General features: G+C 31.0%; 8 protein-coding genes and 1 pseudogene across 16 annotated transcripts; 4 read left to right on the top strand and 5 right to left on the bottom strand.

The window, feature by feature from the left end:
- The first annotated feature begins 10,159 nt into the window (after nt 1-10,159).
- Nucleotides 10,160-11,674, top strand: LOC107933258 (uncharacterized). Of its 2 annotated transcripts, none has more exons than XM_016865432.2 (2): nt 10,160-10,342; nt 11,272-11,674. In XM_016865432.2, exons 1-2 carry the CDS (start codon nt 10,229-10,231, stop codon nt 11,551-11,553), a joined length of 396 nt encoding a protein of 131 aa, XP_016720921.1. In that variant the 5' UTR covers nt 10,160-10,228; the 3' UTR covers nt 11,554-11,674. The 2 variants fall into 2 exon arrangements, 1 of the variants encoding a protein (XP_016720921.1); XR_001693585.2 differs by having other exon boundaries at nt 10,193-10,342; nt 11,244-11,674.
- A 3,138-nt stretch (nt 11,675-14,812) lies between these two features.
- On the top strand, nt 14,813-18,536 carry LOC107933259 (ent-kaurenoic acid oxidase 1). The gene is made up of 8 exons (XM_016865433.2): nt 14,813-15,113; nt 15,649-16,126; nt 16,532-16,795; nt 17,235-17,324; nt 17,444-17,522; nt 17,627-17,733; nt 17,880-18,001; nt 18,210-18,536. Exons 1-8 carry the CDS (start codon nt 14,881-14,883, stop codon nt 18,322-18,324), a joined length of 1,488 nt encoding a protein of 495 aa, XP_016720922.2. The 5' UTR covers nt 14,813-14,880; the 3' UTR covers nt 18,325-18,536.
- A 3,785-nt stretch (nt 18,537-22,321) lies between these two features.
- Nucleotides 22,322-23,799, top strand: LOC107933260 (E3 ubiquitin-protein ligase PUB22). Its single transcript, XM_016865435.2, has one exon. It carries the CDS (start codon nt 22,417-22,419, stop codon nt 23,635-23,637), a length of 1,221 nt encoding a protein of 406 aa, XP_016720924.1. The 5' UTR covers nt 22,322-22,416; the 3' UTR covers nt 23,638-23,799.
- A 3,067-nt stretch (nt 23,800-26,866) lies between these two features.
- On the bottom strand, nt 26,867-30,291 carry LOC107933261 (LEAF RUST 10 DISEASE-RESISTANCE LOCUS RECEPTOR-LIKE PROTEIN KINASE-like 2.1; annotated as a pseudogene).
- A 6,647-nt stretch (nt 30,292-36,938) lies between these two features.
- LOC107933284 (trihelix transcription factor PTL) lies at nt 36,939-38,743 on the bottom strand. The gene is made up of 2 exons (XM_016865456.2): nt 38,265-38,743; nt 36,939-37,754 (listed from the first exon to the last, which is right to left on the bottom strand). Exons 1-2 carry the CDS (start codon nt 38,678-38,680, stop codon nt 37,046-37,048), a joined length of 1,125 nt encoding a protein of 374 aa, XP_016720945.1. The 5' UTR covers nt 38,681-38,743; the 3' UTR covers nt 36,939-37,045.
- Nucleotides 38,744-40,949: 2,206 nt separating this feature from the next.
- On the bottom strand, nt 40,950-44,420 carry LOC107933250 (uncharacterized RNA-binding protein C1827.05c). Its single transcript, XM_016865410.2, has 9 exons — nt 44,245-44,420; nt 44,042-44,153; nt 43,657-43,712; nt 43,300-43,347; nt 43,121-43,218; nt 42,440-42,509; nt 42,233-42,343; nt 41,273-41,334; nt 40,950-41,179 (listed from the first exon to the last, which is right to left on the bottom strand). Exons 1-8 carry the CDS (start codon nt 44,341-44,343, stop codon nt 41,284-41,286), a joined length of 645 nt encoding a protein of 214 aa, XP_016720899.1. The 5' UTR covers nt 44,344-44,420; the 3' UTR covers nt 40,950-41,179; nt 41,273-41,283.
- An 864-nt stretch (nt 44,421-45,284) lies between these two features.
- On the bottom strand, nt 45,285-48,386 carry LOC107933313 (protein IQ-DOMAIN 14). 6 transcript variants are annotated; one of them, XM_016865491.2, is made up of 8 exons: nt 48,162-48,386; nt 47,931-48,070; nt 47,283-47,426; nt 47,089-47,185; nt 46,657-46,950; nt 46,340-46,555; nt 46,049-46,180; nt 45,285-45,943 (listed from the first exon to the last, which is right to left on the bottom strand). In XM_016865491.2, the coding sequence occupies exons 4-8, from the start codon at nt 47,161-47,163 to the stop codon at nt 45,503-45,505; spliced, it is 1,158 nt and encodes a 385-aa protein (XP_016720980.1). In that variant the 5' UTR covers nt 47,164-47,185; nt 47,283-47,426; nt 47,931-48,070; nt 48,162-48,386; the 3' UTR covers nt 45,285-45,502. The 6 variants fall into 6 exon arrangements, with proteins under 6 accessions (XP_016720980.1, XP_016720979.1, XP_016720981.1 ...); XM_016865490.2 differs by lacking the exon at nt 47,283-47,426; XM_016865492.2 differs by lacking the exon at nt 47,283-47,426 and having other exon boundaries at nt 47,931-47,997; nt 48,162-48,378.
- Nucleotides 48,387-50,006: 1,620 nt separating this feature from the next.
- Nucleotides 50,007-52,460, bottom strand: LOC107933311 (cyclin-dependent kinase E-1-like). 3 transcript variants are annotated; one of them, XM_016865488.2, is made up of 3 exons: nt 52,291-52,460; nt 52,059-52,221; nt 50,084-51,672 (listed from the first exon to the last, which is right to left on the bottom strand). In XM_016865488.2, the coding sequence occupies exon 3, from the start codon at nt 51,642-51,644 to the stop codon at nt 50,220-50,222; it is 1,425 nt and encodes a 474-aa protein (XP_016720977.1). In that variant the 5' UTR covers nt 51,645-51,672; nt 52,059-52,221; nt 52,291-52,460; the 3' UTR covers nt 50,084-50,219.
- Nucleotides 52,461-54,276: 1,816 nt separating this feature from the next.
- On the top strand, nt 54,277-55,844 carry LOC107933291 (uncharacterized). Its single transcript, XM_016865461.2, has one exon. It carries the CDS (start codon nt 54,277-54,279, stop codon nt 55,744-55,746), a length of 1,470 nt encoding a protein of 489 aa, XP_016720950.2. The 3' UTR covers nt 55,747-55,844.
- Nucleotides 55,845-71,389: the final 15,545 nt, after the last annotated feature.

Here is a 71,389-nt window from a genome sequence, read left to right as displayed (position 1 = left end):
TAGATTGAGTTTTGACTCGATTGGTATGAGTATCGTTGTTAATGTAGGAAGATGCGAGTTCGAGTGTACTGAAATGCATTATCTTTTTATTTATAGGTTTGGAGGAGCTATGGGTAGTTTTAGGCATTGTCTCAAAAAGAGTAAATATGATCAGAACCTATAATAAAATATTAAATATGTCTAGTGAAGTTGATATTAAATATGTAATTAGGTCTTCTATCAACTATGTATAATTAAGTCCTTTAAATTGCATTTTAGGGATTCAAGTGTCTACATCTTGTTGGATCTATTAGGCTTTTGAATTCTTATGCCAATCCCAACCTATTGAGCTTAATAACTAGGATTAATGCTTTTCAAAAGGTTATGTGATCGCCTTTCGGCACCATAGATCTTCTCGTTTGATATGTCAAATTGTTAGAAACAATTGCAATTGTAAATTGAGGTTTAGCTAAAAATTGGTCAAAATGATATGAGCTTTTGTTTGTGATCACTGAAAATTGGTTATGACCCATCTATAATGTTTAAAACAGTAAAATCAACTCAACAAGGATAAAATTAAAGCCTTTCAATGCAATTCAAATTCTCTTCTTTAAAGGGATCAGATCATATTGACTTATAAATATCTTGAAGATCTTAGTCTTACCTTAGCCTTAACGAAAATAATTGAAGACATTTTTAAATGTCTACTTATGAGGGAGCGATTGTAATTGTTTGTAACTTATCAAGTCTAATAAACTAGTATATATGCTTGGCTTGTATCATGTAAAATGAATTGAAGGAGCACTTTATTTTTGTTCGTTCTTATCATTTTGAGTGCAAAAATTGTAAGTAAACATAAGTGAGTCACTTGGTTTGCACCTAAATGGGAAAGATTTGGGGGAGAGTGATCTAGATTAAACTATAGGTGTGAGGTTGCTACGTGGTGAGTGTGTAGGACAGAATTAAAAGTTTTTGTAGTATGGTAATCAAAACAAAAATATGCTAATAATTGAGTGACTAATGATGTAGTTTACTCATATTTTTTTTAGTGTAGTGACCAATTGAACACATAACATTTGATTTACATCTAAAATATTCTTAAGTAGTAGTTACATTTGTGATATTTTATAATTGCCCTTCAAGAAAACCTAGTTGTATAATACTAAAAGAATGTGATATACATGAATAAGAACACCCAAATATCTCCAAAAGCTGCTTATCGCATTTTAAAATATTTACAGCAGCCTACCCCGCAAGTGGCCAATCCATCTTATACTATATCTTTGTGTAAATACATTTGCTAAAGGTCAAAAATATCATTTGGTATCTGTATAAGGTTATCAAATTGCATTAAAATGATTATTCTAATCGTTGACATTTTGTCTCTTGCAATATGGAATCGAAGGGGATTTTAGAGCTATATCTTTAGCAATTAATTTCCTAGTTCTTATCATTTCCCTTTCGTAGATAGCATTAATTAAATATGCAAATATCTTAGCATGATCTTTTAATGTTTAAATTTGTCCCATTGACCATTGGATTTGATTTGATACTTGTATTTTTCTTTGCCCATTTTGATACTTGAATTTGACAATTATGTTCATATTTTGGTCCTTCAATTTGGATTTTGTCAAAATTTGATAATATAACATAACCTCAAAGTATCACGTCACCACACTTTTAAAATTTTCAATTTTAGAGCTAAAATGAATATAGCTGCTAAATTCAAGAACTAAAAATTAAATTAACCCATTTCTAAACAAATAGAAAGATAAGATCATTTTACTCATGCCCTAATGACCTTAAGAAAGAAATCTTTACGGAAATACTTACAAAAAGACTTGATATTAAATACCTAATTTAGTCCTTTGAATTAATGTTTAGGAATGGAAATATTTACTTATTTTTGAATCTATTAGACTTTGAAATCCATATTCCAAGCTCAACCTATTGAGCTTAATATCTTTTTCCCCTTTTTATACGATACAATTTTAAACTCACACAATAAATTATTACATAGGTGAATCTATAGATTAAACTATGGTATCGGACATGAATAAACTCATATTAATCAATAAATTTACAGTTTGAGTTCACTAAACTTAACATCTGAGATTACTTTTCATAGAGGTGGTTTCATCTAACATGTCAAAACCTATATAAGGTTCCTATAAATTAGCTCTATTTGGCACATTAAAAACTACATGAGACTTTAACCCTCGAATCGAGATCACCCATTACCATTACCTTACAAGCATCGACCTCCAACCAAACGAATATAAATGGTCTCTCAAAGAGTGACCAATGATAAAAAATTTCTACCTCTTACCTTTAAATTGCCTAATTTTTTTCAATCTCTTACTTATCAATATCGACTTAAGTATCGAAACACACCTTAAAGACATGTCTCCAATGCCCTCTAATCCTTTCCTTGCATCCATAGGAACTTTAACCAAACATCAACACGTCTAATAAAAGAATCTTTTGTCTCAAAGAAAACCCTAGATTTACAACAAGAAATTAATATTGTCAACCAATTGATGCACTTATGAGGAAAGTAAGTTAGAGTGTGAATCCACCAAGTTCCAGCTGATAAGGCAAGGTAACAAAGATTAGTAGCGAGATTGATGTACTTAGCAGAGACAAATCAAATTTGGCTTATCCATATGGAATATTGTCACCTAGCTTATTCATAACTATGGAGTACAACAAATAAATATGGTTTATGAATATTTTAAGGCATATAGAGTTTGCTTCTGGAAATTAAATTTTGTTCTCTAACATGTTGTTGCTTGTTGAACTGCATAAACTATATTAAGGGATATGGTCTTAGGAAACCCGAACTCTCTATAGATTTCAAATTGATTTGCTTCAAATGAAGTGGACTTTTTTTTTTTGAAAAGTAGATATGGAGTGGGATGGAAATTTTTCTTTTGGACAGTAGTATGAAACGGTTATAGTAATTACTTGTCCCGACTCACTTCGCTTATATAAAATTATCATTTTATTCTTGTATATATAAATAATTATTAAAATGTGAAAAATGTAATAATGTATTATAGAAAATTAATATATTTTATGTTTAAATATTTTTTGAAAAATTATGATTAAATATTAACTACAAAAATATTGAAAATATTAAAGATAAGCCTAAAAAATTCAATTGAAACAAATCAACATGGAGTGGGACGGGGATGGATGCATCGAACATCCATGGAGGTAGTAGTAGTTTTTAAGATTATACATCTATAATAAAGTGGGATGGATGGTAGAATAGAACATGCCAATTATGGAGCAGTGATGAATTTAGCAAAATCCACCTCGTCCCAGTCCATTGTTATCCCTATTTGGGAAGCTTAATTTATGGACAAATAAGACTTGAAGGAATTCATATAGATAATCAATTCAATTATATCATACCAACAAATATTAAGTACGATAGTAAAACACATTACACTATCAAATAAAGAACTGATCATATTCAAATTTTAAAGATAGCATTACTGAAAGAGATACAATAAACTTTGAAAAATTAAATTTCATGAACTGTAAAACCATCATGGAGTTTGATAATAATAAAACAGCACATGATCTTTCTTCTTATAAATTGAGTTACTTAATTTAGCTTAACTTGTATCCTATGTCTTTCTCGTTCAATGAATAGCAATAAAAAATAAACATGTTTTCTGAATTTTAAGTTAAAATTGTACCTATAAAAAACTTACTTATCCTTTTAAGTGATAAATTTGACCTTTACATAGCTAGTTAATATATACTATTAAATATAAACCCATGATGTCATCTTCATCTAAATGTAATTAGTGGTATTTAAGTTAATTACTTAGTTGTTTATTATTATTATTATTATTATTATTATTATTATTATTATAAGAGAAGAGGTTTTTGGGGATGGAATATAAGATTTTATTAGCTTAATATAAAGTTTTTGGGATGGAATTTAGTCATTTTATTTTTCAGATTTCAAATTTTAAGAACAACTGTCAATTAGGTCCAATTTTGGGGATTATTTGAAAGTGCAGCAGTTCAAGGCCCAAGATTGGAAAAGGCCTAATTTTTTTTCAACTTTTAATGTGGAAAAAAATTCAGACAAAAATAAATTAATTAAATGTTTAGAGCTTTCAATTTTTTACCATAAATGTTTTATCTCTTATGACCTTAAAAAATTTTCAATTTTTATTGTATTATACTTTATAATTTCTTTTAAAAGGGGCCCAATTTATTGTTTCGCTTAGAGCTCCAAAAATATTAAGAATGAGTCTGTTGTTAATGCTATTAAATTTTTTATTAAAATTTGTTGATATGATATTTTTGAAATAAAAAAAATACAAATTTAATAGCCATGTAATTAAAAAATAACTTTGTAATTAACTTAAATTTAAAAAAAATTCAACAGTATTAATAATCAAACCTAATTTTTAAAATATGAAAAATAAAAACTCTAAATTCCATGAAATAAAAATAAAGACTAAATTCTCAATTTTAAAAAATAGAAAACTTGTGGTACATTTTAATTTTTTTAAATATAAAACAATGTCACAATTTATAACAAAATCAATTATTATAAGTAATAAAAAATTACTGTAATAACTAATTAATTAATGACGAATCACTTAAAGTCGAGTCAACATCACTTGCCTAAACAGAGTGCCTTCAGCTTATTGGGCAACAAATAATAAAATCTCAAAATAGGATTTGTTTAGACTTTTGGGTTAAATCCAGCGTAGGCAAGCAATGGCAGATGAATTTAACATTTGCAAGCTGAGGATAGGATATTTGTACCTGAAAATCAACACCATGTATTCAATTGCGTCACGACTTATTATTTTCATCCAATTTTATATGTGGTTTTAGTTAAAATAGTAAAATTTAAATGATAAATATTACGATGTTTTGAGTATAGAATTCATGATTTTCATTTCAGGATGTCTGAATTGGATTGGATTGGTTGGATTAAGAATCGATTATGATACTAATATGGAGAATAGCTTTGAACTAGTTAAACCAAGAATCGACTAAAAATTTGGTTGAAGTGGATTTTTTTTTAAATTTTTAATGATTTTTTAATTGAACCGATGACTTGATTGGTCTAACACTGATTCGGTTTAAAAAAACATAAATACATTCAAAATAATATTTGTTACTTTGTAAAGAAATGAGTTTTTGATAATTTTACAACTAAATTGAGATCCAGTTAATGGATAATACCAACTCAATCAAATAGATTAGAATGGTGAGTATAGTAGAAGATGACGAGTAAGTCAAATTATATTTTTAGTCCTTATACTATGCATAAGATGCTAATTTAGTCCTTATACTTTTGGGCAATTATAATCTCCATAATTTTGAAATTTTAGTTTTTGCCGAATAATAGCTATTACTTCTAAAATTGTATGTGAGAAATATATTATCACATTTGTAATATCTGTTAACTTGCTATTTTCATATAATATTCATAAAAAAGTTATGTTATTTTAGTTAATAGATCTAATGACTATCATTTGAGCTAGAACTAAATTTTCAAAATTCGAAAAATACAGGATTATAAATGATCAAATTAGAAAACAAGGACTAAATCCAGAACTTAGAAGATCGCTAACATAATTTGACCTAACAGGCTTAATTACAACTATTCGGGTTGGGACTAATATTTCAAAATTTATGAAGTAAATTCAATGTTTTTGGAATCGGACCAATGATCGAACTAATTTGATTATCGATTTTTAACCCAATCGGTTCAAATAAAAAAAGTATAAAATCTGATTCATCCAGTTTAATTACCAGTTTAATTAGTTTTTAACTCAAATTAATTGGTCTCATATCAATTTACGAATTAATGAATTTTTTGCCTTATTTCGAATTGATGGATAAATTAATCAATGAAATCGGATTCTAAAAGTGACTAACTTCATGCATAGAGATATTTTCATAGATGGGTGATGCTTATGAATGCTTAATGCTTGGGCTTGAAGTAAAAGAATGTGGTAAACGTGACTAAGCACACATCCCAATGTTTGGTGATCACATTTTTAGAATTACGTCAGCCTAAAGAGCAAGTGATCACTTAGTCAAAAGCAAATCTGATATAAGATCTCTATGTATTTTATTTTGTGGTATGAGAAATTTTATGATTTGGACCAATCTGAGATACTAACATTGGTTGATAGCCCTACCCTTCGTCTTCTTCTTTTTTTCCTCCAGCTAAGTTTTTAGGCCCAATAATATTGGTTATTAGTGACAATCTAATACGATTTGTACTTCTTAATAAGAAAAAAAACCTTGAAGTTGATGAATCAGAATCGTCCACACAAGGCTAGCATGGTTTGTCGGTAAGTTATAATTACAAAGTTAGGGTGATCGATTGAGAAGCTAAAATAAGCTCCAATTTCGGATTTAACTAATTCCTTTAAAAAATTTTTTGAAGGATTTGATGATAATGTTTGAAAATATAATTATGTTTTGTAAAAAATTTAAAAAGTTTAATAAGTAATTCCAATTTTTAGGGGAGTTAACAAATTTTTTTTTAATTTTAAAGGTAATTTTGGGAGAGTCGAGTTAAAATTAGATATGTTACGTAAAAAAAAAATTTCATTCCAATTTTCACAAAGAAAAGAGATGAAGAAAGTAATGTGAGTGCTAAAAGTGGAGACGACTCTTTTTATATTTTAAATTTAACTTCTTTAAAAATATTTTTTCTTTATTTTTATCAAAAATAATTTTTAATATTATAAAAATATTGAAAATGCCTACTTTTATATTTGTGAGGTTATAGTATGTATATAAAGGGGGAAATTGAAAAATTTTAGAACTTAGGAGGCTATAGCCCCTTAGGTTTCTTAGCCTTCGCCATCACTAAGGGTCTATTTTTTTGTTTTCAAAAGTTATGCTCTCACAACCATCTGCCTCTCTTCAAATTAGGGATGGTTGTAGAGCACCGGGGTGGGAAAAAATCCAACCCACCTCATCCCGTTACCATCACTAGTTTAAATTCTTGTATTCTTTTATACATTAAAATTTAATTTTTTTATTTTTATTTTTAAAAATTTAATTCTTTTTTTTTAAATTTTAAGTTTTATTGTTAACATTATTAATATATTTTTTAAAAATTCGTTGATGTATTATTTTGAAATAACAAAATACGCACATAATAGTCATGTACCAAAAAAATGACGTTATAATAAATCTAAATTTAATAGTATAGTTTTAACAATGTTAACATTTAGGTATGTATTATTATTTTTTTAACTTATAATTTTGGTAGACTGTGATTTCAAGAGAGGCTAAATTAAAAGAGAAAAAAAATGTGAAAGGCTGATAATATTGAATGGGGCTTTTTAGTGAATGATGAGTTTAGGTTTTTAAATGGGTTTGGAATTATGGGCTGGCAAGGCCCCTAAAATAGAAAATTATTATTTTGACCCTTTAAATAATTTTAAAATTTTAAATTAGTAACGGTAAAATTATACTTTAATTCTTTAAAATTATGAAAATTTATTTTAATCCTTTAAAACTTACAAGATATAAACTATTCAAAATTAAAATTTCATTTCGACCACCCTTAAAAAAATTTCGCCATTGGTTTAGACTTTAATGCTTAAAGGTTTGGAGATAAGTACTTTATTTTATAATTTATAAAATAATTTTTTTTGTCACTATAATAATATATTAATTTATTTCTTATTAAAATTTATTTTATTAATTACGCATATAATATGATAAAAAATTAAAATATAATAATTGACAAATGAAATATTCAAAACCTAATAAATGATATTACAAGACTTGTGTACACGCATTCCGTATAAAACAATTTATGGCCCTGTTTGGCAATAATTGGCTGATAGTTGATTGTTGATTACAGTGACTGGTTTGACCAACTGGTTCTATTAATTGTTTATTTAAAAATGTTTGGTAAAACTTAGTTCATAGCTAAAAGTTGATATGCGTAAAATGACAAATAAGAGCATGACACATTTTATTATTAAGTATTTATTTGTTTATAATACTTTAATCTTTATTGGGTGAAATTATTGAAATAAAACATTATTGTCAAAGAATTAAAACATCCATTATCAACGTGATTTTTTTTTTAAATTTAAATAAACAAATTTCTTAAGTTCTTTATTTACAAATATTAACATTGCGGAAATTGATAAATATTAATAGTGTATCAATTATAATTATGTCATGTTTTTAGTATGTAAATTAGTGATAATTATGTCACACTCTAAATAATTTTGTCAAGTAGTATATTTCAATTAATATAAGGTTGCATAAGAAATCATTTTACGCAAGTAAATTGAAAATAAATTAAGAGTAGATAAATATTCAATGATAAATGGGCTCGATTGAAAATTTCTCACGGAAATGTTACTTTTTGTAGATAAAAGTGAAAGTGAAAATGAGAAAATAGAGACTACTAATATCTTGACACCCTTATTAGGTTTGAGAGCATGTGGCAAAAGGAGGAATTTTTTAGCAAACATGGTCAAATATGTCATTCCACATATCTCATTCTTAATCAACTGTTGAAAAAAGTTGTTCATCTCATCGTTTTTTTGTTTTGAAAGTTTTAGCTCAACAAACTCTTGTAAACTTCATTCACTAAAAACTACAATCAGAGAATTTGATTACCCAATCCTCTATTTGTGCCCAATTTAATTAAAAAAATGCTCAAATTTCTGTTTACCAAACATCCTCAATATATATTTGTATTGAAGCATAAAGAATAAAAATAATAACACATTAATAAAAATACTTGTGAAATTTGGACCAACAAAATTATAATACAGAATAAAGAAATCAAATTATTGTTAAAAAATTATAAATTTTAATTTTAACATATAAATTAATTCAAACTCAAACCATTACTTTTGAAAACAGATAAAAATAATCTAAGATATGAATGCGGAATAAAGAATTAGATCAATTGATTCGTGAATTAGTTGAATCGAACAATTAAATCGATTGAATTAATTTTTTTTATTTTTTAAATATTTTTATTTTTAATAATTTATTTAACTAAATCAAACTATCAGTAGAATAAAAAATTGAATAACTAACTGATTCAACCATCTATTCTAAATCTTAACTTTGAAAATCTCCACCTTCTCATGGTGGAAAAATTTGGACTTTTAGTCTGCTAGAAAATAACAGATTGATGAGTTTGGATAAGAAACTGACTTTCTTTTTTTTTTCTTTTATTGAATTATCGTAAAAAGCAGAAAAAAATCGTTAAACGTAATAAGAAGATAAAACTTATCCAAAATAATATATAGTTATAGAAAAAAGAATGGACCATACGTTTAGATTAGACCTTTTTATGAGTCAAATTACCTATCTGAAATTTGAGAGGATTTAGTCAGGGGCAAAGCCAGGGTCTGGTATGAGCCCCGGCCTCTCTTAAAATGTAAAATTGCTCTTTTAGCTTTTAAAGTTTTTTAAAAATTTTAAATTAATAAAGGTAAAATTATACTTTTTCCCCCCTAAAATTATGAAAATTTGATTTAATCTTTTACAAATTATAAAGATATAAACTATAAAAAATTAAAATTTTATCTAGCCCCCTTAGATATTTATTCTGGCTTCGCTCTTGGGTTTAGTTAAAAATATTAGACTCGAAAAATAGGTTTGGACAAAAAAAAAAGGCTCAATTAAAATATAGTTGGACCCAAGCTTGAACATTCAAAGCCCAAACTTAGCCCGACTTGACCTATTTTTAATTTTATAATACTTTATATTATATAATTTTTATATATATTATATAATTTAGAACATATTAAAAAAATAAATCTATACTAAATATATAATGCTATCCTAATGTTTAGATGGCTATATATAAATTTCAATAAATAAAAATATATAAAATTATTAAATATCAAAATAGAATAAAATAAATAAATTTTAAAAAATAATATGGGAAGATCTAAAATGGACTTGAGTTAATCTTTTACAAATATGAATGAGTTTGAACAAAATTTTAAATCATATTTTAAAAAATATATTAATATCATGTTTAGATCCGATCCAAATCTAACTAAGTCCGATGTATGAGTAACTCTAATTTACATTGATGTAACCTTTAAAGTGATTTTTATGTTTTTTTTTATAATTTTTTATACAATTAAACATTGAATTTATTAAAATATTTGTATTCTTACGTATAAAAAATTACAAAAATTTTACACGCTAAAAACACACAATAATGATAAAATAATTACAAAAGGCCAGAATGAATAAAATACAAGAACAAATAGAAAAAGCCTTCGATTCCGTTGAGGAAAAAAAAAAAAAACCTCTTCATCTTCGCTTCTTCCAAGTCCACCGCCGTCCGGTCTATCAATTGGTACTTTCTTTCTTCCTTGTTCTGTTCTGTTGTTAATTACTTACCCACTTTTTTTGTTTTACTTCTTTGCTCCTCTTATTTCCATTTCTTCTATTTTTGTTTTGTTTAGGATTTCATTTCTATTGTAAGGATTATAGTATTCGAATGGTTTTAAACAGAAATTGGGGTTTTAGGCTTCTATTGAGTTCAATTACCAGATCTATCTATGGGGTTTTGAGGGTTCCTTTTTTTCTTTTTCTTTTTTCTGTCATAAGCTAGCTGATACATGCAGACAAAGCAAACCCCCCCAAAAAAAAAGGATTATTTTAAATATTACCCTGAAATATCTGGTTTTTTAAAGTTAAAATATCTCGACAAACTTTGAATTTTAATATGAATATTTAGATTTTTCAAAAAAAAAAATTTCAATCAAATCATTAATACCGATATTATTTTCTGTTGAATTTTATTAAATTGACTTTATTTTGTCAATGCAACTTAATCAACATGCAAGGGAATTAATGAGGGATTAAATCTCAAACTTTTTTAATATACAGGGGTTGATTGACATATTTATAACTTTTTTATTAGTTTTTCAAAGTTTAATCATGCAATTGTAAAAGTGTTGGGGAAATTTCCAAAAGGAAGGATTTGATTTAGATTTATTTTAATTCTAATTGTAATTGTTGGTATAATTGTAAGTTATAATTAAAAAAAGGGTAAATTACACTAATAGTCACTTAATTAGTAGTTTTTTTTGTCACTTAACTATAAAAAATTACAAAATAATCACCTAATTATTAGTATTTTTTTTTGGTCACCCAACTATTCAATTTTGTTCATTCCTTGTGGACTTATTAACACAAGTCCTTTGAATTTTGGTCCTATCTAATTCATCTTTCTTCTATTTTTGCCATTGAAGTTGAGTCTATCTTTTTTGCTTCAACCAGAGGCTACCAGATCTTCATTTTATGGATAATAAGAAACCTGGCAATGACGGAACTGCTGACGAAGTGACACGGGAGTCACTCATTGCTATCTCTTACTCGTTACCGGACAAAGTTGTTGCTGCCTCCAAACTCTCGTCCGATAATTCAAACCGTGAAAAGCTGTTCGAAAGAAAAGGTTCCGATGGGGACGAAAAATACAGGTCCGAATTGATCTCAATATCATATTCCCAGTCACCCGAAGGTAAGGGCTCGCCGTCTACGTTGAATGGACCTAAGCATTAGAAGTGCTGTTGTTCACTGTGTTTGTTGTAAGTTGTACATTTTGGATTTGATCAAACTGCCAATTTCTCAGTTAAAGTTGATTAATTTGTTATATAGGACCTTACATGAAGTTTTCAATCAATGCATGCTTTGCAAATTTCTTTCATGCACAATGGATTCTGTGTAGTATCGCCAATCAAATTCTATGATAGGGAGAATTTTTTTTTATTCGGTTTATGAAGACTAATTAGTGGGAGTCCCATGCACTGTTTTTAGAATTGGATTGGATCAGCTGATCAAACTGGTTGGATAGCTAATCAATCAGGACATCTGTCTGAAAAAAGATATTGAGCTAGTTAACTCGCGAATAGGTTGAACCGGTTAAACTAAAGTTATTTATTTTAATTTATTTTAATAATTTTATTCAATTGAACTGATCAAACTTGTTGAACTGGGAAACGTTGGTTTGAACAGTTTGACCATCATTTCTGTTTTGAAAACCTTAATGTTATGTGTCTTACATTGCATTTAACACTAGCTAATTGATAGGGACACAAGTTGTGAAGAAGATTTCTTGTATGCAATATGCAAGTGTTTGTTTTTGCTGTTGTTCACTTAGGGTAGGGTAAGGACTTGTCCAAATTCGAATTTGATATTTAGTTCCATCAAGAACTTAAGTTATGCAAGTCATTTATCATTGCATCAATGATTAAATTAAAACTTTTTATAGTTATGTGACCAGAATATAAATAAATTAATAATTGAATGACTACTAATACAGTTTACCTAATATTTATTCTCAAACCCAAACCCAAATATATCTTCCAAGCCCAAACCCAAATGAGTTGAACCCAAAACAAAACTCATTATATAGCAAATTTGAAGTCCCCATAGTTCACCCTAATACTTCTTGTGGGTCTTATCTTCTTCTAGCCCCTCCATATCAACCCAAATCCAAAAAAGGTACTAACAATTATAACGACTTCGATCCTATTTTTCCTCAAACATGAATTCTTAAACATGAAGGTATAATCCTTTTTTCCCAAATCATTGAACCTAATTACAATATAATTAAATCATCGAACTGCCAATTGAGTCTTAGCTCGACTGGTATGGATATTATTATCAATATCGGAAGACATGGGTTCGAGTGCTTGAAGTCTTTATCCTCTTATTTATGGGTTGGGAAGAGGTTATGGATAGTTCTAGGCATTGTGTTAAAAAGAGGAAATATGATAAGATAATTAAGAATAAAACTAGATGTAGAAGCATACGTGAATGTGGTGATATGATAGAAAAGTTACGTATATGTAGTTTGGAGGACAATAATCATAATATATAACTTCTGCATATTAATCTTAATTTATAATTAGTTAATCACTGATTCGAAATTTATTTATTATGTTTCTACACATATTTTACTCATATTTTATTTAATAATTAAAACTCAAAATCTCTTAATCTTGTTAAATCATTTTTTAATTTAGACTAACATTTCATAAAAATAATAAAATTCAAATTAGTACTTATTATATATATATGTCATGTTCACAAAATTTAAAAATAAATCCAAGTATGATGTGTGTCTATGTTATAAATACATAAAATATAAAGTTGAAATAAATTATATCACTCTTCACTTTGCAAAAATAAAGAAGTGAGGGTAGGTGTTATATGCTAAGAGGGTGTTGTGATGGATGATGCCACAATTCCAATTAACATAAACGACAAACAACATAATATCGTATGGGCTATGAAGTCTTCCTACATGTATAGGAATTTAAACATTTAAAAAAAAGGGGTTTATACACAAATTAAACCATTAATAATTTGATTTGTGATAATGAATGCATTAACCTTGAAACCGTACATGTTAAGAGATGAGACAAAAGAAAAGATATTGTATATGGTTTGCAGGTTTGGTGTTGATTGTAAAGACAAAAACCTCAAATAAACAACAAAAGTGCCAACATAGACGGCAAGCTCACCCTGTTTGTTCTAGAAAAATCTTCTCCATTATATTTGTTTATTCAATTAAATAAACAATTATTATCAATTCTGTTGATTGAGTGTTAGCTCGATTGGTATGGGTATTGGTGTTAATGTAGGAGGATGTGGGTTTAAGTGCCTTGAAACGCATTATTCTCCTATTTGTGGATTAGGGAGGGACTATGATTAGTTTTAGGCATTGTTCTCCCATAATCAATAGATAATTTATTTATTCAAATAAACAAATACAAATATGTAATAATGGTAAGGGTGAGTTATATTTGTGACTAAATTAGCAAGTATATGTTTTGGTCACTTAACTTATAAAAAGTTACAAAATGGTCATTGAACTATTTGAAAGTTTTTATTTAAGTCACTAGGCTATTAAGTTTTTTTTTTTGAAAATCTAATTGGTGAGCTCCAAGCAGTAATTCGACGATTGGTACGATGGATCAGTATTCAACGATGAGTAGAAGAACATATCTTAGAGCCAAGTTCATTTGACGGTCAATGTTGAAAATCGAAAAAGAAAGCTGTTTTGATTTTGGTTCGCAAATTTGTGACGTTCAAAGTTCTTTCATGAAAAAATTGAACTATAGAAGAGAAGGAGAAAGAGAGCTTCTAATTGATGCAGACAATGCGAATAGAGAACGGCATACAACAACATTTTTAATAGCCTAGTGACTTAAATGGAAATTTTTGAATAGTTTGACCATTTAGTAACATTTTAAATTTGAGTGACCAAAACAAAAACTTATTAATAGTTTAGTGACCTTGGGTGTAGTTTATCCACAAATAAATACAAATATAAATATTTTTTCCCAATGTATCAATTGGAAGAAGCCGAGTGATTAATCCTCGGCATTCTATAGGCCCATTAAAAGGTGGACGTTGGTTTTGAGTTTTAAAATTGCTCTATACCCAGAGAGGATCGTACCCTCGATCATTGATGAAGGTAGGAGAAACCCTTAACATCTCACCTAACTCCCGTGATTAAATACAAATATTTAATTATATTAATTTTTATGTTTTTTAATTAAGGAAAGAGGCAAATAACATCTAAAGATCAAACTTCTAATTGTAACATGATGTCAACTAAAAGTTCATTTCAACTATAGTGGTTATATATATATTTATATAAATCTTGCAGTAAAAGTAAAATTTTATTTATTTACCAACTGCTTTCTTTTCTCCACGTCACTGTCCTTACGTTCCCCAAGTGCTTCATCTTTCTATTGCTTATATATATATATATACATAGTGGCTTTAAAAGCGATTTGAAAGCTTTTTTAAGTAGCGAGACCCATTTCATTTCATTGAGAGAAGTGAGTGTGCAGCAGTAAAGTACTCAGACCAGCAATGGACATGATGGGTCCGATGTGGATGATGATCGCAGTCTTAGCGATATTAGGTGGTTTAAAATGGGTCCTTAGGAGAGTAAATTGGTGGGTTTACGAAACCCAGTTGGGCGATAAACGGCACGCTTTGCCGCCCGGAGATTTGGGGTGGCCTTTTATCGGCAACATGTGGTCTTTTCTCCGAGCTTTCAGGTCCAACGATCCCGATTCTTTCATTGGTTCCTTCGTTTCTAGGTAAGGGTGTAAATAAGATACATGTATTCGTAAGTTTAACTGGTAAACATGATTTAGTAATCATCGTGTCATGTTGTAGCTTAGTAATAACTCAAACAGCTCATAGATCTTAATTTGAATTCGAGTATGAAAATTGATAAATAAACTTTTAATCAAGTTTAAGTTCGAGTAATTTAATTATATTTAGTTCGAATTTAAAAACAAATATTCCGTCAAGTTTAAACATAATATTAAGCTTCATATATCAAGTGAAGCTTAAACTAATTGGTATTTAAGCTCTTCACACCTCTATTATTTTGATATAGATTTTTTTATTTACTTCTTAATTCGATTGAAAGATAGAGGCTGGCCTTCTTAAGTCACTTTTGTCGTCACTTAAGTTTTATAGTATTACGTTGTTTTTATTCATGGCTTTAGCTTTATCGGCAAAAATTATAAGTTAGGGCTTATTTAAAGAAAGTGTAATAGTTTAAGGATTTTTTCGCATATATATTTTTAATTTTTTGATAGAAATAAAATAAAACAATTAATGCAGATTCGGACACACTGGAATCTACAAGGCCTTCATGTTTGGGAACCCAAGTGTAATCGTTACCATGCCCGAAACATGCAAAAGGGTATTAAACGACGATGATGCATTCAAGCCGGGATGGCCTACTTCCACCGTGGAACTCATTGGCAAGAAATCGTTCATCGGCATTTCTTACGACGAACACAAGCGTCTCCGCCACTTGACAGCGGCTTCCATTAATGGACACGAAGCGTTGTCCGTTTACATCCCGTACATCGAAGAAAACGTGGTATCTACCTTGGAAAAATGGTCCGAAATGGGAGAAATGGAGTTCTTGACTCATCTCCGAATGCTCACTTTTAGGATCATAATGTTCATTTTTCTTAGCTCGGAAAGTGAAGAGGTAATGGCAGCATTAGAGAAGGAATATACCGATCTCAACCATGGAGTTAGATCCATGGCTATCAATGTCCCTGGATTTGCTTACTATAAAGCCCTCAAGGTGATGCATGATTTCCTTTAAGTACTTTCTTATATTTCAATTGCATGCATGTGAAGATTATTAATTCTAGCAAGTTGCTTATAAATATATATTTTTAATAGGTAGAAATTTTTAGTCAATAAGATTTCTTGATCATCAAGTAATAGATTAAAAAAGAGAATAGGTTTTTAGCTGAGCATGAATGGCAATCATGCAATCCCTTAAAAACTTTTCTTTTTACGAGAAAGGTTTGCAGCTAAGACCATAATGAATAATGTAAAGTAGAGGAATTGAACCACCTTAAATGTTATTATTTTAATTTATCTCATGTTGATTATATTTCTTCTTACAAATTCTCAACAATTAATTATCATAAAGCTACATGTATATATAGTAATGGGATTTTGTTTGTTTGGGCCAATTCAGGCTCGGAAAAAGCTAGTGGCAGTATTCCAATCGGTGGTGAATGAGAGAAGAAATGAGAGGAAAACAAAGAAGTGGTTAAAGAAGGAAGACATGTTGGATGCATTGATGGAAGTGAAAGACGAGAAAGGTGAAACATTGGAGGATGAAGAAATCATTGACATTATGTTAATGTATCTGAATGCAGGCCATGAATCTTCCGCCCATACCACAATGTGGGCCACTATTTTCCTCCAACAACACCCTCATTTCTTTCAAAAAGCAAAGGTATATATCATTTTACATGTTTTCACCTTTTTATTTTTAAAATAACGGTTAATATAATTTTCAGTCCTTGGACTTGACAATTAGGTCCATTTTGGCACCTATGTTTTTTTCGGTCCACTTTAATCTTTAGCTTGGTAATTAAGTCTATTTTGATCCCAAAGCTTGGTAAATGTAGAAGTTTGATGATATGATATTTCGAGATTGTGCCACACCATCACTTGAAAATTTTTAGGTGATGATGTGCTACAATCTCGGTTACATCATTGAATTTTGATGGAATCCAAGTTTAACTATTAAAATAGATAAAAAAAAATACTAATACCAAAGTGGATCTAATTGTCAAATTTAAGGACAAAAGGTTATATTAACCTTTTTAAAGTAATTAAGTCTTTGGACATTTTTAGAGCTAGGACTTGACAGTAAAGATAATGTTGTACAGGCAGAGCAAGAAAGGATAGTGAAAGAAAGATCAACAACCAAAAAGGGTTTAACCCTACTGGAAATTAGGGAAATGAAATATCTTTCTAAGGTACCTATACCTCTTTGTGTTGTTATTTCAGTGAATTTTACATGAGTGATTTTTTTTGTATCATATGGGGAGTATAGTTTAGAACCTTTCATTTCAGTCCATTAATTTGATATTTGAAGGTGATTGATGAGACACTTCGCTTGGTAACATTTTCGTTGACGGTCTTCCGTGAGGCACTAACAGATGTTAGTATAAACGGTAAGTATATTGTAATCATTTTTAAGGATAAAGTAATATTTAGTCTTTGAATTTGACAATTTTTTAATAGCGTGGCATCATGAATAAATTTATCAACTTTTCAGGTTATGTGATACCCAAAGGATGGAAAATCCTAGTGTGGTTCAGAAGCATTCACTTGAATCCTCAAATTTATCCAAATCCGAAAGAATTTAATCCTTCTCGATGGGATGTAAATTTCATAAATTAAGCTTTTTCATATTTTTTATATTAAATTAACCAATGTTTATTTTTTTCTATATATGTATATATTCATCAACCATAAAGCATATAAAAATAATCTATTTAATTAAAAACTAATTTAATAATGTGGTGTAGGATTATACAGCCAAAGCAAGTACTTTCCTTCCCTTTGGAGCAGGAAGTAGATTGTGCCCCGGAAATGATCTTGCCAAGCTTGAAATAGCCATTTTTCTTCATCACTTTCTCCTTAACTACGAGTACGTTATTTTGTGCTGATTTTGTTGGAAAGACTTTATTTGAATACTACTCGAACCTCAACAGGATTAGTCTTAAACCGTAAAATGGATGAGTTCATCCTTTGTTATACCCCAAAAGTGCAAAAAGAATTCATTGTTTTGGTGGGAAAACATCCTTTGGGTTCCATGAGATTGATAATGTATGCTTTTCTTGTGTGGTGTTTTTCAGGTTGGATCGGGTCAATCCCGAAATTCGGGTTCGGTACCTACCACATACAAGACCTGCAGATAATTGCTTGGCAAGAATCAAGAGACATAACACCTTCTCCACCCAAGAAAGATAATTGGAAATTGATAATGTTTCCTTGTGTCAGAAGCAACATGCAAGAATCAGAAGGAGCGAAGCGGAAGAGAGAAGATTATGAATGCATTAATAACTTTGTTAGCCCGATACAAATGTATTGTTTGTACATTGCTATTTATGTATTTATACACATAGTGTTAAGACATAAAAGGGATACTAGATCAACGCAATTATTCTTATGGAAATCAAATTACAAACAAATCTTAATTGTAATCAATCACTAATATGCAGTATCTCCAAAATTTTCTTGGCATTCTTCCCTGAACTTAAGATGGTATAGTCAAAACTAGCCTGGTTTTGTTCACTGAAGTATGACAGAGGCCGGGAAAATGTTGCTTCGTGAAAAAATCAGCTGGCTAGTTAGATAATCCAATGAAAAGATGATGTATGGTACGAGTGAAATGACAATCTATCTCTATATGTTTTGTTCGCTCATGGAAGACATTGTGAGCATGTGCCTGGCACTGAGAGTCATAGTGCATAGACATAGCAATTGTCTGAGGAACATTCAAATATGCAAGCAACCAATGAAGCCAATGTAATTCAACAATAGTATCAACAGGGGCATGGTACTCATTCTCAATGCTCGAGTAGTAGGCTAACATCTATGTTTTACTCTGTTAAGAAGTAAGAGAATCACCGAGGAATATGCAATAACTAGTAGTGGAACGTAGATCTGTAGGATCACCGCTCTAGTTAATATTAGAATAAGTTTATAGTTCAAGAGAAGAATTTATTGAAAGATGAAGACCATGAGACAAATTGCCTTTGACATAGTGTAAGAAGTGAAGATTAACAATATAATGAGTACTTTGAGTAGTTGTCATGACCTGGTTGACCTAATGAACTGCATAGACAATGTCTAGACGAGTAATAGTAAGATAAATGATACCACCTGCAACAAAGAGATTGTGAAAAAAAATTTAATCAATAGCCCTTGGGAAGCCAAAGTAATGACTATTGTGGAATCAAAGGATTTGGAGCATGGATAAGAGAAACCAAAGAAAGTGGGTGTTGCTATAAAATCCTCCATTCATGAGAAACGTGATGATGATCATGATCATGAAGAGGAGGAGGAGATGGTCATGTTTGTCAAGAAATTCAGATATAATTGTTATTAATAATTTTTATCATTTAGTAGAAGAAGATAAAGAATTTAAGATAATTCATTAAAAGCATGTCACATTAAATCTACGATAATTCTTAATTGAATTGTAAATAATTATTGTTTTTTAACTATTGTTTATTCAGTATTATACGAATTGTTATAATAGTCTAAAAAAAATTAATTCAGGGTCTCTTCGAATGAGCGATACGTTTACTTATAATTAATGTAAATACAACAATGATGAAATTAAATACTATAATGTGAGATAAAAAATACCTGTCCAAAAGCGACTTTGGCACACATAAGTAGACGTTATCAATTTCAACACCAGATATGATAGTACTCCACTGGTTTCCAGCTCAAAGTAAGCTTTTAGAGATGAAATTCAATGGGTTATAATTCAAATTTTGAATTTTATAATTATTTTTTATTTTTTAATTTCTAAACCACGATGCCTTTAAATCTGTAAACGGAAAAAGTAAAACAATTTTTTTTTAATATTTTTGGGAAGTGGAATAAATTGGAGTAAGTCTTATTGTTCCATTAGTCATCCTATGGGTAATCCAACTCATGTCATTTTCGTCAGCCATTTGTTTTGAGAAATTTTATTCAAGATCACTAAATTATCAATAAATTTATATTTTAGACAGTTAATTTTAAAAAATTACAAATTAGTCATTTAATTGTTCGCGCCGCCTATACCAATTGAAAAGTTCTCATTCCCTTTCTCTTTTATAATTCGGATTTTTTTTTATGAAACAGTTTTGAAAGTTACAAATCTGCGAACCAAAATTTAACCATATTTTTTCTCCTATTTTCAACACTGATCGTCAGATTGACTTGGATTTAAGGTATGTTCTTCTACTTATTGATGGGTATTGATCCATCGTTTCGATCGTTGAATCGTTGCTTAGTGCTTGCTTGTTGGACTTCTTTAAAAAAAAAACCTTAACAGTCTAATAATTTAAACGAAAACTTTCGAATAGTTCAATGACTTATATAAAAATTTTTGAATAGTTCAATGACCATTTTGTAATTTTTTTAAGTTGAGTGATCGAAACGTTAACTTACTATAGTTTAGTGACATTGGGTGTAGTTTTACCCTTTTTACTTTTAGAATTGTTTTTGTAATGACTTAATATACTATTTGGTACCTTAATTTAACTTGAGTATTCAATTTTGTATCTAAGTTTTTTTGTCCCAATTAAAATTTGATACTTGAGTTTTTCTTAATGTCAATTAAGTACCTGAGTTTGGTTTTAATGTTCAATTCAATACCTAAATTTTTTTGTTCCAATTAAGCACTTATTTTTATTGTTATTTGAGGACATGTATCTAACATTCATTCGGTCACATAATATCTTTTGATTTTGGTATTAAATTGAAACAAAAAAAAACCCAAATACTAAATTGAACATTAAAACTAAACTCAAATATCAAATTAACTCTCTCTAAAACTGAAAATGTGGAAATTTGCAAAATAAACAACAACTATAAATTTATTAATAATTAACTATTCTACACATAATTTACAAAACGATGAAGAAATGTCGAAAAGAGTAGATATAGCATAAAAAAAGCATAACCCTAATTCAATAAAATAATAACAAAATTTATAATCAATTTTAAAAATTAAATTCAATTAATTTATATAACTATATTTAAAAATTTTAAAAGATTTGACATTTACAACATTTTCTTTTAAAAATTATTTTCAATAATGTCAAATCTAATAAATTTTTTTTTGACCAAAATCAAATCTAAGCTTGCTTTATTTAATTTTTTGTTTGGTCATCTGCCTTATTTAAAGTTCAAAAATTAAAGGTTTACCAGATACATATTAATAATATTTATGTAAGGCGTGAATGAAGGGTATATGGATTGTATTTAATTTATAAAGAACAACAAAATTTAAGGTTTAATTTTGCTTTCAATCCTTGCAATCATCACGCATTTGAAATTTAATTTTGCTAAACCGTCCAAAACCAAAATTACATTCGTGGAAAGTTGAATAAGCAAATAAAAATATTGAATCTAAAATCTTAAAGTTTTCGATTCTAAACCTAGAATTGTAAGGTTCTTCGAATCATAAGAGTAAAGAAAGTTCCGTTTGGTTTTTAGAAACAGAAATCATTTTCATTTTCAACGAAAATGAAAAACATTATGAAAAATGTGTTTCGTTAAAAATATTAAATTTAATTTTTGTAAAATAAAAAATGTGAGAATTAAAAAAATAAAAGGATTTTCAATTGTTTTCACTATAAATGTTTTGTAAAATTGAAAAAAATTGAAAAAAAAATGTTTTTAAATTTAAATGATTTGACCTTGGTTTTTTTTTTCTTTCGCCAAAAATGATTTAACTTTGGCTCAAACACGTATAAATGTAAGAAAATATTAGAATGTTGGGTAGGAACATAGTTATCAAAACATGTTTTTCATGTTTTCATTATAGAAAATAAATTTTTTTTCTCTATTTACAAAACATGTTTTTCAATTTTCGAAAATAGAAAATGAAAATATTTCTAGAAAAAATATTCAAAGTATAAAGATTAAATTGTAAAGGTATAAAGAGTATAGGGCCAAGAATACAATTAAACCAGAATTAATATTTAATTTAAATCCAAAATCGAAATATTCAAACGGAAAATTAGCAAATTAGCTGACTTATGGGTTCACATTTCTCAATTTCCCATGTTGCTTGCAATTCCATATTCAATACCTTTGACTTTTGATCATATCTTTTAGTTTAGAGTAGAATTGGACAACATTATTACACCATACATCTTCACCATCACTTTTCTTTTTATATATATATATGTATATGTATGTATGTATGTATATATATATATGTATGCATGTAAGTATATATATATTAAGTATATATATATTAATGGCATTTGCTTGATGTTTTGTTTTGTTTTTAATCAAAGCACTTATTATTGGTAGCTAATTGCTGTGGAGAAAATGAATTGTCCACCAGATTTCAGATGCCCCATTTCCATGGAAATCATGAAGGATCCGGTCACCATCGTCACCGGAGTCTCTTACGAGCGGAAGAACATCGAGAAATGGTTCTTCGTCTACAACAAGAAGACATGTCCGACCACCATGCAATGCGTCGAGAGCTTCGATATGACCCCGAATCACACCCTCAAACGTCTCATTCTTGCCTGGAAAGAAACACTCTTAGCCCGTCCGTCCACTTCATCGTCTATGCCACAACCGTTGATCAAGCACGACGAGATGGTTTCCCTCTTCACCGCCCTCGAATCATCTCCTTTTAAAGTAAGTTCCATGAAGAAAATCCGAGCAATAGTCGAGTTAGGTGACGAAACAAAGTCCGATTTCATTCGATCCGGCGGGGTGGAGGCTGTTGTTGGAATGCTAATCAATCAGTTCGACAATTCTGATTTCGTTAGCTTTCAAGCATGCGAGGAAGCTTTAGGTATCTTACATTTACTCCCATTATCGAAACAAGACGAAAAATCATTTCAGTTGATATCAAAGCCAGATCCAATGAGATCAATAGCGATCATCCTTCAACGAGGTAGCGCCGAAGCTCGATTTTACGCCATCACCATCTTCCGAAAAATAGCCAAAACCGGCTTTAACTGGAACCCTTTACTTGAAGATCAAGGTATCGACTTGTTCAAATCCTTACTAGAACTAGTCTACGATGGGATATGCAACAAAGCAAGTTCATACGCACTCGAAATCCTTTTCGAAATCCTATCATCATCCAAGAAAAGCCGATTAAAAGCCATCGAAGCCGGCGCCATTTGCATCCTCATCGAGCTTTTACCCGATTCGAACCGATCCAAATCCGAGAAAATGCTGCTTTTAATAAAGCTATTATGCGAGTCACCAGAAGGCAGGATGGCTATAGTGGATCATAGTTTAGGGATACCTGTAATTTCAAAAACCCTATTGCAAGTCTCAAATTTAGCCACTAAACTTGGGGTTAAGATCCTGTGGCAGGTATGTAATTTTCACCCAACGGAAAGGGTATTGGAGGAAATGTTGATGTATGGAGCTGTGAAGAAGATGGTGACATTGTTGCATTTAGAGGGACGATTATCGTCGACTAAAAAAAAGGTGTTGGAGATGTTGAAGATGCATTGTAATTCATGGAGGCGACACCAATGTTTCCCTTGTGATTTGAAGGATTATTTGGGGGTAAAATAGGAAAAAAAAACATTGAGAAATGTTTGGTATACTTCCTTGTTGAATCGTTTTTTTTCTAATACAGTTTGTTTTGGTTGATAGTATTTTTTATTCTTTGAATTCTATAAGTATTGTATTTGAAATGAAATATATGAAATGCTTTGAGTTTTATTAATCATGTAATTTTGTGTGTTTATTTAGTTTTATTTGAAGATTTTTGAATCGGATCAGATTGGTTGATTGGATCTTTTGAACTGAAAATCAATTTAAGTATTAATTTGGAGAATGATTTTGAACCATTTAGATTAAGATTGGCACAATCTGATTGAGTCGGTGTTTAAATCAACTCAATAATTAAATTTTGAGTTAATAATATATGTTAAGGACAATAACGTAATTTAATAATATAAAAATATGAAAAGTTCAATTAGGCTTGTGAGCCATTCGTCAAGTATTACTAACCTCAAATTTGATTTGATCGATATCTCGATCCCAGCTTGATAATTACTGAATTGAATTCGAATTTTTTTCGAGTCGAACTGAAAGTAACTTGCGAGCACCAACGTTTTATTTACAAACTTGATAAGATAAGGTACTGAAAAATAAACTATTAACAAATATTATTTAAATCATTTAAAATTATACTACTAACCATTTATGCCTTTCATTGTTTTAATTAAAAATAAGTTTATTTTAGTTAATTGAGTCTTAACTCGATCTATATGGACACTGTTGCAAATGTAGGTTCGAGTACGCTGAAGCGCATTATTCTTCTATTTATGGGTGGAAAAGAGGCTATGGGTAATTTTAAGTATTGTGTAAAAAAAAAGATATGATAAGAACCTATAATGAGGTGTATTAGAGACTAAGGGCTTATTTAAGTAAAAATTACTATAAAGAATTATTTAAATAAGTTATTACGATTTAAGAGTTTTTTTAAAATATATATAACCTTTAAATTATTATTTAATAAGATAGTTTTTAATATATTTTATTTATTGTGATATATTTTTAATTCATATTTTTATATTTTTATATTATTAAATTATATTATTGCCTTCAATATATATATTATTGATCATAAGCTTAATGATCGAGTTGAGCTCATACAACTTAATCAAACTTGAGTTCAAGTTTAAGTACAAAATCGATAAATAAATTTAATCTAGCTCAAACTCGAAAATATTGTCAAGCTCAAGCCAGATATCAAATTTCGAGTTCCGAACCAAATTCAAGCTTACCAGTATTTGAACTTGATTTGGCTCAATGACACTCCTAGTGACACCTCATGAAGGTTTACCAAAAGGAAAGAAAAAAATGTTAAAATATGCCATAAACCCATGTGCTCTTCATAAATATGAAATTTAGTCATCTATTTATTAATTTCAACGTTCATTACAATATCTATTTTATTGTTATATTGCTATCAAGTGAGTATTTTTTTTCAATATACCGTACCAATGAATTTATTAGTGTTAACAATTGGACATAAATTTCAAAGTCTAAAAAGTAAAAAGATTAAAATGTTAAAAATAAAAATATATGGACTAAATTACAAATTTGTAAAGAATAGAGCAATGTATGATATATTTGTAATAGATAAATCCACCGGCCCTTTTTTTTCAAAACTGCATACGGAAGAATGAGGTTTGTCAAGAAATCATAAACACCGATAGAAAAGAGGTCAACATCTACTTGCTGTAATGTGATGGTGAGGGTTTAAAGTCAAACCCCATTGGTTTAGTTTTGGTTGGCATCTGCTTTGAATAGTCAAAATTAAATTGGTAAAGCTTTGTTGCAAAAGAGTTAAGTTTACCACAATTTAAATGAATAAAATTAGTTATAAATAGGTAAAGGAAGACAAATTGGAAGCATTGTGTTTTAGTTGACTTGACTTTTTAGGTTTGAGAGAAAAATATTTATAAAATTTATTAATTAAAATTAACGTGTCTAAATAAATATATATTATTCTTTCAATATATATATTTAAAGGTCACATTCGGTTTGGTTGGATTTAAATATTTCGAGTTTAAATTTTTCCGGCTTTAGATATTTTGTGTTTGAGTTTTTTGAATTCAAATTTTTTGAGTTTGAGTTTGGGTTAGATCGAATCGGATTTAAGTTTGTTTAAGTTAGATGTAATTAGACATGTTCATGGGTTGAGCTATCCATCCAAGCTTGAAGGTCTGCTTGAAATTTGGGAAGGTTTGAATAAAAATACTAAACTCGAAAAATGTGCCTAAGCAAAAAAAAAAAAGACTTGTTTAAAATATGGGTCGGGCTTGACTCATTTTTAAGTTCATAATATTTTATATTATGTTATTTAGAAAACGTTAAAAAAAACTATACTAAATATATAATAATACTCTATTGTAAACATTAAAATAATGTTAAGATGACTATATAAAATTTTTCAATAAATAAAAAATATATAAAATTATTAAATATTAAAATAAAATAAAATATTTTTAAAAAAGATAATAAAGGTGAGCCTAAAATGGGCTTGCGTTAGTCTTTTATAAATATGGGCGAGTTTGAGCAAAATTTTAAGACCATTTCGAACTAAGCCAGCTTGGACAAATATAAAGTATGTTAATATCATGCTTAGGCCTGACCCGACCCATAAGCACCTATAGATGTAATCTGTATTTTTTATTTATTCATAGATGTAATTATCTACATAATTTAAAATGTTTAAATCTCAATATGAATTTTGTTCATTGAGCTTTCGTTCAGTTGACATAATTGTTTTTCTTTTTTACAAAACAGTTGACATCGTTATTATTACAACAATAAAGAGAATATGAGTTTGAACATGCTTAAACACGTTTTTCCATCCTTTTAAGGGTTTGGAAGTTATAGGTAAAAACGGGTATTATATTATAAAAAATCTCAATATAAAATTTAAAATTATTATTTTTAAGTTTACTTTTATTATAATATATATTTTTCAAAATCAATATTTGTTAGCATAAAAAATGATATAATATTAAGAGGGATTGATATTGATTTAAATCATCAAAACGTTTTCCCCCAATTCCTTTAAATAATTTTATTGCCAAAATTTTATAATGGTGGCCAAAATTGTATTCTACAATGGGGACAGAAATGGTTTAATATCTTTAATTACAAGTATAAAAATTTATACTTTCTCTAAAAAAAATTTACTTTTAACACCAGAACTAAGTTGTCTGCTGAGTAGCACGATATAATCTGTGTTCAATTGTAACAAGGTTTTTTATGTCTGTTTTATGGTTTATGTTCGACATTCGTGACTGCTTCTCTTAAAAATGTTATCTCCAAAGTTCAAACATGTGTATCCTCTTGAGAATATAACCATTGTACCTAACACTTGTAGGTATCAATTTTATAAATTTGTTACGTATATATTTTCACCAGCATCAATAATAAATATTGCCAAAATTGTGAACAAATACAAATGCAACAATGTCAGCATACCAAATACTTTAGGAGTTTGCAGCCTATGATCTTGGAGGCGATGATACGAAAGGCTTAGGTGGGATAGTGAGCGAATTGGTGAACCCTTCCAACATTTCTACCACTCTACTCATTGTTGGGCGATTTGATGGGTCAATTTGTATGCACCACAAGCTCACGATTATCATCTTTCTTGCTCTCTCTTGATCATCTTCACTCTCAATATCTTCCAATCCTAGTTCTTCATCCAACTCTATATGATTATAGATCCAGTATGGAAAATATATTTCACTTGTTCGATCAACTTCAACACTAATATTTTTTCTTCCCCTGACCATCTCTAAAACCATCATTCCATAACTATAAACATCAGACTTGTGAGACACTCTCCCGGAGTTTTTTGAGAATACTTCAGGAGCAATATACCCAGCAGTTCCTCTTGCACCTGTCATGGATATGGCACTTTCCTTTTCGAGACACAATTTTGCAAGACCAAAATCAGATATCTTTGGAATAAACTCATCATCTAAAAGGATGTTGTGAGGCTTGATGTCGAAATGCAGAATACGCGTGCTACAACCTCGATGCAAATATTCTAACCCTCTAGCTATGCCAATTGCAATTTGGTACAATTTATCTCCCTTTAATCGACGATCTTTCCTCTCTTGAAATATGAACTTCTCAAGTGATCCGTTAGGCATAAACTCATAAATGAGAGCCCTACAATTTCTCTCAAAACAGAAGCCCAAAAGAGTGACTATGTTGACATGAGAAGTTCTACTAATGCTTGCAACCTCTAATGCTTGCAACCTCATTCATGAATTCTTCCCCATTACTTTGTGAATTATTTAAAATCTTCACTGCTACATGTCTTCCATCAAGTAGCTCACCTTTGTAAACATCCCCATAGCCTCCTTTACCTAATTTGTCTTGGAATGAGTTGGTTACCTTTTTAATATCTGAGTATCTATACCTTCTAGGAGCTAGACATTCATGATCCTTTAAAAAGGCTTCAATGTTCTCATCTATATTATCTGATGTGAATTTTCTTATACAATAGTAGAAGGCAAGAATCACCAATAGTATTCCAACAATTGAAGAAGCTGCTGCATTCAGAGGGGTAGATATTAATGTTGTGTGTCAAATATAAATGGGAAACTCTAATTTACTAAAGTAACTATTTTATCCTTGCTAATATAATTTTATATATATATATAAGCACAAATTGTTTTGAAATTTTTTATTTGTCAAAATACTCTTATTTATTCATTATATAGACATAGTCCCTCCTCAACCTATAAATAGGAAGATAATGCGTTTTAATGCACTCAAACCCACATTCTTCTGTATTGACAATAATGCTCATGCTAATCAAGCTAAAACTCAATCGTATTTAATAATACATACTTTGCATAATTGTTTTTTTAAAATATTAAGTGTATCAACTAAAAGCTACATTCTTATAGTAATAGGATCCTGGCATTGGATTCCATCATTGAAAGATGATACGATGAAAGATATATGACACCCAAGGTACTGCATTATATTAAAACAAATAAAACTGAATAGGTAAAAGTTGGATAAATTTGACCCTTAACCTTTAAAAAACGAGTTAAATTATTTTTTTCATGAAAATGATGACGAATACATTAATTTTTAATATTGATGGCGTGGAAACTTGAATGACAATCAATATGCACATCATGCTAATATAACATCATTTGTCTTATATGTGGCATCAATTAGAATTTGTGATTATACTAAAAGATTTAATAATTTTGAAAATTTCTTTAATTCTTTCTTTGTTAATATTTGTATATAATTTTTATAACACTAGCTTCCAATGTCATATGCATTCCATGTGAGTTTACGCGTTTAATTTTTTTTAAATATTTTATTTTTAATCGCAACAATTAATGTAAAATAATATTTATTATTTGAATTATTGAATATAATTAAAATATATTAAATTATCAATTCAAATATCATCACATAAAATTCACAAATCATAATTAAAGCATTTTAACATATTCAACATACAATATGGTTTCACTTTATGTAATTAATGCAAAATAACATTATTGAAAATAATATATGGTTATCCCTAATATATTAATTAAATAATAACTTTATATTAGCACAATTTTTTTACTAATAATTGTAATTTAAATTATAATTATCACAACTTCTTTCTTACATTTTATACTTAGCATTCTATTCAAATAATAACTCTATTTTAAAATTACCACAATATTTATTTAACTAATAATTGTAAATTAAATTATAATATTTTTAAATGTGTAATCATTATCATAATTTTTATTAAATTATAGTTATTTTTAAATATGTAATTATTAAAATTTTTATTTTATTTTAATTTTTTATTTTAAAAAATAAATTTAATAATATAATAAAAATAAAGAATATTTTCATCGGTATATATTTTGATTCCCTTTTATCAATACTTTTGAGAATATAGAAAGTTAGGGTGTAGGCTTACCAAGTCCCAGGCCCAGGTTGAACCTCGATTCGTTCTTGGGAGTACAGTACCAAGCATGAGGCCTATCTCTGCAGAAGCACTTGAAATGGTAGGTAGTATAATCAAATCCACACTTGCCACCACTCGCCTCACAAATGCTACAGTTGCTCGCTATCCATTGCACCATAAACCCTCTATTCAGTATGCCTTCAAGACTTCCCTCTCCGCTGGTAAAAGCCACAGGCACCACCACCCTTGTATCACAATATTCCGAAGCGAAATTCAACATAGGATCGTTACTAAACAGTGCCAACGTCGCATTACTTTCATTTTTAGCAGCACAATGAATATTGTACCCTGGAAGTTCGCGCGAGGACGACAGGTTGCAATTGAAGAACAAAAACAGCTCTAGACAAGTGACATGATTGGTTATGATAATAGATGTCATTGATGATGTAGTCACCATCACCAAAGCTAATCGATGGCAATGAGTTATTTCTGCAGTGGATTTCGAAACCCGGATAGCCACATCTAGGTTCGTCTCGACCCTGGATGAAGAATGGGAACTTTATGTTCATCTTACCGCAATATCTAGGCACGCTGCATATTGTGAAGTTTTCGTCCACGGCTATTAGTTTTCTTGCTTGGAAAAAGAAAGTGAAGAAAACCAAGTATAGCACTGGAAAGAAGGTTGATGTAAGGTTGAAGAAATGAATTTGGTTCATTTGGGAATCTTTGAAGTTTTTGGAAGAGAGTGATGGTGGCGAAGAGGATGGATATAAATGTATGGATGTTGTTAAATTGACCCAAGTCAAGTCATTAAAGAAATAAATGCATAATGACAGTGAAAGGTATTGAATGCAATATTCAATATTCAAAGAAGAAGATACATATCCTGCTAAAGAGGAAAAAGCAACCAATTACAATTAAAAGGTATTGAATGCAATATTCAATATTCAAACACATTGGATGCAAATATTCAATGCCCAACTTGATTGTCTGGTGTAAAATGTCAAAGAGGGAAATTGTTCATAGCCAGAAAGCATAAAGCAAGGATGCAACAAGAAAACGTTTTATTTAGTGATAATCATAAGCTTACAATTACAGAGCTTTAGCAATATTACATTTGTAATTGCAAACAACTCTTCTCTCCAACCCCCCCCCCATCCCTAGCTGAGGTACCCTCCTGTTGAGCACCCGACGAGCTTGACTCCCCACTCGTTGGCTCTATGCATTTCCCATCCTCTTTTAACTCCTTCAGGTAAGATCTTGACCTCTAAGTCTCATCTTTAATGGAGTTACTTTTTGAAGATTCATCGAAAAACGAAAGGTCACATCCCCTAACGAAATAACACTAGCCATCTTTGAAAGAGCAATTAACATTTAAATCCAAGTGGCGACCCCACTTGATCAAATCAAAGAATGGCCTAAAGTCCATCCTATGTGTGTACATGAGGCCAAAGGCCACTTATATAGCCAACATGACCCCATCCACGACGATAGTCGAGATAGTCACTTGGAAATCTTTGAGCCTTTTCTAGTCTTTCTCCTAAGTTGCACACACATGTTGAAGTTGAAGGCTCAAATCCTGAACTTCAACATCACGCTCCAATAGAATCTTCCAAAGTTTTCGCTTGTCTTCAACAAATTTGCCTCTACTTTCTCAAATAGCTTGGCGTGCAAGCAAAGCTTCGCATTCTCCCCCTTCAATTGTGAATTTTCCCTTTTATGAAGGAAATTTCCTTTTAGACCCTCCATAGAAGCTCCCCCATTTATTGATATTGCTCCATCATACTAGTCATACCTTTTTAAACTAGTCGTTCATTTTTTAGAAAGGCATCAGAAAGAGCATAAGAGGTCCCAGTAGTCTGATCAACCTTACGGAAGGAGACAACCGCTAGCTCAATACATGTTTCAATCAAGCAGTTTAGTCAGATTTGAAAATTGGATCAACCAATGATGTTGATGCCTAGAAAAGTTATTTGCTTTGAACGAGACCCTCCCAAGAAGCTAGTATTGAATTTAACCCATCCTCAAGAGATTTTACATCTGGAAGAACCACAACAAATACCTCACGGGGTAAGGTTTCTCGCAGCGTCACAATGGACCTATACTTAAATTTGGCTAACTTAGTTGCTATAATCAGTCTAAGAGCATAACCACATGATAATGAAGTTTAAAATACAAATTCTTACAACTAAGGTCTTAAGCCATCGAATATTTAACCTCTTAAATTTATACCCTTAATCTGCCCCTTACAACTCTTAGCGAAGATAATTATTTCAATTACCCAAATTCTAAAGGCGCTTTCAGACCACAATATCATAATTCCTAAGGCGAAGCTTCCAGTGGTACCCCATTTCCTATATGCATGACTTGATCCATCGGCGATCCCTGCTCTCCACTCTTTCTGGCTTGGTCCCTCTTTGAAGTCCTCAATTAATCTCACAAACTCTACGAACATCAGCCAAATTCGTAAGTTCAAGCAAATTTAATGAGTTCTTATACTATCTGTAATTAACCCTACCACATAGGGGTAATGAATGTAAAATAAAATAATACTCCTTGTTCGCTTAACACGAGCATTCTACCTCGGGGTGGTGGACTCCACCGAGCCTTCGAGCTACTCTGCTCACTACTTGACCTTCCTCTGGACGAACTCTCCACTGGACCATGTCATGGACACCTTTCCATTTCAACGAGTCCTATCCTTACTTCTTATTTTTCCTCTCTTTCGTACACTCTACCTACAGAATGTTCATTGCCCTTTGGCTTACTTGGCTATAGGTCTGACCCTCCTATATTACACCTTTGTATTCCTTTCCTCGTCTATTCGACCAAGGGTCCTTAGGACATACCTTCCTTGGCAGACTCTTTCTTTCCATACCTTAGTCCTGAAGGACTCGTTGACATTTCCGGATTTGCTGACCTCCAGCATAACTTGCCTCTTTGGTAAACCCTTTCTCATTTTGCCTTATTGCTTGCAATGTGGGATTACTTCCAGTAATCCACCTTATGTACAAGGCTAACCTAAGACCTTACTTGTCCCATGTGAGGATCACCTGACTCATCGTCTTAGGGCAATACGAGCCTACTAGCTTGCTTGCTTGTTTCTTCTTTACGACATTCATTGTGGCGACGTACCTACAATAAAGCATTATTAAGTTCCTTACTTGCAAATATTGGATTGTGATTTTTAAGAACATTTATCAAAAAGGTTAAAGTGCTTGAGAAGTCATAATGGAGGCTCTTCATTTCAAATTCTTACTTGCGATCCTCAGATATTTCCTTTCTCATTTCCATGGAAAGGTCAGCTCTCACCTGTCCTATTTTCTTCTAAACCTCATTAGGTCTTTGTCCATGTCTTATTAACTTTCCACTTATTCTTTTAGCGGATTCCTCCAGACTCGCTTTCCATGCCTATGCTTTCCTTACTCTTCTTCCAACTACGTGGTCTTTCATGATCGGACGCATAGGCCTATATACTTCATCTGAGTTCTTGGTGGACTTTTTGCATTTTTCCCTTGTAGGACACTATGGGTTTTGCTTAGGGAAACAAAGTCCCGAAATCACATTTTCTAATACCACTGACTTTTGGGTTGCTACACAGTCAAGAAATAAAAAATTAGCATGCAATCACATAAGTTACTAGACAAGTGGTTGAGCACTACATACCTGATGGGGACCTAGCAAGAATTGCATCATACCCGCCTGAAGATATGCTGACACCAAGAGAAGAAACTGGCTCTTTTAGGTCTGGTTTTCAACATGGGCACCATGTGTGGAGCCCCGAGAGGAATTTGCTACCTACGATCCGAAAGCCTCACATACTTGTTAAAAAAGTTCCATGGCTCCAACTGTAGTCCTCGAAGATACTTGGCAACAACATCCCTAGAGTCAAAGGTCCATGAGTGCTCATGTTGTTCCGGCACTTAGCATTCCTCATGCCATCTAATAGGTCTGCGGGTACATACCCCATCGCCCCTTTGTCACGGAGGCAATAACGAAATACTCCTTGAACAAAGATGTCCTAAAGAACAACCAAATGACCATTATGATGGAGAATTTCATCAGTGTTGGCCCCATCGTGAATTTCCTCCAACTTCGGAAGATAACGAAAGCGAGAGGGCTTAGACCTCTTCCATTTTATAATTATTAATGTTAAATTTTATTAAGAAAATAATATTGTAATATTCAATAATTTCATTAAAATAATTAATTATTTTAATTATATTAATAATTTATTTTATTATTAAATATAAGTATGTATGTTTAATAATATTGTAAATTATAATATTTGAGATTAAAATTTAAAATTTAAAAACTACTCTTAATATAATATTATTTAACCCAATTCAAGTAAGTTTTTATTTAAAAATCAAGTGATGTTTTACTTTTTTCGAAAAGGAAAGACGATTTTCAAAAAACAAATGGCTTTTTTTTAAAATCAATAAATTATTTTTCGTTAATTAAATTATTTTTTATTAAACAAACACAAGAAAATATGAAAATATTTTTTTATAAAACAAACCCACCTAATTGAAAATTAATATAAAATGTCAAATTTTTAATGATTTAAGTTCTATTAATTTTATTAAAAATGTACTTATTTTATCAAACTAATTTAGATTCGTGTTAAATGAAATCAAATTATTAATTTTTTATAATAAAATCAAATTTAATTATTTGAAGTTTAAATTAAAATTGATGAGCTAAACTGTAAGAATGAAATTTAAAATTAAGATTGCATTTCATTGAAAACAACTATTGCATGAGGTGGAAATAAAAAAAATGATAAATGTAACAATAAAGGGAAGAAATGAAGGAGAAATTCCCTATCTCCATTGCGCCACCAACCTTTAGCGCATGACCCGGACACGTTTCCCCAATCACAGCAGCTCCGCCAACCACAAAGTTCAATGTAGCCCATAATTCATCATCACTCCCATAATGTACGCAATCTAGGTAACGGCTAACACACATTTTCTTTAAGTCATCCCCCGTTAAACCAATAATTACAATTTTATAATTTTCAAAATCGCATCCTACACCTAAATTGCCTCACTACAACTCATGGTATTAGGGAAGGTAACCTCTTCTTCCACTAGAGTGCAATTCTTAAGGATATATTGAAAATATTGTTTATGAAGCACAGCTGAATTTTAAAAAATTTTCATAAAATCTGATCCTTTGTTATGTTATTTATGACAATAAATTTTATTAAATTCAACACCTATGTTTTTGAATCAATCAGATTTACTTAGTCATGGCCTTCCATGAAATGATATTCTCCTTTATCCTCGAATTTTCAGTTGCTAAGTGGATATGGGTTGTTATCGCAAACCGGGCATAAAATGAAAATTATATAACTTTCCAGTGTGGAAATCGAAATTCACTATCATGGGTACTCGTGAAAAATAGAATGTATTTTGTATCTAAGTAAATTTCTCTAAATTTCGATAGAGTATTCATGTATCAACTGCATATATATTAAAGCTACCCCATGGCCTTTTTATGTAGGAAAAATCATAAGAGTTCTATTTGAATAGGAAGAGAGAAAATAATTTTTTAATAAAACCCCAAAATCTCTTTGGACTCGGTGTGGTGGGTGGCACGATTCTCAATGTGAGCCTACCTTTATATCAAATGAACTCATTAGGTCTTTTATGTATTATGTATAATTATATGTGTATATTAATTTTAATTAAAACAAACACATATAATTATCCAACCCAATAATTAATTTTCTATTTCCAAAATATAATTTATTTAAATATTTAAAATTTAATTATTTCAATTACATTATTTTCTCGATCCAATTTTAATACCATCGAAATCGAGATGATTTTACTATATTAGAATCTATAAGTAAATCAATTTAATTGTCCTATTCAGCAAAACTATGTTGACTAATTAATTTTTTTCTCACTTTGAATTCAATTATTAAAATTTTATCTTTAAATTTTATCCAAATTTATTTAAAATAAAACAAATAATATCATATTAGTAAGATTAAAATTATAAAATAATGAATTTTTTAAAAAAAATCAAGATTTACCATTATCAAACAAAATAATTATACTCAATACTTATTTTTTTACTAATACATCAAAAATTTTATAATATAAATTTAGTGCTTATAAAATTCAATACTAAAAATATTTAGCATTTAATTTTTAGTTTATTAAACACACTCTCGCCTAAATTCAGTACTTAATTTTTTAGTTTATAAAACAAGATCTACCTAAAAATTTAAATTCATTTATTATCTCAAATTATCCGAGTTATATTATCCAAATTAAAAAACTATTATCCACCAAATATTTGAATCCAAAAATAAAACTAATTTCAAATTTCCAGAACCTTTTGAATACTTAAATATGCAAAAACCAAACCATTAAAATTCTCTCTCTCTCTCTCTATATATATAATCAAAATTATAATCATTTTGTATAAATAGATTCCAATAATTAATTTTGTATCCGTTATTTGAATAAATAATGCAATTTTAAATAATGAATATTCGGATATTTATCAATATTGGCTTTAAATCTGTAAAAAAATATTAATTTTAAAAATAAATTTAAATATTATTCGAATTCAAAAAAATAGATTAAATATACATGAATATTTGAACCTACAATTCGAATTATCATTCCGAACCAATACTGAACTTTTATTTTCTTTTAATTGAAAAAAATTATCAGCAGAAAAAAAGAACAGTATATTGAGACTAAACAATAGTTCCCAGTGCCACTACTGTTATATTTACAAATGAATGCAAAAGAAATACAAAATACCATGTCTATTCATGAAAAACAAACAGTAGAATTCTGATTAAAAAAAAAAGTTATCTAATCTACTTGCAGGAAGACGAAAAACAATAGATCAAAATTAAAAAGTTAAAAAAAAAACCACAGGTAAAAATCTTAAGCTAATGGTCTATAAAATTTTTTTTTTATAAAATTACTTATTTTTAATTTTGAAATTAAGTAAATTAGTTCATTTTAAAAGAAAATTGGAGTAATTAATCATTGTCACTTTCAAAAATGAACAACTAAGGATAATTAAACAAGGCTTTAATGTATTCCATCAATTGTACGTAATTTTGAATTTGTATAGTAATAAATTTAACTTTCGATGTTTACGTATTTTGTCATTTTTTACTTAATTTTAAAAAATTTAACAAATTCAACTTAAATATTTACATATTTACACAAATATTGTGAAATAAATTTATTAAATTAAGATTAAGTTGACATAATGTATAAATCTTGAAGACTAAAAATCTAAAAATCATCTACAATTGGGAGTAGCTAGAGAAATCCTTTTACTAATCAGTTGATTTCATACAAAAATTAGTCAACCTTCCATACACAATGCTGATTCCATGCACAGATATACATATAAAAACCTACCATCGGCCATAACCAATAGTTTAAAGCTCTTTCAGTACAATATTACTACAATATATTAGAGAGACAAAAGAAAGGAAAAAGAACTAAACTTGATTCAGATGTTCCGGGAATCTTGGTTCCAAGCTTGTCCTAAACTGTGTATCAAGCTTGAGATTCCTTGTTGAGTGTAACCCACAGGCCTTTCAGCTGAAGATGATGATGATGAAACTTCTAGTGTTCTTTTCCTTGTAAAATTCTTAACAACTTCCATTAAAGCAACATCACGAGCTTCAACCCAAGCTCTTTCCTTAACCCAAAATTCATGTTCTTTATCCAACAAAGCTGTCTCTTGTCTCCTCCATTCTTCTTCTTTAAATAATCTCTCTTGGTCTTTATCTTCAATGGCTTTCAACATTCTTTCCATCCAAACATCTTGTGAATCAATCAGTTTATTCATTTGTGATTCCATAAAGTCCTTCACCTTCGTAAAAGCCGAAACTTCGTCGTCGGTATTGTTTTCGGACGATGAAGTCTCGAATTCAGATGAATTGGAAACGCTAAGGCTCTGATCGCCTGGTTTCTTTTCTTCTTCATGGTGGTTCCTTTGGTTCATTGGGTTGTTTGATGTCTGATAAAGAACAGTCGGACATTGATTCGTTGTTTCACCGTAAAGGAGTTCGAGTTGTCGGAAAAACCTGTAGTTTTTGCCATCTTGTCTCCCAGCTTTACGTTGTTTGGTTTTCTTGTAGTACTTGTAGAGATTCTCAAATTTTTCTCTACATTTCTTCCCACTTCTTTGGTACCCATATTCCTCCGCCATTATTCTATAAATCAAGTTAACCAAAAATCAAACACAAAAGGAAAGAAAATAAACTTATAATTCTACTTATTCTTGACTCAATTTATATCGGCATTATTATTAATGTAAGAGAATGTAAATATACTAAAACATAATTATTTCCTACAAAGGGTATAAAAAGCTTTAAGCATTATATAAAAAAATAAAATCTTAACCCTAAAACAATATTATTTAGAACATGCATTCTAAGGCTAATTAAGAAAAATTGAAAAATCGAAAGTCCACCCGAACTAAATTGTTTAGATGATTTATTTAATACAATTTTAAAAATTACAGTTACAAAGTTCTTAAATAATTATTATTTTTTAGAAATATTTAAAAAAATGATTTTTTTTCAAATAATATAAAAATAAATTAATACGAAATATAACCTGCATTCCAATTCGAAAATGACTAGGGAAGTAACGAATTTGGAGCCCTAAAACGAACCCTATTTTGATAAACAAATAGGGTTCTTAAAAGAAAATGTGTTTACCTAGAGAGTTCATCCCACAATGGACCTTTTTGATTGGCTTCTTTGAACTTAGGATCAAGTCTGATTCTGATCTCAAGCAAAGTGAGAGTCTCTTGTCTAGGCCATCGACTGTTTCCACCATTGTTGATGTTTCCCCATCGGCTACCTCCAAACAGTGTCGTTGCACTAGGAATAGAAGCTGAAGCAGCAACACCAGTGGTGAGTGAAGCACTTGGGTAATGATTATGGCTAAACCTAACCAAACGGCTAGGCAATGGTGCTATGAAGGGTTCATGGCATGGAACTGGTGAAGGTGAAGCCATGTTTATGTTAGCAAAGTATGGTTCAGTGGGTTCAGGATGGGGTACCGGAAAATGGGTTCTCATTGGTAGAGAACGCCGGAGATGAGGCAGGCCGTTCTGATCAACCATTTCCATTTGGTTTCCTTAAAGAGTGAAGGAAAAGAGAAAATGAAGTAAGAGGGAGTCCAAATATTTGTCTTAAGAAATTTGATGTTACGTAAATAAAACTAGATTTATACGAAACGTGATAAAATTAAAGGTTTGATATTAGTATTTTTAGTTCCTATATTATTATAGATAATTTTTAGTGATGAAAATATTAAAAAATATTTTTTTGATAATTTTTTAATTAAGTTAAGACACAGTTAATGAATAGTTAGTAAAGATAAAAAATCATATAAATATTAAATAATATTTTGGTTAAAACGATATGCATGATGCTTTTTATTCATTATAGGAAAATTTTTATTAATTTATAAAAAAATATAAAAAGAAAAAAAAAATACTCTCATAATAATATAATTACTTTGTAAAAAAATGATTCTTTTCTATTGATTTTCCGTGTTTGAGTTGAGATTAAAGGCGGATAAGCGGGGGGTTGGCAAGGGCCTGGCCCCCCTAAAATGGAAAATTTCTATTTAGGCCTTTGAAATTTTTAAAAATTTTAATTAGTAAAGGTAAAATTATACTTTGGCTCCCTTAAAATTATAAAAATTTGATTTAATCCTTTAAAAATTATAAAGATAGACTATAAAAAATTAAAATTTCATTCGGCCCCCTCTAAAAATTTGTTCTGGTTTCTCCCGATGTTGAGATTCGGTTTATGGGTGTTACCAACTCAACTAAAGACATTATAATAGAACATATATCAAAATCAAGTAGTACTAGATTATGATATACATACAATGTGGGTGTAATAAATTTATTAGAACAATTGATATAAACACAAATGTCTCTTTAGTTAAAATAATAAAGTTGAGATAATAAAAATTAAGATGTATTTTTTTTTATATTTGTCATAATATAAAAATATATAAATACTTCAAAATAATACTCATTGCTTTATAAAAAGAAATGAGTTTTTTTTTGTAATTTCACAGCTATATTAAAACTTGATTAATTAGTGATATCATTTCAATAAATTCTTAATAATAGCATAAATAAATGGATAAAAAATTCAAATTTAGAACCTCAATGTTTAGCGAGTGTTTACTCCACAACTCACTTCGTAAGTTTGGATCATAATGTGTGTGGGTAGTGTATATTTATTTACTCCTATAAAATGCGTCTTAGTTGTTTATAAATTATGTTGGGTTAAATCATTATTTAGGGTCTAAACTAGACAACCATTCGAATCATTGTCAAGTTAACGTATAATTTGGATAAGAAAGAGCTCATGTCCCAATGGGAACAAGTACCAAAATCAGGACCTAACTTAAACAAAAAGAAGTTAAAGTCTAATGCGAGAAAAATTACTTAATTGAGACCCAAAAAGTGAAATAACCCAATTATATTTGACTAGGTTAGAAAAGAGTTTTGTCTTTTACATATTCAGAGGAGACAGGATCCGAGTCTACCGCAACTTTCATCACTCTTTCATCGCTTCAGCTTTTCTCTCTGTCGTGGAAATGGAATAAAAAAAGTAATGTAAAATGAGAGAGCCAATGAAATGTTGAAAAATATGGAAGGGTTACATTGATAATAGGACAGTCCCCAAAACTGATGAAACGACTCTGTTGCAGTGCTTCCTATTTGTCTTTTGACCAAACATTAAAACTATGAGTTGGGATGACCCCCCCCCCCCTCTCTCTCTTTTCATTTCATTGTGTTCAATGACTTGAATTATTGTATTTCATTCAAACTAGTTTCATGGTTTTCCTAATAAAAAATTATTATAATATACATAAGTTAATAATTAAATATTTAGTTCACAAAATCTTAAATTACGTTTCAAAAAATAAGATTACGAGTAAAATATAAAATTACATTATTTTTTACAAGCAATTTTTTACTATATTATCATTATTCTAGATTTTTGTATTTAGAAATTCACTTCCTTTAATATCAAATTTTTAATAATATTATAAAGATTTAGTACATCGACAATATATACATTTTAAAAAAAATATTTTTTCAATTTATAATAACGAAAATAATAAAAATAATAAAATAAATACATTTATTAGCTGATAATTTAGTTATAAAATTCAAATATTAATTTAATCAGTAACTTTTGACTTCTAAATATTAATCTTCTGATTCTTAAATTTAAAATTTAAAATCTGGAAATTATTATATTAAATTGAAGTAAGAAAGACATTTTAACCAAAAACTGATTGAATCAGAGGTATAAGTAGCAATTGAATTTTTTGATTATATTATATACGCCAACACTCAGAGCATATAAAAAACAACATTGATTGAAATTACATATAACAAAATTTGATTCCAACAGGAGGTCTGGTCTTAACAGGATCCAACATTATAAATATAAAACTTCCTACTTGTTGCAGAGCCAAAGGCAATACAGCTTGTCACCAGCTCAACTACACATTAAACTTGCAATTTTTTAGCATCTCAGGAGGACTATATTGTGTAAGCCATTACCTTCATAGTCAGCATTTGGTAGTAAAACTGTTTGCAGGAAATTTAGTAATTAGAGACCCATATGGTCACAAATCACTAAAAACAATGTCATGGATGCAGCAAGGGATACAGCATAATTACCTTAATGGTGCCTAATCTTCGTCGAACTTTATCTTCTTTGGAGCAGACTGACCGCTACCCACCTGCGAAAATATTGGTAAGCACAAGTGATTATATACGGAAAATCTCGTTAATTAGAGATAAGAGATGCAATATCTTAACAAACTACAAGACCGTATTACGATTTTCAGTCGAATTACACCCATATTGATGGTTGTCACAGGTGAAAAAGAAAAGGACCAGGTTACAAAGCCCCTTCAACTAAAACACATCTTTGATGAAAAGTATCGCTTTCCATATTGGATTTCTCTGGTAAAAGTACCATGGAAGACCTTGCATTAGATGTCAGGTTGCATTATGCCCCCCTTTACTAAAAATGATAAAGTATTCCCTATACATTAGAACAAAAAGCAAATTGATCCTTTTTGTTAAAAATTTTATCCATGATTGATGGAATAACAAACAACTATACATGGCTAGTCTCGTGTGCCTCATCCTAAGGTACAAGGACCGGTTTAGATGGAAGTTTTAACAGGACTACTTTTGATCTAGCGTACAGGGACAAATTTTCTATTTTTCTAAGTAGAGGGGAAAATATACAATTCGACTCCCTAGTAAAAGGGCCTCAATGGTGCTTACTGTTCATAAGCAAATCATCCTTAAAATAATTTATAAGGATCAATATCTTCCATATCAAATCCAAGGAGGATCAACAATCCAGATGCTTAAAGTGAGAATGAAAGTGGTGCGCCATATTAAGAATTTAACAGACACCATGGAACTTTTATTGCACAAATTGAAGTCCCTATGTTCGTTCTTCTAATTGAAAACCAATCACAGTGTGATTTAAAGCAATGTTTAAGTTCTTCATGCACAAGTGTTGTAGTACTAAATGTTCATTGACCTTCAACCAATGTCCTCCTAATGATTTATCTATTTTCAGTGATACAAATTCAAGCAAGTAGAAGGTTGAACTCTTACAATTTCTGGGCATTCATAATCAATGCCAGCAGCCTCTATCCTCTTTCTACGTTTTGTGTCTCGTTTTATGATCTTCTCCACCAACTTTTTGTGCTCTTCCAATGTTCTCACCTGAATAACAAAAAACAGAACAAATTAAATAAAATTTCTGAATCAACTCATTCACCCTTAAATATGGCAGCTAACTTTTCTATGTCTGTTGAGAACCTTATTATGCTGCTTTCGTTCAATTTGCACATAGTCCACTGGCTTGAATTTATAATTGAAACCTCTCCATCTACATATCAAAGAACATAAGTAATCAATCAGAGAAATGAGCGGGAAATGAGCGGAAAATGCCTACATCTTCTCATAGTATTTTAACCAACTACTGCAGTGCTTTTCACATATCACCTCGTCCGCACAAATAAGTTCCCTTCCTATTCACTAATTTGTTTGTTAGGACAATATATATAAATAAAGAAAATATAGACATTAGCAACCATTCACCAGGCTAATACATGCATAACACTAGGAATCCACAGAATTGTCCTTTGAGGATGCTCAAAATTCACAAGGGTATCTATGCTCAGAATTTTCTTAAATATTCTTTTATCCCAATTTTTTCTTCACAGAAACATTAGCTAATTATGCACGACTTGGACTCCTTCTCCTCTTAAAATATCTTTCCTATCACTCCAATTTCAAGCAAAGACAAACAACGGTTAAAAGTCATCATTTCCCCAAATTCATGTCTGTACTGTGGCACACTAGGTCTTCTCCTGTTATAAATTTGGGTCTATCACACAGTAATAAAACATAACAAGTGCATCATTAAAAACCCACTAGAAATTTCCTGAAAATTCATGCATAAATTAGAAACTTAATGAAAAACAACTCATTGCTTACAATTTTGGATGAACATGCTCCGGAGGAATAAGATGGACTTGCAAAAGATGCTCGAACAAAAGATAATTATGCATACAATCAGCTACAACTTCAGCCACCTACAACCAACAAGAATTGTTATCAAAACAACCAGAATCATGATTGCTATTTCATTAGACAAAACAAAAACCGTCTCCAACCTGTGGATTCTCAAATTCGATGAAGCCAAAGTGCTTTGATCTTCCTGTCTGTTAAGCACCAATGATAAATATTGCAGAAGAAGGTGAATACTCGGAATTTATTTTAGTCAAAATGTAAGTGAACAACGGCGGAAAAAAAAAGGCATGAAATGGCAACAACATAACCAGCAGATATCACATTCAACCAAATAAAACTAGAATGCTAGTTCTTCAAAAAAAAAAACCAATATTACTACCTTTTTTTAAAAAGAAATTCAAATAAAACACCCCCTATAGTTCATAAATGAAAATATGCTAGCAAAAGCAGAAATATAAACAAATGTACATAATAGCAAAACTGATGCAACTGCTTAAAACCTTTTTATTTCTTGCAATCCTTAATCTCTTAATGGCACCAAACTGCTGAAAATAAGCTGCAAAAGGAAAAAAAAAAAAAAAAACCTCAGTTAGGAAGAATTTCAAAGTATGGTTGTAATCCAACCACGTTAAACTCGAATACTAGCAAGCTTGAGCTAGATTGAACATCTATTTTTTTAAGCTCGGGTTATACTTGAGTTACTCAAGTTCGATTATCAATTTTCATACTCAAGCTTATGAACTACTCGAGCTCGGCTTGATAATTACCAAATCAAGTTTTAGTTTTTATCGAGTCGGACGAGTAGCTTAAGAGCATCAATATTTCATTCACACCCCTATTTCAAAGAACAAATATCACCCCCTGCTAAACAAAAATTCTTTTTACCTTCCATCTCTTTCTCATAAAACCCATGTGGGATTCGACCAACATACAGGACAGTAGCATTTTTTTGAAGGGGTTTGGTCTCTGGAATTTCACGCGGACCACCTTCCAACGGCTTCACATTCATAGCATTCAAAATCAATTCAGGGTTAAAAAAAAACCAAAAACAGAAAAAAATTAAATTCAAACAAAAAAAAAGAAGATACCAGGAAATCAGCTGAAGCAGTCTTGGAATCAGAGTTAGGAAATTGAGAAGAAGCCTTCTTTATTGCTTTCTTCGACGCTTTCCTCGCCTTCGCCCCCATCGTTTCGCTGTGTGTTTTTTTCGGCGGCTGTATTTGACAAACCGGTGGCTGATTAAATCTTCAAGAGAAAAAAATGTGAACTTATAAGTGAGGGCTAAGCTTTATATGGGCTGAGACTAATTATTGGGCCTTAATTTCAACCCAAATTTGACCTAAAGGAAATTCCACCAATAAATATATTATTTAATACCAAAGCTCAGTTTTATATTTAATTTAGTACTTAAGTTTTTTTTTTCAATTTAGTTTCTAAGTTTAACTTTAATGTTCAGTTAGGTACTTGAGTTTTGTTTGTATCATAATTCAATTTGGCTTTCTCGGTACCGAATTTAAAATTAAAGTTAAACTCAAGTACCAAATTAAACATTAAAGTCAAATGCATGTACCAAATGACATATTAACCCTAATATCTATAATAATACTTGGGATAAATCTCAAATCTACACACGAGCTTTGATTCGATGTGTAATTTAATATATAAACTTTGACTTGATGCAAGTATACATATGAAATTTTGGATTATGATTTAAATGTATACATGAAATTTTAATTTTGTTTCAATTCTACAAATTTAAAAGAATAATTACATCAATTTATTTTTATATTAGATATATATTTACTTGAATTGCAATATGTACGCTTGAAATGGTGTTATATCGATAATTGAGTTAGTAGTTCATGAAAATTGAATTAGATTAATATTTTAAGTATAAAATTACATAAAATTAAAATTCATATATAATATTGCACATTAAATTAAAGTTCATAAGTAGACTAATCGGATACCAACTTAATTAAAAATTAATTATAAAAAATTACTCTCTTTTTTTTACAAAATAAGTCGTATTATTTTATTTAATATACCAAAATCCCTATACTCTTTTAAAATTTAAAATTTAAAATTTAGTCCCTATACTTTAATTTTAAAATATTTATCTTTCAAATAATACAAAGTCAAATCTTCCGTTGCTCATTACTTGGCACAAAAATCTTTCCAAATTCTGTTTTTACACACGCACACACACAAAAAAAAAAAAAAAACAATATGTATCACTCATCACATACACAACACTCAAAGGGTCTTCCTTGTAATACGAAGCTATATTCTATTTCTTGCATATACAGTCAAAGAGAGAGTTTGTTCATAGGGAGACTCTGCTTCTCATTGATACTCAAATGTTTCACCATTATATGTAGACCAGAGAGAAAGTCCACCCTTGTATGGCATGTTATGATCGAAGCATGTATCGGGTAATCCGAGCCGTTGCCTCGGTGTGCTCATTGACCTTACCTTTGCTTTTGCTGATTCAGTTGCAGCCATGTAGGTAGGAAAAACCGGAGAGCTTGGGACAGAACTCTCGTTCCCAGCGGGATTCTGGTTCTGCACACGACAAAACGATCTCCTTGGAAACAAATACGGTGAATTCAATCCGTGCAGACCGTGTACTTCCCATCTGCTCGAATTCGAAGCTACATTGTGTTTTAAAATCATCATTCTTTCCCTTCTAGTTCCCTCACTATTTGCTTCTGCTTCCACGAAGCTGTTCCTTCCGGTTTCTTTGACGTGCACGGATTCATCGAGCATATACGAATTCACTCTCTCCTATAGGAAATGAAAGGATAAATAAACGATCTGCAAAGTATATGGTATTTTCTCAACAGCAGAATAAAATCGAGTAGCAAACATCGATATGATATGAAAAATTACCCGATGAGAATACGAGTATTTCTTCATACGCTCTCGTTTGGCCATTGCCTCTTGCCTTCTTAACCATACGGCTTCAGCGTCTTCTTTAGAGAACACACTATCATTCCAGTTCCTTCGGCTATAGTATTCATGCTGGCCATGACAAAATGTTACGAGGATAGTAAAAGCTACATTCCCGATTTATGTGTCGGGTTCCGAGTTTTTGCATATATTTGAAAGATCATATTGTCTATGTATTGAAGAGTAAAAGAACAGTTAAAAGAATAGTTCGACTTGAATTACGAAACATACTTTAATAATGTCCTTGCCTTGCAACTGATCTTTATGTACGAGGCTCTGATTTCTCCTGGTGTCTTGACAAATAACTTTCTCCTTGATCTCTGGGTACATGTCCGTACCAGATTGCAAGCATTTCATATTTTTCATTGCTCGACGTCTCGTGACTTGGCCACGGATAATGGCTTGAAGTAACACCAGTCCCTTTAGTGCCCGTAAGGCTTTCCTTGCCTGTTCAACAGCAACATGAGTACCATACCAGTCCAAATTGAAGAACATCTAAAGGAATGATGCTTGATATCCTCGAGTTATATATTCAAAGGTAAGCTCACCAGATGTGCCCTGAAAGCGGTTTGGATCTTAATAGCAGCTCGGTTCCTATCCCTTGTTGTGAAATTACTGAAGTGGTTAGAGGCATTAGCCAGACGAACGACCTGGGCTGCTGCTTGTGCTGCAGCAACCGCAACTTCAGCTGCAGCAGCTGTCGCAATGGCAAGATTCAAAGCATGCTTTCTTTGATCCTCGGTTGCTTGACATAACGATTTCTGCTGGGGTATCGCCGGCAATGCAGGGCGACATTGCTTGAGCTTTAGTTTTCCGAAAATCCATCTCCACCTCCTTGATTTCTGAAAAGTAGAACCGAAATTATTACAAACAAAAAGGAAAAAAGAACCAAAAAGATGAATCAAAAAGCTATTAATTATTCAAAAAAAAATAAAAAGAAAGAAGCAAAAGTTGAAAAGTAACAAGTACTGAAAATGAACCTTCTGTGTTTTTGGTTGTGCATTAGAAGCAAAAATCTTTTTCACCCAACTAAACCAGCTCCTTTTCTTTCCCATTGACAGAATTCATTGAAGCATTCTAATTAAAAAGAAACAAGATTTTAACAATATAGGAAATTTGAAGAAACTGGGAAAAGTATCTATCTATGAATGCAATCTACACATCCAAATCCAACCCAGAATTGTTGGTAGTGTCTCGACTCCACCGAGAGCCTTATCTGCCATAAGTGATTGAGTCGAGTCTAACCATGAACAACCATAGTTCCACCTATTCAAGCCTATTCTGTGAATCTGTTGAAAGACAAAACCTCGACCAAGACCTGACTTGTGTACACATCAATAAATATACACAAAAAGTTTACATATTTATCAAGGGAAAAGCTAGAAAATTGCTTTAAAAAACCAGAGATGAATCATAAATTTTTGGGACTAAAGTACAAATTTACCATTATACTAACTAATAAGTTTTTAAACCTCCCCTGATATCTATATAAATGATATCTACAACATATTCCAAAGGAGAAGTGGTTAAAACTCCTAAACACCTATTTGACACGGGTATGAATTATGTTAACCATCCCTACCCTAATATTGTACAAATAATAATAATCCAATGAAAAAAAAAACATCTTGCCTATGAATGAAATCTACAACATCTTGCAAGTAACCTATAACCATCCTCACATCCAAATCCAACCCAGAGTCATTTATATTATCTCAACTCAACCGAGAGCCCTATATACATTATAGGTGATTACTTCGAGTCCAACCATGCACAAACTCTTAAAACTTTGTATGGCATATATCATTGAGTCGAGTCTTACCATACACAAACTCTTCGTTTTGACATGATTTCACCCCGAATCCGTTTACATCAACAATACCAGCTAGCTATTTTGTCAAACATGGTAAGTTTCATAAAAAACAGGAAAGCAGCTCGAAAGTTACCAGTACAAGCTATAAACTGCATCAAAAATCATATGTTTAAAGAATCTGAAAAACCAGAGAAAAAAGAAAAACAAAAATATGAAGATTAAAGAAGCAAAAAAACAGACCTGGTTTCAAATCCTTTGTATCATAACAATGACATATGGATGAATAAAAACCACAAGGACAACAATCAAACGTATATATATTGATGATAAATCTAAGTTGGTCAATGGTGTATGTTTGAACCACATTGAAATCATTTACAATTATGTGGCAAATGCAGGCACTTTGATGAAGAGTGAGTCATGATCTTTAAAAGAGCACAAGCGAGTGAGCGTTGGTTTCTAATCCCCCATCTGTCGCTATCATAACAGCCCCATGTCTTCAAATGTTTGCTTTTCTTATTTTAAATGGAATTTACAGACAGGTCCTCAGCTCACATGGTGTTACTTTCTTCATTGAAATTCAGCACATTGGCCCATCACCTTTTTTTGCCTTTATGATAATGATAAACATGACCCCATGGGCTATTTCATCCTTTCCAACTCTCCATTTTACTTTCATACCAAATTTTTCCGTCGAAAATCGGTTAAGTAATCAGTTCATCTATTTTAATTAAATAAATATTTAAAATTTTATGAAAAGATCAATTTAACTACTTTAATATTTCTTTTCAAACTAAAACCCGTCATTAAAATTTTAATCAATTCAGTCCGATTAAAACAACTATACTTTGATATTTTAAATTCCATTCATGCTATGGTGAAATGAAAATCTTGATATTTTTAGAACACTCAATTGGGATCACTAGAAGTAGGTGAGTTTCCCCTTTTATCCCTCCACATTTTTTATTAATTATATTATATTATCTTTTAATATATTTCATAAATTAAAATAAATAAAAAATATTTTTAACATATAATTTTAATAATTCATAATTATTATTTTAATTCATGATATGCTATTTAAAATAAATTTATTATTTTAATTTCTAAATACTATTTAGCATAATATTTAATGAACATTATTGTTTTAAATAATTAATTTAATAAATTTGAACTTTTTATTACGCTTATCTTACTGATATTCCGATTAAATTCAATACTATAATCTTGATAAAAGTACTATAGAGACCTTTTATTAGGAATCAGATTGTATTTTACTCTCTCTACTAAAAAATAAATAAATTTATTCCGGTACATTAGATTAAAGAGCAAATTGATCTTTTTTATTAAAAATTTCATCCATTTGTACTATTAAAAACTGGTGTAGTTAGATTAAAGAGCAAATTAATCTTTTTTATTAAAAATTTCATCTATTTGTACTATTAAAAACTGGTGTGGTTGACAGAATTTTTAATAGATAAAGCTTTTAACAGAAATATTAATTTGCTCTTTGATCTAATGTATAGAGACTAATTTACCCATCTTTTAAATAAAAATGATAAAAAATACAATTTAACTTCTAATACAGAAGCCTTCATGATACTTTTACCCTATAATATCTGATTTTATCACTACAATTACTAATTTCACCACTGCCATTGTTTTCAACTTTTGTCAAAACCAATCTCACCAACCATCTAAATCAAACCTTCGTTTGTTTCACATTTCAGGATCAATATAGTTCAAAAAGAATTTACAAGCGTCAATTTAATCTTAGCTCGATTGACATAAATTGAAAAAAGGCTACGAATAGTTCTAAATATAATGTCAAAAAAAGCATATATTATCAAAACTTATAATAAGATTGTTTAAAAAAAAATTGCATGCAGAAAACCGTTTCATCCTTAGTAATATTTAAAAATATTGGAATATCTTTCATTTAAACCTAAAATTTAAAACTTCTTTTGATAGTATAGAGAATAATAATCCTTACTACATTAGTACAAGACATTATTACAGCAAAAAAGAAGAAGACATGAGTTTCAATGCGTTTAAGCTCAAAATTCCTCTGATACCCTCATAGTTTCAACTAAATCCATAAGTAGCTGCAGCATGGAAAATGTTCATAAAGTAAAACCAGCAAGACATTTCAAACCTAGAGGAAGATTGAATATGCAGAGAGCTCACATTAATAGATTATAGATCTCCCAAGTTTAATAATATACTGAAATCCAAAGAATACAACGCGGAACTCGATTACATTCCAGATAATTAACATATCAGACGTTAAAAATTTTCTTACATGCGTCTCGATTTTTGCTGCGGTGGGTATCCGGTCATGCCCATTCCCGGATCTTTCCTTCTCAACTGTTGTTGATGAGCTTGGGCGGTGAGGTTTCGTTGCATTGGCATGCCTCCTGGGTTTATCCCACCACTCACTCCAGCCTGAGATGGGAAATTATACGCCATAATGCCTTGAGGCATTCTTTGCATAGGAGGTGGCATGGGCCGATTAATGGATCCATTTCTCCCCATGCCTCCAGCTACATTCCCAGATGACACGGATTGTGGGGGTTGCTGAATGCTAGTTGTCCCTTCAAAATCAGTGTTCTGATCCACCGGACGAGTAGGATAATTGATTATTTTCTCTCCTGGTTGGCTCGGTACCAGTGCATTGCGACCTGGTAAGGGCTCGATTTTGAAGTACTCATGCTCTAAAGCCTGTGCAGCTGTTATACGCTTACGAGGATCATATTCAAGCATCTTAGATAACAAGTCAAATGCAGGACTCTTCGGAGAAAGATGAACAACACTATGAAGTCCAGCATTTTCGTACTTGTGTGTTTGAATGTGTTGTACATCTGATTGCCAATGTGGAAGACTTGCAAGTGTAGGCCACTTTTCCAAGGTGGGATGGCCTAAGATCTTAAATATCTTGTCCAGCTGATCGAGTTGAAAAGGATTTGGTGTAGATTTAGCTTCCGCACCTTGAAAAAGTGGTTTCAAAGTCAAAAGCTCGGCAAAAATACATCCAACAGCCCACATATCAACCGCACTGGTATAGTGCTTGGCACCAAGAAGCAATTCAGGTGCACGGTACCAAATAGTTACAACCACACCATTTTCAAATAATGGCTTTAAAGGAGCTTGATAAATCCTAGCAAGTCCAAAATCAGCAATTTTGACAACCCCGTGTTCATCACCATCACCCATAACCAATATATTTGATGGCTTTAGATCTCGATGTATGATCCAGTTGCTATGAAGATAGTTCAATCCATTAAGCAGCTGCCAAAGCAATGACTTAACAGTGTATTGGTTCATGGTATGATTAACTTTGTCCCTATGGTGCTTAATGATTTCATAGAGGTCATATTCAGCATAATCGAAAGCCAAGTACAACGACATATCCGCGTGATTAATGTGCACATTAACAAGCTTCACGACATTCTCATGAGAAATCTCCCGAAGCAACATGATTTCTCGGATAGCAGTAGGGGAGACACCATCCCCGTCCTTAGACTGTTTGAACTTCTTTATAGCAATGCATTTTCCACGATTTGTCGGTGACTTGATTCTTGCAAGAAACACGAGACCATAAGTACCTTCACCAATTTTGCCAAGCAGATTGTATTGTTGCAACCACTCTGGCTTCTCACTGTTGCTGGATGAAGTATTATTCGCTCCAATGCCTCTGCCTGAGGTGTTATTGCCATCTCCCATGGTTTCTGTGCTTTACAACGTTAGGCACCTAAGTACAGAAAGAAAAAGACGATAAGCTCATAACGCCATTACCGTGTTATTGCAACTCGTAAATGTACTAATTCAAGAACTCATCAAATAGCTAAATAATTGACTTTTACCATTAACCATATAAATAGGGATCTCTTAGTAAAAGGGTAATCAGATTCTTTTAACATCAAACAAAGCTAAATAAGTTCAATCATGGTTAAGAAACTTGATCAACTATTACAACTCAAATCATAGTTAGCTTCTATAATTTCATCAATTTGAGATTTCCTATTGCATTTTACCTAAGCACAACAAAAACCGAAAATATCTTCACAAAACCTAGAACAAATCCGATTTTTTTTTCACAATTATTCAACAAACAGATAAAAAATCTGAGAAAAATACCACAAAATTTGTTGACCAAGAACAACAACGGCGTCGTCCCACGAGTTTCACTCGCCACAAATTCAATCCAAAATCTCCTTACTGGAAATCAACTGTTCACAAGCTTGAACTTTTCATTTAAGTTTCGTAGCAAAAGAAATTTGACCTTCTTGCATGAAAATATCTGAATCAAATTACAGAAATTAGCAAAAAAGGAAATCAGATTATTGAAATAAAACCGTCGCGTTATTACCTTTCAAGTAGGGTAAACTAGGGTTCCTCGAATTACTTCAAAAAAAATTCAAAATAACGCTGAAATTAAAAGAGAATTTTAATTAATGTTTTGCATGACCCTGATTCTTGCCTGAATGGCGGTCACCTGGAACAGCAGGGAAAGTGGAAGGTTTTAATTAGGCAATTCTATTTGGAAAAAAAAAAAAAAGGAAATTTTATTTCCTCAAAAATCAAAGGGTAAAATTTTCTCAAAGTCCCTGTTCTCTTTTTATATTTAAAATTTAGTCCTGCATTTATTTCAAGATTTTGGGCTAATAATGTGACCCATTGGTTGGTACATTGGTAATGATGATTTAAGTTTTGGATTGGAGTATCCCAGTTTCATCCATATTGAGAGAGGAATCAGTTTAATTGGTCTGTTCAATTGGAGTTTTTTTTAATCAACTTCAACATGAAAAAATCGATCAATCGACTTTAGTTGAAAAAATCGATCAAATCGAACTAACTTTGATTCGGTCAGTTTGATTGATTGTTATTGAATAGGCTTATATAGTTATTTATTTATTATATATATTATAAATTATAAATATATTTTAACTAATTTAAAAATAATATAAAATAAATTGATTTTTTTCAATTGGTTTAATTTCAGGATTCAAAAAACAATAATCAATTAAATTAACCGATTAAAATGAGGTTAAAATCGATTTACACTATCCCAACCGACTAAACTGAAACCAAAATAACCAAGTGAGTTATTTTTTTTATTGAAATCGAAAATTGCTCTCCCTAACTGACGAAGGGGGTTCTTCAAATAAAATCAAATTGTTTTTTTGGTAGAAAATAACATCATTAAGCGAGTACATCAAAATAATCAAATTCATATAGAGAGAGCATTATCCGACAACAAAGCCTCTTAAACTGATGAAAGGGGTTCTTCAAATAAAATCAAATTTAATGGACTATTAGACTAATATTTGGCCATTCTATTAGCATCGGCATTTTGACTTCGCGAAATGTGATGAATTCGTATCTTTCAATCTCTATTGAAGCTATGTATTAAACGTAGCTCAACTAAGCTACTATTGACAATGCATCCCACTTGTAAACACTCAACAAGCAGATAATTATCGTATTCAATCTCTAATTGCTGATGACCCCTATCTCATGCTATACACAAACCTTCCAACACAGCACATGCTTCAACTTGAAAAGCCGTGTCCTTGGCAACCATCATTGAGAAACCACACAACCATATCTTACTTTCGAATCCTTAAGAACCCCTCCAACCAAAGCATTTTTGCTATTAGGTGACATTGCTCCATCTGTGTTAAGCTTAACCTATCCTATTTACGGTGGCCGCTAATGCAAAGAAATAGAAGCAAATTTACATGAGATTGAAAGTAAGAGATTGGGGTTATAAAGATTAAACAATTTGAGTATTTAATATTTGCTTTTCTTTTCTGTTTTTAGAATTTTTTTTCTTGGTTGATGAAAAGCATTAAACAAATTCCGGAAATTAAATATCCAAAATTTTAAAGTGAAATTCTCTACAATTCTTTAAGAAATAAAAGTAAATACCAATACTCAAAGTGTTTAATCTTAATAACCCTAATTTCTTACTTTCTGTTCCATTGAAAATTTGCTTTCAATTTTTTCTTTAAAGAAAATCCAAAAGTAAAAAATTATTAAAATCTTTTTGTTGTTAAAACTTTTTAATATAGTTTTATTTATTAAATTGTTTTTACTTTTTAAATATATTTTAATGAGTATGGATTAATTAAAAATTTTAAAAATAAAATAAGGCCTAAAATAAATTATTTAAAATTGAATAATAGTATTTTTTTTCCTTTTTTTATTACTTTTCCTAAATTAAATTTTAGTAACTAAATAATTAGAAACAGGAAAAAAGTAATAGCAAATTTTTGTTTTTTTTTGGTTCCATAATGCACTATTTATGACCATCGTTGTAGTTGTTTTCAAAAAAAAAAAACTGTCTCCAGCCATGGAACTAAAGTTGAGCCTTTTGAGGAATATTGTGGCCTATGTTCTTTTCTTTGGTATATTGGTGACGGTGATCAGATTTGCCTACGTTGTCACCACCATCGGTGAGTCCTGTAATCTCTACAACTTTTGCTTCTTCAAAAACAATGTAGCTCCCCAATCTAATCCTCACAACCATCTCTATGCTAGCAGAGAATGGGATAAGGCTGTCCATTTCTATTCTTCAATTTTCCAAGATATGATTTCCAAGGGTTATCTCTCGCCTAATTCCAAGTCTCTCTGCGTTGAGGCTCCTAATGGACATGAAGTTTTCGCTTTGAAGAAGATTGGAGTGGAGGACTCCATTGGGATTTTCAGGAAAGCGGCTAAACCTTTGGTTATTAGAGGGGAGGGTGATCGAATACCATTCGATGATAATACATTTGACTTCATATTCTCTGGTGGAGCTCGTGTCGAAATGTCAGCTCGACCCTTTGATTTTGCATCAGAAATCGTTCGGGCCTTAAAACCTCAAGGGTTTGCAGTGTTCCACGTCAAGGCGAATGATTCATATAGTCTGAATTCTTTTCTTGATTTGTTCCATTCTTGCAAATTAATCAAAGTGCTTGACATTGATGGTTTCAATCCATCAATGCCATATATCAGAGAAATTGTATTGAAAAAAGAGAATCATGGGTATAGAAAGAAACCTGGTGATGATTCTAAGAACTGCTCCTTTCAAGCTCATAAGCAAGAACTAGTCCAGAAGGCGGAGCCATTGATTGAGGAAGAGCCCTTGAAGCCATGGGTTACCTTGAAAAGGAATATCAAGAACGTAAAGTATTTTTCATCCATGGTTGATATAAGTTTCAAGAATAGGTATGTTTATATTGATGTTGGGGCTAGGAATTACGGTTCTAGCATTGGAAGTTGGTTCATCAAACAATATCCCAAACAGAATAAAAGCTTTCATGTCTATGCTATTGAGGCTGACAAAGCTTTTCATAAACAATATGCATCGAAGAAGAAGGCGGTTACGTTGTTACCATATGCAGCTTGGGTCAGGAATGAGACATTGTCTTTTGAGATTAACGACGGCCCTGCGCAAGAAAAAGTGAACAAGACTAAGAATAAAGGCAGAGGGATGGGCAGAATTCAACCTGTGAAATCAAGTAGAGGTGAACTTAACACTGAGGTGAATGAGATTCAAGGGTTTGATTTTGCAGAATGGTTGAAGAACACTTTTACAAAGAGAGATTTCGTGGTGATAAAGATGGATGTTGAAGGAACTGAATTCGACTTGATTCCAAAGTTATTTGAAACGGGAGCAATCTGTCTGATTGATGAGATTTTTCTTGAATGCCATTACAATAGGTGGCAGAGATGTTGCCCTGGTCAAAGGAGTACAAAATATAAAAAGCATTACCGCCATTGCTTAGAGCTGTTTACTTCTCTCAGGAAAAGTGGAGTCCTTGTTCATCAGTGGTGGTAACTTCTTGTAGCTTTGTATCTTTCAATTTTGAATCAAATTAATTTAGAATGTATAGATTTTTACAAATTCATAAAATAATATTTTTGGATAGGTTAAAAGGGAAATATTTTGTTTAAATATTTTTTTAAAAAAATTATATTTAAATCACTTTTAAAAAAATATTAAAAATAAATAACAAATAAGTAGAATGGGACTGGGTGGGACGAAAATGGATCCTTTCTATTAATCTCAAGATTTATCTTATTTTCGAGAGCAATGATTTATTCAAGCTTGACCCTAAAGTAGTTTGGAAGTACGGCCGCCTAGGGCTTAAGGCTGGAAGGGGTCTAAAAAAATTTTTTTTCTTCAACTTTTAGATTTTTCGATCACACTTCATTGCAAACGGGAAAAAAAGAAAATAAATAAATAAAAGGGGGCCGTTTTTTATCAATTGAGAACAGTTGAATGGTCTGATAATTTTATCAATCTTGAATGATTTTTTGAAAAACATTGATATTGATGTTATAATTAATAATTTTGCATCTCGGAATGCTTGTAGAATCCATTTTTTATGATTTTTTGTAGTTGATAATATAGGAGTTGATTAAATGATTTTTTTTTTGAATTTTATTAGAAAATATCTTATTCGCTTAAATTTATTATTTCGCCTAATACTCAAAAATATTAAAAACGAAACTGAATTTATTAATAGTGAAATGTAATGATTAATTGATGTCTATTTTTGAATTGAAAAACACTCAAATAGAAAAGGAAATGATGAGAACGATCTGTCCTAAATTCTCATGCTGCCATGAACATGGATCAATCAATCATCTTTTGCCATCATTTTCTATTTCATATTTTTTCAAAGAATGATGATTCAACAATATTATAAAACCCATTTGCTAACATCAATGAGTGTCTTCCCTTGATTGCTTATTTAGAAAAATTTTATAAAAAGAAATAATGAAGGTCTTATAATTAAGTATTACTTTCGTCTCTGGATTTGTCTTGAAAAATGGGGTTGCCCTTTGGTAATCATACCAAGAAGAAAAAGCTTCGACCAAGCTTATAAAAATTTGATTTAAGATAACATGTAAACATCATAACAATGTGAAAGGGACCCATAGCTGAAAGAGCATGCATGCACATGAAAGAAAACCCTAATGTACAATGAAAAAGAAAGACATCCATAGCTATCGTTGCACTTCCCCTCGGGAAGATGTCAACTCTTCTTCCATTTCTAATTGCTAGTGACAAGCTCCAAGAAATCTCCTAGCTATCATCCACTTTGAGTTCTGACATCCCCCCAAATGTCCGTTCTATTACTACACAAGGCCATGCTATCTCCCAAGACTTCCCTAATCTACTTTTCATCCCACGATTTACCATTATTCCCCATAAGGTCACTAATTAGGAATCCAATGTTGAAGTTTTTATTTAATCTAATGATTCTCCAACCATTGCTCATGATCACACCCATATGAGTTTCCCTTCCAGATTTGCATCTCGTCATTTGAGTATACTCCTTCCCAGAACCATGTATCTGAATGCTTTCTCCTTACCACACCAAAGGTGATCTAGTTCAAATAAACCCTATTTGTGTGTTTGTTGGCTAGAAATAGGTTTATTTTATTCTTAATGCTATTAATAAATTAAATCATAGGCATTCGTTATAAGACTATTTACTAATAAAGGGAAGTAATCGACAGTGTTCATCTTGGTTATCGAGAAGGTAAGGAGAGATCACTTGCTAGGCATTCGTTGACAACTATAATCAATTTATCATAGAATAACATTTTTGTCTTTACATCATCGATGATCAAACCGATGAATCATAACTGAGATTTTGTCTTTGACTAGATTCCCGTTATATTGAATTTCTTATATTTTATTTTGGATCTCCTTTTATATGGTTTTAATTTTAATTTTTAATTTTAAAACCCCTCTAATTTTTTTTATTTTACTTGTTTTTATTTTTTAAAAATATTATCACAATTTTTGTGGTTCGATCCCACTCATAACTATCTACAAGTTTATTTTTTAGTAGAAATTTATTTTTTGTTGGATTCGAAACCCATCAGCATATTATAAATAAAAAAGAGTGATTAAACTTGCTAGCTACACAATTAACACTTAAAATACTTGAGTTCGACTCTCTCCATAGCTTAATCTACTCGAGCTTGAGAGAAAATTAAAATTAAATTTTGTTTTTCTCGAATCAAACTCAAATAGCTAGAGATAATTTTTATAAAATCAAAGGTGGACATGATCTATTAGATCTTTATGAAAGAGTGGTTATGTCATTGAATAGGTTATCTAAATTTCACAGTACTATTAAAGATTTTATCAAGAGACAAGTGTTGAAAATTCTTTTAAAAACAAATTTACTCTCTAAGTAATACCACAAACAAAGTGTTGGTGTGAGTTATAACTGTCGGCCACATCGCAAGTTGCAATTTAAAGAAAGTTGGTACAACATTATAATTTGTCTTATTTGATTGACATATTTTGATCAAGTTTGCTTGGATGGTTCATTGTTGATTTTTGAGGAATGTTAGCACCATATTAGTGAAAATTTTATGTAAAAGAATCAAATTAAATAAGGACCGGATTCAGACTTTCAATTTAATCAAAATTCCCTTAAAAAAGCCAGATCTTCAAGAGAGTTTGATATTAAAAGGATCGCTGCAAGTACGCTAATTATTTGAAGACCTTTTTTAAGTGACTATATAGGGATTAGTGATTATAACTTATTATATTTCAACAAGCCTATTTTGTATTTATATTGAATAACTTGTTTAGATTAATAGTATGAATTGGAGAGATCATTACGTGGTCAATTAGGAATTATTTTGAGTATAAGTTTTGTAAGTAAACTGGATTGAGTCAATCAGTTTTCATCTAAACTTTCACGAGAAAAATCTTAGTGAGTGACTAATCTAATTTGAAGTATAAAAAAATAAAGGTTGCAACTTAGTGAATTAATAGAAGTAAAATCATAGCATGTTCACATTGCACCACTTTATTTCTTTTTCTAATGAATTTTCTAATGGATTTCTGATTAAAGGACTTTGGCCTTTGGGTCAAGCCTTTTGGACTAATATATATGCATGATTTTGTGGTTAATTGCTTTTCTTGTTTTGGGGTGTAATATATAAAATATTTTATATGACAAAACTCGATTGGTATTAATATTGTTTTTAATGCAGGAAGAGGTAAGTTTAAGTGCGCTGAAATGCATTATTCTCGTATTTAAGAGTTGAGAATGGATTATGAATAGTTTTGAGCATTGTATAAAAAAAATAATTGAGTTTAAGGTTTAGTGTACAAAGCCCGAGCCCATTCTAATTCAACTTATTTCAAGTTTATGATATGATATTTTTTTTATATTATGTAATTTATATCATGTGTAAATTGATTATATTATATTGTAATATAATTATTAAAAAATATATCAAGGTTTTTATGTTTAGAATTTTAATAAAAGGAAAAAATATATTATTAGTAAAAGCAAATATAATTGTCAAATATTAAATAAAAATAAATATATTTTAAAATATTACATATGAACTTAAATAGGTTTGGATTATCTGGTTATAAATATGAACAAGTTAAAATTAATATCATATCTCAAGTCGGATCAAACTTGAGCAAAGTAAAAGTATTACGAAGGTCTTTATATTAAGAGTTAAATTACATTTTATCTTATTTACTCGAAAAATATGCAATTTAGTCCCTATATATTTGATCAAAGTGTAAATTAATCCTTTTTATTAAAAATTTCTTCTATTTCTACTATTAAAATTGAATATAACTAACAGAATAACTAGATAATTACACATAGTATACTATGTATACCTTATATTGATGTATATGAACTAATTTTAACGACAAAATTACATTCCACGTTATCATATCGTTATCATTTTGTTGTGAGATTGAGAAATGAAGAAGGAAATCATGATTCAGCTAACAACCACCATCCGATAGGCCATGCATTAAGTGCTGACTTTTAATCTCCTATACCCCACCCATCAACAACTTAGACAGACATGTCTGCTTCTGTATGTCTTAAACATTTACCTTTTATATATATTTTCTGCTCTGAATATATTTATGTATATATATATATATATGAGAAAAGACTCACTATGTAAATTTAAATAATTCAATATTTTTATAATTAATATCTATATGTAAAAAATAGAATATCGATAATAGTAAGAAAAGAGAGAAAAATAGAACATACATATTTTACGTGAAACCCTTTTTGAGAAAAAATCATGGGCAAAAGAGAAAAAAATTTATTATGTCGAATTCGAATGATTACAAGGAAAATAAACTGCGTCTTTTTATAGGTTTAGAAAACTTTATTCTAATTCCCCTATCTTCCTACTTATATTTTATTTTAATAAGAATTTAGGTTACAACTCTAACACTATACTTACCGTATATCAAGAGTTTAATTGAGTTTTGAAATTATAAAAAAAATTATTATTTTTACAAAATAACGATATTGTTTTGAAATGTTCTGATCGTATTTATTATTTTTAACGTAATGCTTAGAATTACACAAAACCCCCAACCCATAAATTAGAGGATAATGTACTTCAACGTGTTCAAATCTACGTCCTCCTGTATTAGTAACAATACTAATATCAATCGAAATAAAACTCAATCTATATATAATGATATTTAAACTCAAAACACTATAATATTTACTCCCTCAATTTCATATTTTAATTAAAATATTATTTAGTTTTTATATATATTTATTATAATTAATTCGGTCATTAAAAATTTTACGTGCCGCAATGAAATTAAAAATATATGTAAAGAGAAATGGCGTGGGCTGGCATTTCCGAAAGGGCGGCGAAGCCTTGTTTGAAAGTAAACTACTCGTTTCATTTCAGCACGTTTTCAAATGGAATAATGCGAAAATCAATATGAATGGACCAATTAAACCCTCAATCTCTTAACAAAATTACGAAGACCATCGCCTTACCAATTTGAAAGGTTAGGGGTATTAATATAAATGCATATAACATAGGTGTCGGCGTTAGGACAGCGAAATCTGCTTTGCTGTGGGCTAGCAAGTAAACGCGTGAATTTCTAGATGGTTCCTTAAAAATCAACGTGGCGATGAGCTAAAAGCTTTAGATATGATTTGTATATATATTTGGGAAAAAAAATATAGAAGTTCTTGTACTGGATTGGATTATATTTTATCATTTTTATTTAAAAAATAAATAAATTAATCTCTACTCATTAGATTAAAGAATAAATTAATTTTTCTATTAAAAATTTTATTAAATTTTACTATTAAAATTTGGTCCATGAACATCAAAATGAGATACGCATAGCACGTCACGTGCAATTGTTTAGTTATTCTATTAGCAACGCTAGATTTTTAATAAAATATTCAATTTGTTCTTTGATCTTAACGTATAGAAACTAATTTACTCATTTTTAAGTGGAGGGACAAAATATAATCTAACTCTTAATACAGTGGACTTCATGGTACTTTTACCATATATTTCATTTTTATATTTAACATATTTTAACTTTAAATATAGTTTACTATATTCATATTTTATATTTTAAAAATTTTAATATAAGTTAAATTATGCTATTAGTCCATGTACTTTTATAGAATTTGAGTTTTAACCTTTGTATTTTAAAAGTTAAAAATTTAATTATCCTATTTTTTAATTTAAAAATTCTAATCTAACCATCATCATTGCCTGTAATTTTTTCTCAAAATTTATTAACTTAACATGCTTATTTCCTACCAATCATATGTCACATAATAATTAAGGAGACATCTTGATAAATTTTGACGAAAAATATTAACAATATTAATTATTGGATTAAAATTTTTAAATAAATAAAAAAGCAAAACACTTCAATTTTAGCTTTTTTTCAAGATTTTTATGTACTTTTTCATGTTTCTTGTATTTTTGGCTAAAAAGAACATAGCAATCTTTATCATTGTATGCCATGTGTTTTTAATTGATGGGGCAAAGGCAATTTCACAAATCTTTATCACACCAATATTTGGAAACCTTTGCTTCATTAAAAAATATAACATGAAATATGTCCAAAAGACAAATCCATACCTATTCCAACATTGAACATGTTGATAATACAAAAAATATTTTTAGAATATTTTCGGTTAAAGAAAATTTTATGCTATTTTTAGAAATTAATATTACTATTTTATCATTTTGTCCTTTCAGAAAACAATATAAATAACAAGTTGTTCTTCTCATTTTACACAAGTAAACATAAGTTCTCCTTTTTCTCTCTTCCAGTCTCTTTTAAGAGTTTTTCTGGTCAATTTTTTGACTAAATTTTTGCTCTTTTTTTTGTGTGTTTCATTTCGAGAAGAATAATACCAATTGACAAGTTAACAACGATTCCATGCCAAGCTTAGGCCATTAAGGGTGCTCCAAAGCTCCGACTGCATCACTGAGCACATCCTAGCACTTCGATTATAACCCTACAACCATCATCCCTGCCAATCCCTAAAAACTTTTCATGCTCCCTACATTAAAGATTAAATTGACAAAATATGTAAATATTAAGGGTTAAATTTTTTAGCATACTAATTAAAATTATATACAATTGATGTAAGTTGATTAATTATTTTTAGTTGCTTACTTTTAAAATTAACAGAAATTAAAATTATTCTTTTCGGAAGGGACCAATTAAATTAATATCGAAATTGAAAAGAATTTGAAAGGTTATTTACCATGGTAAAAACCTTGCAACTCTTTCTCTATATATATTTTTACGGACATGGTAAATTGCATTATCAACCACATGTCTTTGTTACATCTTTTAAAGTTGGCTAAGAGTTTACCATACAAATAGATTGATATTAACCTTTTATTTACTCATATAGCATCATTATCTAATAAAACCAAACTGCCAGCCAAAGGTAAATCCAATGGGGCTGACAGGGGCCATAATCTTTCTAAGATGGAACATTGTTGTTTTGACCTTTTAAAAAATTTTAAAATTTAAAATTGATAAAGGTAAAATTACACTTTTACCCTTTTAAATTATGAAAAATTAATTTAATCATTTAAAAATTATAAAAATATAGATTATTAAAAATTAAAATTTCATTTCGGTCCATCCTAAAAAACTTTCTAGCTTTACCCCTGCAGCCATCCACATCTATTAGACGAAATAATAGTCATCCATCAGCTAAAAAATGTAGATGAAAAATGTACCAACAAATTTTAAAAAAGAAGTTATAATTTTTTTATTGAAATGGTAATAGTAAAATATCAAAGATTATAATATTTTGAGTTCAAATTACTCTTAGTGGAATTCTCTCTATATATTTTTATAGATCACATGATAAATTGTATTATCAACCACATGTATTTTTTACATCTTTCAAAGTTGGCTCAGGGTTTTCCATACAAATTTACTGATATTAACCTTTCATTCACTCATATAGCATCATTATGCAATAAAACCAAACCGCTAGCCAGAGGTGAATCTGGGAGGGCTGGCAGGGGCCCGGCCCCCTAAAATGGAAAATTGTTATTTTGACCATTTAGAAAATTTTAAAATTTTAAATTAATAAATGTAAAATTACACTTTGCCCCTCTAAAATTATGTTTAATTTAATCATTTAAAAATTATAAAAATATAGACTATTAAAAATTAAAATTTTATTTCCGCCCCCTAAAAAAATTCTGGCTTCGCCCCTACTGCCAGCCACATCCATTATACGTAATAAAAGGCATCCATCACCTAAAAAATGTAGATGAAAAATGTACCAACAAATTTTAAAAAAATGTTATAAAAAATAATTTTGATTGAAATGGTAAAATTAAAATATCAAAGATTATAATATTTTGAGTTCAACTTACTCTTAGTGAAATTCTCTCTCCACGAAAGAGATTACGATTTATATCATATTTTAATCTCTTATATATTACTTTTTGAAAACATTTAACTCAATTACACTTTTATCAATTTTCGAAATAAATTACACTTATCAATTAAAAAATAAAAATGTTTTATATATATATCAAATTTATACATGAATTTTGGTCTAAAATTTTAAAATTTTATACATAAAATTTAAATTATGGTTTATATGTATTCATGAATCTTTGATTTTAATTCAATTGTAAATATTTAAAGAAACAGATACATATATTTATCTTCATATTGAAATAATATAATTATTTTTATATGCAATATAATGTTAATTCGATAACATTGTTAATAATATCTGAAAATTAAATCAATCAAAATTTTATGTGTAAAATCATAAAAAAACAAAAAAAATTATAAATTGCATTCAATTGTATAATTTTAATGTTTAGATTTCATATTTTAGTCACTGTATTTTTATTTTTAGAAATTTAGTTTTATTTTTTAAATTTCATAATTCAAGTTCAATTGTTAACATTATTAATTTTTTTAAAATTTGAAAATAAAAATTGCTAAATTTATAAACATAAAAATATAGAATTTAAAATTTAAATTCATGAAGAATACAATGACTTATGACATATTTTGAACTTTTTATAAGCGGAACCACTACCCCATAGCATGTTGCCGCCAAAAGCAAAACCTTATTTCTTTTAGAGAATCTCCTAATTTTTTTAGAGCAACTAGAAATAGATTCTTAACTAGAAAGAATTTAGTTCAGATATAGAATATCTATCCATAAATTTTCGCAACTCAATCATGTATGATGGAATCATCAAATATTTGACCATTTCGAATTTTGTCTATAACTCATTATAGGCTCGGGAAACAAAGAGAAGATGTGTACAAACGAGATATCCAACAACAAAAAGGAAAATGATTGAATAGAGGAACTGCTAAGCGATCTCATATGAAAACACTTAACTCAATTACACTTTTATCAGTTTTCGAAAGAAATTACACTTATCAATTTAAAAAAATAAAAATTTTTTATACTTAATTTTCATTTAAAAGCTATTTTTAGCAAGCAAAAAAAATAAAAATAAAAATAAAAAATTCAAAAAACTAGTAAAAATAAAAATAGAGATGAATGTCAAATTTATATGTATTCAAAATTTCAAAATAGAGATGAACTTTGATCTAAAATTTCAAAATTTTATCCATGAAATTTAAAATTATGATTTATATGTTAAATCTTTGATTTTAATTTAAGGATAAATTACACCAACAGTCACTCAACTTTGAGGTAACTGACAAAACAATCACTTAAATTTCATTTCAGTCACACAACTTTCGAAAAGTCACAAAATAGTCATTTTTACCGTTTTCCGTCACAAAAAAGTGACGTGGCATGTGACGGCTTATTTGGTGTTAAAAAATTGTCCAGCCAACCGGTTACTCTCAATTTGGCAGCCCTACCAGCCCTATCTTTGCTAAACATTCTTCTTCTGCTACTCATCCCTCTTCCTCAAATTCCAGTGGAAGTATTTCAGATAGTTCTAGCTTCAACGGTCACTGGAATGGTCCATCTGTCCCTAGTGAGATACCTCCATCTTATGCTTTTCCTGCAATGAATCTCCATTATCAAAGTTGGGAACACCATTCCCCTCCATTCTCTACATCTAACCGTCGTTAATGTGGGTTTTCAAACATTCTTCTTCGCACTTGCTGCAGCAGTTAATATGGCAAGCCTTTTGCTTTTTCTTCTTAGTAGGCTTCCTTTGAGGGCATTCAGATGGATAAACAAGGGCCTTCAGGTTACAAGAACTTTTCCGTTTGCAGTAGGCTCTTTCTTGCCCGGTCTTTGATGGCGACATGTTATAATTCACTTCATGATCGTCTTTCTTATTCTTCTTCTTATCTCCATTGCCCTTGTTTTTGCGTTTGTCCTCGTCGTTGACGCCCTTGGCCTTACCATTGTTGTTGCCATATCCGTTACCATTGTTGTTGCCATTCCCACTGTTACCCTTACCTTCATCATGCACAATGGCGGCTTCAGTGGATAACAGTACGATAACCAGAACCACCAGAATACTATACAACATCATCTCGTAATCGAATTAACACACTAATTATATGTTTATTTCTCCTCTTTATAGCTTATGATTATTATTAGTGGTAGAGTCGATCAATGGAGGAGAGTTTTCAAGAGCACCATTATCAAAGTTGGGAGCACCATTTCCCTCGAAGCTTCTTCATCGGATACTTTCAAGTGCATTGAGGCGCCTTTTCTTCAAGCATTGTATTTGATGTTTTGACTGCTACTTATTTCAGTTTCTAAACCCATGTTGCAATGCTTCAATAATTCTGTATGTTGCTCCACTTTCTGCAAAGGTTAGGAATACATTTCTGTAACTACACCATTACCCCTATTTAAAATATAAGAATCAATGCTCCCATTCTGATGCTTATAATGTAAGTGCCTTTTACTGGCATAACATTGATGGAAATTTCCATGCTTGATTCTTGATATGTAAAGTTCAGGGCTCAAATGGGTGACTTAAGACTAGGTCACTAAGAGGTTCTCAGAAACTAAAAAGTTTCCATGCAGCTGGAGGTTCTCAGCTTGATTCTTTTTCTGCTGCTGCTTCTTATTCTTCTTCTCTGTTAAATGGGTTTTCTTGGGTTTTTTTTCAATTTATTCATCCAACGTGGCAAGTTAATTGGCTGCATCAGCTAGTTAACTTGCCACGTCAGCGATTCTGTTAAGACGCTAATGGAAACTGTTAGTCAGTGACAGTTTTGTCACTTTTTTATAGTGTTAGTGACTGTTTTGTTATTTTTTAAAAGTTGAGTGACTGAAATAAAACTTAAGTGACTATTTTATTAGCTACCCTAAAGTTGAGTGAATGTTGGTGTAATTTAACCTTAATTTAATTTTAAATATTTAAACAAATGAAACTCAGTCTGATCAGAATTCCGCGAAAAGAAGAATATGTCACAAAAAGGCAAGGCCATCAACGCCCCCGCCACCGAAGATCCAATGGACCTGCAACCAGGTTCCAAGGTTGAGGTCAACCACGAAGACGATGTTTGCCCGCGTGCGTGGTACACCGCTATAATCATGGAGGGCGCTTCTTCAACAAACGACAAGAGGTACGTGGTCCAATTCACCAATCTATACCAATACAAAAATAGCGGGACAAAACTCTCCAAGGAGTACAACAGCGTCGATATACTCCCTCTGCCCCCTCCACAACCACCAAGAAAGTTTAAGGCGGGTGGCATAGTGGAGGGTTATTTCGACGACGGCTGGTACGAAGGCAAGATTGATCAAGTGTTGGATGATGACAAGTATATTTTTCGGATGTCATCAATGTTCTTACTGTTTGGAGTGAAACAATTGAGGCTTCATAGAACTTGGTTGAATAGGAATTGGTTACCACCATTGGATGAATCTGAGCTAGCTGTGGAGGAAGAAGATTCAACAGAGACTGACAATGCAGAAGCAACCAAAGCAGGGACTGGTAACATATTGTAGGAGTCCGATCAGAAAACAAAAGAAAAAGAAGAGTTTAGTGAGGGAGCACGTGTTGAGGTGACCAATATTGACGGAGATGGTTTTAATTAACCAAGCTTGGTTTGCTGCAACTATTGTTAAACCAGTGGGGAATAATAGGTACCTCATTCGGTTTGAGACCTTGAGAACCGAAGATGATACTGGTTTCTTAGAGAAAGATGGATAGCTTGCACATTAGGCCTCCTCCACCACATATTCCGGTGCCTGACCAGTTTAAAATGTTTGATCACGTTGAAGCTTTGTACAAAGGCGGGTGGTGGAAGGTGTGATTGCAGAGGTTCTTGTTGGGTATGGGTCCCACTATGTGGGAAACCCATATTTTATGCCATAATGTTTTGTCCCTTCTTTGGTTTTGTCAAAAAAAGCCATTTTGGGTTTTTAACGGGTGTTGGGCAAAAATTTTAGAGAGAGCTAAAGAAAAAATAGAGAGAAAGAGAATAGAAAAAATCAGATTTTCAAGCTTGGTGCAGCAGTGATCAACTCTTCGATCGAAGGTCCATCCGTGGTTCGATTGAGCTGATTTTTGGACAGCAGCTAGGTGATAAGGTGTTCTTGACTTTGTACGGTCGGATTTTTCATCCGAGTCTTGTAGCGTCGGAAATACCCATTTTTCAGCAGCACGTTTTTGGTGATGTTCTCTCATTTTTCTCTCTTTTGCTAAAGATTACATGTTGTTAGCCTTGTCGGAGTTGAATGCTTGTTGTAGGCTTGATATTGTGATCTTGTAGTTGAACATTTGATGATAGTGGAGCTCTTTATCGGACTCTAAAGTCCCGTGGTTTTTACCCTTAATTTAGAGGGGTTTTCCACGTAAAAATATCGGTGTCTCTATTTATTTTTGTTGTGGTTGCATTAGTTGATTTGTGGTTGATTGAGGTTGCTAGAGAACATATCTTGTGCTATTGTGCTTGCCATAATTTTTACAGGAGTTATAAGGAGAGAAAGAACACCGGTTGTGCTTTCGCTTTGTTTCGGTTGTTCGATTTCTTCCCAACAAACTGGTATCAGAGCTTGGTTATTGTGTCAGATAATTATGGAAATTAATACGAGCAAGATGATTATGTTGAATGGCACAAATTATCAACTTTGGCGGAATAAAATGAAGGACTTGTTGTTTGTGAAGGCTTTGCATCTTCCGGTCTTTACTACTCAAAAACCCGATTCGAAAAGTGATGAAGAATGGGAATTTGAGCATCAACAAGTGTGTGGCTTTATTCGGCAATTTGTTGAAGAAAATGTTTACAATCACATTGATCAGGAGACACATGCTCGAACATTGTGGGAGAAGCTTGAAAGCTTGTATGCTTCGAGGTCGGGCAATAACAAGTTATTTTTGCTGAAGAAAATGATGGCGCTGAAATATAAAGAAGGAATGTCTATAGCTGACCATGTTAGTGAATTTCAGAGTATGATGAATCAGTTGCTTGGTATGGGTGTCAAATTTGATGACGAGATTTTAGGACTTTGGTTGCTTGCTACTCTACCAGACTCTTGGGAGACCTTTCGAGTCTCACTCATTAATTCTGCCCCACAGGGTATTATTACTTTGGATTTGGCTAAGAGTGGTGTGTTGAATGAAGAGGTTAGAAGAAGATCTCAGGGTTCTACATCACAGTCCGAGGTGTTGGTTATCGAGAACAGGGGGAGAAACAGAGACAAAGATGGAAAGGGTAGAGATAAAAGCCGAAGCAAGTCAAGATCGAGATACAAGAATCTTGAGTGTCATCATTGTGGTAAGAAAGGCCATATCAAGAAATATTGCTTCAAGTGGAAGAAAGAGAACAAAAGTGGTGGTGATAAACACGACCGGAATGACGATGAAAAATCCGAGCGTGTTACTACTGTTACTCGTGAAGATTTGTTAGTTATTTGTGATCAGAATTTGGTCAACCTAGCATGCGACGAGACTAGTTGGGTGATTGATACTGGTGCATCACTTCATGTCACGTCGAGGAAGGAATTCTTCACATCTTATACTCCTGGTGATTTTGGGATATTGAAGATGGGTAATGATGGTTTGGTTTCGGTTATTGGTATGGGAGATGTTAGCTTGGTAAGTAACAATGGAACAAAGTTAACTCTCAAGGATGTCAGACATGCACCGGATGTCCGTTTGAATTTGATTTCTGCAGGAAAACTTGATGATGAGGGATTCTGTAACACTTTCAGTGAAGGGCAGTGGAAGCTGACTAAAGGCTCCTTGGTTGTGGCTCGAGGAAAGAAGAGCTCAAATTTGTACTTGATGCAAGCTTTGACTTCTCGAGAGACGGTGAATGTGACACTGAATGACAACTCAACTGAGTTGTGGCATAAACGACTCAGTCACATGAGTGAGAAGGGGCTTAGCTGTTTAGCGAAGAAGAATCAACTTTCGGGTTTAAAGAATGCTACACTGAAGAATTGTGCTCATTGTCTAGTAGGAAAGCAGAAAAGAGTTTCATTTAGAAGCCATCCTCCTCATAGGAAATCAGAGTTGCTAGAGTTGGTCCATTCAGATGTTTGTGGTCCGATAAAAGTAAGATCACATGGTGGTGCACTTTACTTTGTGACTTTCATTGATGATTGTTCAAGAAAGCTATGGGTTTACACTTTAAAGTCTAAAAATCAAGTCTTTGAGGTGTTTAAACAGTTTCAAGCATCAGTTGAAAGGGAAACTGGGAAGAAGTTGAAGTGCATTCGTACTGATAATGGTGGCGAGTACACAGGTTCGTTTCATGAGTATTGTCTGCGACAGGGAATCAGACATCAGAGAACACCACCAAAGACTCCACAGTTAAATGGGTTAGCTGAAAGAATGAACCGAACATTGATTGAGAGAGTCAGATGTTTGTTGTCAGATGCAAAGTTACCAAGATCGTTTTGGGCTGAAGCTTTGAATACAGTGACACATGTGATAAATCTGTCTCCTAGTGTTCCTTTGAAAGGTGATGTGCCAGATAGAGTTTGGTTTGGTAAAGACGTGTCATATGATCACCTACGTGTGTTCGGTTGTAAAGCATTTGTTCATGTTCCAAAGGATGAAAGATCCAAGTTGGATGCCAAGGCTCGACAATGCATTTTTATTGGTTATGGTCTAGATGGTGAGTTTGGTTATAGACTCTATGATCCAGTTCAGAAGAAACTCGTGAGAAGCAGAGATGTTGTCTTCATTGAGGATCAGACCATTGATGACATTGATAAGACGGAGAAAGTGGATTCACAAGGTAGTGGTGACCATCAGACTATAGGTGACTTTGATACTCCCATGGATGATGTTGTGAATGATCAACAACAAGCACCTATAGCTCCACCAGCAGTTCCACTTCGAAGGTCTTCCAGAGATCGACGATCTTCTGTCAGGTATTCTCCTGATGAATATGTTCTTTTGACTGACGGGGGAGAACCTGAATGTTATGAAGAGGCTATGGAGAGTGAATGCAAAGATCAGTGGGTTGAAGCGATGAAAGACGAACTTCAATCCTTGCATGAGAACCATACTTTTGAATTGGTGAAACTGCCTAAAGGCAAAAGAGCTTTGAATAATCGGTGGGTTTACAGGTTGAAGCAAGAAGAGAAGTCTTCATCTCCACGATACAAAGCTAGATTGGTCGTTAAGGGTTATACTCAGAAAAAAGGGGTTGATTTTGAAGAAATATTTTCTCCGGTTGTGAAGATGTCCTCTATCAGAACTATACTGAGTTTGGTAGCTTGTTATGACCTAGAGGTTGAACAAATGGATGTGAAAACTGCTTTTCTTCATGGTGACTTGGAAGAAGAGCTTTACATGGAGCAGCCAGAGGGTTTTGTTGCACAAGGGAAAGAGGACTATGTGTGCAGATTGAAGAAGAGCTTGTATGGTTTGAAGCAAGCTCCAAGGCAATGGTACAAGAAGTTTGAGTCTGTTATAGGGGAGCAAGGCTACAAGAAGACTACTTCTGATCATTGTGTGTTTGTTAAGAGATTCTCTGGTGATGATTTTATTATTCTTTTGCTCTATGTTGATGATATGCTTATTGTTGGTCAGAATGCTTCTAGAATTGAGAAGTTGAAACAAGAGTTGAGTAAATCCTTTGCAATGAAGGATTTGGGGCCAGCAAAGCAAATTCTTGGCATAAGACTGACACGTGATAGAAAGGCCAAGAAATTATGGTTATCACAAGAGAGGTACATTGAGAAAGTACTTCAAAGGTTTAGTATGGA

The sequence above is a fragment of the Gossypium hirsutum genome, chromosome A13 (assembly GCF_007990345.1).
Source record: "Gossypium hirsutum isolate 1008001.06 chromosome A13, Gossypium_hirsutum_v2.1, whole genome shotgun sequence".
Taxonomy (NCBI): Eukaryota; Viridiplantae; Streptophyta; class Magnoliopsida; order Malvales; family Malvaceae; genus Gossypium; species Gossypium hirsutum.
Note: the sequence above shows the minus strand (reverse complement) of the source record. Positions and strands in the feature narration are given on the sequence as shown.

What these genes read in the sequence shown, in the direction of transcription:
- LOC107933311 (XM_016865488.2), bottom strand. Translation starts at nt 51,644, where the DNA reads ATGGGAGATGGCAATAACACCTCAGGCAGAGGCATTGGAGCGAATAAT.
- LOC107933313 (XM_016865491.2), bottom strand. Translation starts at nt 47,163, where the DNA reads ATGGGAAAGAAAAGGAGCTGGTTTAGTTGGGTGAAAAAGATTTTTGCT. An exon ending in CCGCTTTCAGGGCACATCTG is followed by an intron (nt 46,556 to 46,656) that starts GTGAGCTTACCT and finishes GCTGTTGAACAG; the next exon opens with GCAAGGAAAGCCTTACGGGC. An exon ending in AATACTCGTATTCTCATCGG is followed by an intron (nt 45,944 to 46,048) that starts GTAATTTTTCAT and finishes CATTTCCTATAG; the next exon opens with GAGAGAGTGAATTCGTATAT.
- LOC107933258 (XM_016865432.2), top strand. Translation starts at nt 10,229, where the DNA reads ATGAATAAAATACAAGAACAAATAGAAAAAGCCTTCGATTCCGTTGAG. An exon ending in GCCGTCCGGTCTATCAATTG is followed by an intron (nt 10,343 to 11,271) that starts GTACTTTCTTTC and finishes TGCTTCAACCAG; the next exon opens with AGGCTACCAGATCTTCATTT.
- LOC107933259 (XM_016865433.2), top strand. Translation starts at nt 14,881, where the DNA reads ATGGACATGATGGGTCCGATGTGGATGATGATCGCAGTCTTAGCGATA. An exon ending in ATTTCTTTCAAAAAGCAAAG is followed by an intron (nt 16,796 to 17,234) that starts GTATATATCATT and finishes AATGTTGTACAG; the next exon opens with GCAGAGCAAGAAAGGATAGT. An exon ending in AAATGAAATATCTTTCTAAG is followed by an intron (nt 17,325 to 17,443) that starts GTACCTATACCT and finishes TGATATTTGAAG; the next exon opens with GTGATTGATGAGACACTTCG.
- LOC107933250 (XM_016865410.2), bottom strand. Translation starts at nt 44,343, where the DNA reads ATGGGGGCGAAGGCGAGGAAAGCGTCGAAGAAAGCAATAAAGAAGGCT. An exon ending in GGATTGCAAGAAATAAAAAG is followed by an intron (nt 43,348 to 43,656) that starts GTTTTAAGCAGT and finishes GGTGCTTAACAG; the next exon opens with ACAGGAAGATCAAAGCACTT. An exon ending in GAGCATGTTCATCCAAAATT is followed by an intron (nt 42,510 to 43,120) that starts GTAAGCAATGAG and finishes TTTGATATGTAG; the next exon opens with ATGGAGAGGTTTCAATTATA.
- LOC107933260 (XM_016865435.2), top strand. Translation starts at nt 22,417, where the DNA reads ATGAATTGTCCACCAGATTTCAGATGCCCCATTTCCATGGAAATCATG.
- LOC107933284 (XM_016865456.2), bottom strand. Translation starts at nt 38,680, where the DNA reads ATGGAAATGGTTGATCAGAACGGCCTGCCTCATCTCCGGCGTTCTCTA. An exon ending in TTGTGGGATGAACTCTCTAG is followed by an intron (nt 37,755 to 38,264) that starts GTAAACACATTT and finishes CTTGATTTATAG; the next exon opens with AATAATGGCGGAGGAATATG.
- LOC107933291 (XM_016865461.2), top strand. Translation starts at nt 54,277, where the DNA reads ATGGAACTAAAGTTGAGCCTTTTGAGGAATATTGTGGCCTATGTTCTT.